Source organism: Plecotus auritus (assembly GCF_963455305.1).
Source record: "Plecotus auritus genome assembly, chromosome: 8".
Taxonomy (NCBI): Eukaryota; Metazoa; Chordata; class Mammalia; order Chiroptera; family Vespertilionidae; genus Plecotus; species Plecotus auritus.
In genome coordinates, this window is record NC_137782.1 from 113,743,579 (window position 1) to 113,804,526 (window position 60,948).

A 60,948-nucleotide genomic window follows, 5' to 3' on the forward strand; every position below is an offset into this window, starting at 1 on the left:
AGCAGATTATAAAAACAATGAACAGAGCCTCAGGAATGTGTGGGACACCAAAAAAGATCTAACATTTGTACCAAGTATGTCCCTGACAGAGTATATGAGTGCAACTGAAAAAAGAATCGAAGATGCCCTAGCTGGTTTGGCTCAGTGGATAGAGCATCAGCTTGCGAACTATAAAGGGTCCTGGGGTTCAATTCTGGTCAAGGCCACATGCCTGGGTTGCGGGCTCGATCCCCAGTAGGGAGTGTGCAGGAGGCAGCTGAATCAATGTTTCTCTCTCATCGATGTTCCTAACTCTCTATCCCTCTCCTTCTCCCTTCCTCTCTGTAAAAAATCAATTAAAATAAATAAAGAAAATGAACAAAGGACCTGATTACACATTTCTTCAAGGAACATAAGAATGGCCAATAAGCACATGAAAAAGATGCTCAACATCATTAGCCAAGAGGGATGCAAATCAAAATCTCAAGATCACTTCACACCCATTAGAACAGCTATCACCAAAAGACAAAAAATACGTTGATAAGGATGTGGAGAAAACCTCACACACGGCTGGTGGGAATGTAAAACGGTGCAGTTGTAAAATGGTGCAACCACTGGGGAAAACAGTCTGGCAGTTGACTTTGGTTCCTGACAGAGTTCCTAAATCATCTGTAATTTCCTGGGTGACAGGAGTGTCTTTTGTTGAGGCAACTCTGGGTGGGCTCCTGGATGAAGGCTGGTTACCAGAAAGACCAAGTCATGTTTAGAAGCTTTGAGCTCTGGCTGGGTAGCTCAGTTGGTTAGAGCATCATCCTAATATGCCAATGTTGTGGGTTTGATCCTGGTCAGGGCACATATAAGAACCAACCAATGAATGCAAAAATAAGTAAAACAACAAATAGTTTTTTCTCTCTTAAAAAAAAAAAAGCAGCTTTGAATTTTCTAGCACCCCAAGACCCCATCTTCCAGAGGGGAGAGGGGCTAGAAATAGGGTTAATGATTGATCAATTGTGCCTATGTGAGAAAGCCTCCAAATGTATGGGGTCTGGAGAGCTTCCTTCCGGGTTGGTGAACATGGGGAGGTGTGGGAAGAGTGATGCCTTGAGTGGGCATGGAAGCTCCACACCCTTCCCACATGCTTCTCCCTAAGCACATCTTCCCCCTCTGAATGCTCATCTGTATCTCATTGCATCCTTTTATAATAAAGTGGTAAAGTTAAGTAAACTGTTCCCCAAGTTCTGTGATCGTTCTAGCAAATCAATGGATCCAAATGAGGACGTTCATGGGATCTTTTGATTTACAGCCAGTCAGTTGGAAGCACAGGTGACAACCCACAACAGGTTTGGCATCTGAAATGGGCGGAGAGCAGTCTTGTGCGACTGAGCCCTTAACCTGTGGGATCTGACGCTGTCTCCAGGCAAAGAATGTCAGAATTAATTGTAGGACACCCTTCTGGTGTTGCAGAGAATTGCTTAGTGGGGGAGAAATCTGCCCCCATCTGGTGTCAAAAGTGTGTATATGGTAGAAGTGATGGTAAAGGAGAAACAGAGAACTGTTTTTTTCCTACTCAAAATGATTAAAGGACTCTTGGAATATCAGGAAAAAAGAAAGAGCAATTGAGAGAGTAAAACTATGGGTAAATGAGATAGGGCTGTTGTTTTTTTCCCCCTTGAGCTTTCTCTATTATGTTTGCTGCTGGAAGCAGAAAGAATAGCATTAATGTGGTTTTCAATATCCATAGAGGAAATTTTAAAACAGTTAGAAATGGGGAGGGTGAAGAGATTAAAGGGAGGTAAGTAAGGTCTATGAGTCACTTGGCTGGTAAAAAGGCAACATCAGTAGACTGGTGATAAGCGATGTATGCATAATGCAATACCTAGGGCAACCACTGAAATATCTATTCAAAGAGGCTTAATAAAAATAAAATTTCTAGAGTCAAAAAGAACAAGGCTTGCCCACTTTCCTCTACCTCCCAGTTGTGTGACTACAGTCAAGTAACTACCACTTGATTGCACATTATTTCTGATTGGGTCAGACCATTTGCCTAATTCATTTATGGTTATAGTTTACATGAATATTTAAAATAATCTTGAACAAGGATATTATGCAAAGTTCCTAACACAGTGACTAATATATATCACATGCTCAGTAAGTTAAAACTATAATTATTTATTATTTGTAAATAAAGAACTTGAGGTTGGTCTTTCTTCTTAAAACAAAACAAACAAAAAAAGCCATGATGTTCCAAGGTGTGAGAGCTGAGTCTCCTCCAGGTGCTGACCTGACTAAAGGGTGGATGAGGCCAAGGGGAACTCAGGTGGCAGCTCTCTTTAAACCTGACCACACAGAGCGCTTCATTCCCTGGGCTATCTTCACATCCTCCCAGTCCAGTTTGGTGTCCGGAACCTCAGCTTCCGGCTCTGGATCCTTTCTCACAGCTCCCTGGGGTGAGGCGACCACGATGGGCAGAGGGCCACATTCCTCCCGGAACTCCACAACGTGGAGACTCTTTTTATCAGCCAGCTGTTGGTGGGTTTCCTGGGCAAGACCGAATGGAGAAGAGTAGTTAGGTCTGTGAGGTACATCTATAATTCAAAGAGCAGGAACTGCCTTCATCCAGAGGGAAGTCAACAGTGACAACACTGTACCACTTAGGACTTAAATACCCTTTAGTTGATTCTGGGGTGACCTGTTGTAGGTGGAATAATCTCAGCCACACCTTCCTGCCCACAATGCGGACAGAGGGAAGGCATTGTCCTTCCAAGCCCTGCCAACCATGTGCCAGGCTGTGCCCAAAATCAATCTGAATCTCATCAAGCCTCAGTCTAGCTCCCAATTCACAGGACACAAAGGGAAAGAAAATGTGGAGGATCCACATGCAGACATGTAGTCAGCACCAGACTGGGAAACCATAGTACGAACAAGCCTGGTTTCTTCTACTAACCAAATGCAAGAAAAAAGAAGGGAACCTACACATTAAAAATTACTTAAAAGACACAGCAAAAACTTAGAATGTATTGACCCATCTGCAACCCGATTCAAACAAATTGCATAAAAAATTATTTTTAAATGGATATTTCTTTTTTTTTAAATATATTTTTATTGATTTCAGAAAGGGAGAGGGAGAGGGAGAGAGAGATGGAAACATCAATGATGAGAATCACTGATTGGCTGCCTCCTGCATGCCCCCTACTGCTGATTGAGTTCACAACCCAGGCATGTGCCCTTGACCAGAATCGAACCCGGGACCCTTCACTCTGCCGCTCTATCCACTGAGCCAAACTGGCAAGGGCTAAATGGTCATTTCTATGAGCTCCAATGAGATGTGTGATAATACTAAATTCCCGTTAATTCTTTAGGTAATAAAGTAAGTAGTATTGTGGGGTACTTTCAAATTCTTATCTTTCAGATACATATTTATGGATAAAATGAAATGATGTGGAGGTGGTACTGCTGGCACGGCTGAGAGTGCCAGGGGACTCATGACAGAAGGTAGCCATCAAAGTCTGGAAACAGGCAAATAAAATCCGTGGATAGTTTACAGATGGTTTCTTAAAATATCCGATATGTTCAATCTCATGTTTCCAGGTTCTGTCTACCTTGTAGTATTCTCTCTAATACTACATTATGTTTGAAATTAGAAAAGAGATGAGCTGTTTGATAAAAACAAACTAATTTAAATCAGTGTCTTATAATCAATAGCACATTACTTAAATTGGTGGCACTTTTTCTCTTGAGTAGCACATTAAATAATGCAACTTTTTTATAGCTGGTGGTATCTGGGATAGTTACATTAGAAGATTCAAAGTACTAACATAAAGCAAAAACATCATATAAGTGAACAAATGTACTTGATCATAAATATGAGCTATCTAAAACCAATCTTGCCCTAGCTGGTTTGGCTCAGTGGACAGAGCATCTGCCTGCAGACTAAAGGGTCCTAGGATCAATTCCAGTCAAGGGTACATGCCTGGGTTGTGGGCTCGATCCCCAGTAAGTAGGGGGTGTGCAGGAGGCAGCCAATCAATGATTCTCTCGCATTGATGTTTCTATCTCACTCTTCCTCTCCCTTCCTCTCTGAAATAAAAATTTTTAAAAAGTTAACAATCTTTGTCATATCAAATAATTAAACCTCTAACAAGTTTAAATTTAGAAGTACTTTTGAAGGATATTTTGGATAGTACACACACACACACAGCTGTTCAAAAAAGATCTTTTATTTTTTTAATTTAAATTCTTAATTGTTTAAAGTATTACGTGAGTCTCCTTTTTCCCCCAGCACATTCCCTCACCCCCCTTCTGTGTCCATTGGTTATGCTCATATGCATGCATACAAGTCCTTTGATCTCTTACCACCTCAGGGTTGGACAGTCTGCTTGATGCTTCTATGTCTCTGGTTCTATTTCTGTTCATCAGTTTATGTTGTTCGTTATATTCCACAAATGAGTAAGATCATGTGATATTTATCTTTCTCTGACTGGCTTATTTCGCTTAGCGTAATGCTCTTCAGTTCCATCCAGGTTGCTACAAATGGTAAGAATTCCTTCTTTTTTATAGCAGCATAATATTCCATTGTGTAGATGTACCACAGTGTTTTAACCCACTCATCTACTGATGGGCACTTAGGCTGTTTCCAAATATTAGCTATGGTGAATTGTGCTGCTGTGAACATAGGGGTGCATATATCCTTTCTGATTGGTGTTTCTGATTTCTTGGGATATATTCCTAGAAGTGGGATTACTGGGTCAAATGGAAGTTCCATTTTTAATTTTTTAAAGAAACTCCATACTGTTTTCCACAGTGGCTACACTAGTCTACATTCCCACCAGCAGTGCACAAGGGTTCCTTTTTCTCCACATCCTCGCCAGCATTGTCATTTGTTGATGATAGCCATTCTGACAGGTGAGAGATGGTACCTCATTGTTCTTTGGGTTTGCATCCCTTAGATGATTAATGACTTTGAGCATGTTTTCATATGTCTCTTGGCCTCCTATATGTCCTCTTTTGAAAAGTGTCTGTTTAGCTCCTTTGCCCATTTTTTGATTGGATTGTTTATCTTCCTTTTGTTAAGCTGTATGAGTTCCCTGTAAATTTTTTAGGTTAAACCCTTATTGGAGATAAGATTGGCAAATATGTCCTCCCATGCAGTGGGCTTTCTTGTTGTTTTATTGATGGCTTCTTTTGCTGTGCAGAACCTTTTTATTTTGATGTAGTCCCATTTGTTTATTTTTTCCTTAGTTTCCATTGCCGTAGGAACTGTATCAGTAAAGATATTGCTACGACATATGTCTATTTTGCTGCCTATGGATTCTTCTAAGATTTTTCTGGTTTCCCGTCTGTTTAAGTCCTTTATCCATTTTGAGTTTATTTTTATATATGGTGTAAGATGGTGGTCTAGTTTCATTTTTTTGCATGTATCTGTCCAATTTCCCCAACACCATTTATTAAAGAGACCGTCTTGACTCCATTGTATGCTCTTGCCTCCTTTTTCAAATATTAATTGAGCACAATGGCTTGGGTCAATTTCTAGGTTCTCTGTTCTGTTCCGTTGGTCTATATGTCTGTTCTTGTGCCAGTACCAGGCAGTTTTGAGAACAGTGGCTTTGTAATATAACTTGATATCTGGTACTGAGATCCCTCCTACTTTGTTCTTCTTTCTCAAGATTGCTGCAGCTATTCGGGGTCTTTTTTTATTCCAGATAAATTTTTGGAGAGTTTGTTCTAGGTCTTTGAAATATGCCGTTGGTATTTTAATGGGGAGTGCACTGAATCTATAGATTGCTTTGGGTAGTATGGACATTTTAATGATGTTGATTCTACCAATCCATGAACATGGTATATTCTTCCATTGGTTTATGTCTTCCTCTATCTCTTTTTTCAGTGTCCTGTAATTTTCTGAGTACAAGTTTTGTACCTCCTTGGTTAAGTTTATTCCTAGGTATATTCCTTTTAAACAAAGCCCTTTCATTTAATTAATTTTCCTATTTTGAACAGAGAGCTACAATGATTCTACAGATAACTTTGTTCAAAAACAGCCATCAAACTCTCTGTAAGGAAGCCTATCAAAATCCTCAACAAACGGAGGCCACAGAAAGGAGTCTCTTGAACCCAGCTGTCTTATTTGCTCATGCAGCTCTGCTAAGATCTACCCCTCCTTTCAAGGGGTAGTCAGGTCTTCCTGCCCACTGGGAGCAGTGACCGTGACTGTGACACCCCCCCCCCCCGGCTGAGGGGGCAGGTGGCAGTAGCCCAGGGGTCCCAACTGTGTGTGACAGCCTGGCGTATTAGGGCTCATGGCTCCTCAGAAGTCAGGCAGCTGCTGGAACGACCTGCGCCAGGACCGTGGACACTGCTTCCCCTAAAACAGCTCTCATGAGAGGAGCAGGGGCTGAGAAGCTCACACCAGTCCCAACAGAAAGGTCTAAATTAGGAAATGCACTTTCTCTTTTTATTTTAATTCTATATTGTTGGAGATTTAGAACAAGCATGTATTCTTTTCATAATAAAACAGAGTCTAATTAGTAACTTTTAAAAATAATTAATTTTGAAAGTTCAAAACACCCATGAAGTATTTTTTAAAGGTTAATCTTCATGAACTAACTCTTCAGTTGGATGAACTACCTGATTAGTCAGCATAAAACCCAAGTCTTCAGGTGGCCCCAGGACATGGTAGTCTCAATGCATACAACTGAAATGCAAACCAGAACTTCCATTTCAGACCCAAGGCACGGTTACCTGGCAAGAGAGCCCATGGAAGAGGCCCCGGGTGAGGTTGAGCATGTTCAAGGACCCCGAGACCTTGGCATACATGTCTTTGATGCCAATGAGACGGCAGATGGTGATGATGGCCCGGTGGCAGTGGAGACCGTAGCCTAGAAAACGGAAGAATCAGAGTCAGTCCCTCCTGCTTTCACACAGCTCAGGCTCTGGGTTTAGGAGACTCTGGTTCACAGTCTAGCTCAGGGGTCCTCAAACTTTTTAAACAGGGGGCCAGTTCACTGTCCCTCAGACCGTTGGAGGGCCGGACTATAGTTTAAAAAAAAACTATGAACAAATTCCTATGCGCACTGCGGGCGTGAGACGAGTCGGCTGCTAAGCAGGACAGGCAGCGGCACCCGGCGGGCCAGATAAATGTCCTCGGCGGACCGCATGTGGCCCACGGGCCGTAGTTTGAGGACACCTGGTCTAGCTCATCACTTCCCAGCTGGGTGACCCTTGACAAGTTACTTAATTTCCCCGGTGATCCTTATTTAAATGTTATTTGAACCAAAGAAATAGTATAAATGTCTGAGCATGTGGGCAAAAAAACAGGGTTGTTATGAAGATGAACTGAGCTGCCTGACAGTTCCTCACATCCTGCTAAGAACTAACCATCAAGGGACACATCTGTTGTCACTCCTTGACTGCTTGGCTGCACTGAGCAGAGATGTCTACTATCTTCTCCTGGAAAGACTCTTGGGTTTGTAACACTCTCCTCTGATGGTCTCCTGGCCCATCCTTCTCACTTCCTCATAGGCCTGACCTCCAGCCACGTGCCCTATTAATGTCTACTTACAATACCTGCTCCAGGAATAGCTTTAAAAACAAACCAAATATATCTCTTCCCCTTTAAAGCCCTTACTTCCCATTATTCTCTGAATTAAAGTAAAATAAAGAACTCCACCCCACCCCCAAAGCCCTCTATTATCTGACATCTCGCTGACCTCATGCAGACTCCACCCTCCTGGTGCTGGCGTTCCCACCTGGGGGACTTTGCACTTGGCATTTCCCTGCCTGTTCTCCATTCGGCTACTTCTCACCTTAAATGTCTCACCTAAATCCCTCATCCTCAGGGGTCAATCTTTAACCACAAGATTGAAGGTGTCACCCTTCCTTCCCAAGGCCAAGATCTCCCTAAACTGGCATCCTGACTGCTGCTTCAGGCCCTCAGCAGAACCTGTCTTTCCAGTATTCCCCTCAGGTAGAGTGTGGCAAAGTCCCCCAGGTGGGAACTCCAGCACCAGGAGGGTGGAGTCTGCATGAGGTTAGCAAGATGTCAGGTCATAGAGGGTTTTGGGGGTGGGGTGGAGTTCTTTATTTTATTTTAATTCTGAGAATAATGGGAAGTAAGGGCTTTAAAGGGGAAGAGATATATTTGGTTCCTCCCACAGAAATAGTGATGCACATGCTTTAGGAAAAGCTATCTATAATGTATCATACTGCTTTAGCAGAATATTTAACCCCAATGCACAGGTAATAGGTTAAACTATATAGAAACCTGAAAAATATAGAAGACAAAGAAAATAAAAAATGCTAACCTCTATAATTAAATTAAAATTTGAGAGGGAAAGAGAGAGAGAGAGAGAGAGAGAGAGATCAATGTGTGCACTCACCCTGACCAGTAATGGAACATGACACCCCCTGGTGTATGAGGTGACGCTCCAACCAACTGAGCCACACTGGCCAGGGTGGGAGGCAGTTTCAAAAACCAATTAGGTATAAAAATTATTCAGGCCCTAGTCACCTTGGCTCAGTGGATAGAGCATCAGCCTGCGGACTGAAGGATCCCAGGTTCAATTCTGGCCAAGGGCACATGCCTGGGTTGCGGGCTTGATCCCCACTAAGGGGCATGCAGGAGACAGCCGATCTATGATTCTCTCTCATCATTGATGTTTCTCTCTCTCTCTCCTTCTCCCTTCCTCTCTGAAATCAATAAAAAAATATATTTAAAAAAAATTATTCAGGTTTTTTAAAAATCTAACTTAGGCTTTCTGTTTGGTATTTTCAAAATGAGCTCAAGTAAAAGTGAGCAAAGTAAAGGACACGATAGAACTACTATAACTGCACTGCTTTATCTTCAAAAAATTATAAGAGTTTTGAGGATCCAAGATGGCGGCGTAGGTAAACACCTAAACTGCTGCCTTGCACAACAATTTCAAAACTACAACTAAAAGACAAAACGCCTATCACCCAGAACCACGGGAAAGCTGGCTGAGTGGAAGTTCTACAACTAGAAGGAAAGAGAAAACAGCATTGAGACGTGCACAAGCGCTGAAAAGCTGAGGTACAGAGGTGTACACATCGGGCTGGCGGCAGGCGACTGGGAGCGCTGCTTTTTTCAACCCGAAGGGAGATAAGATCCCGATTACTCCGAACTCCAGGATCTGGGGAGATGCGGGGAACCCAAACTCCTACGGGGAGAAGCTGGGCTGTCTGCCATCGGGTCGGAAAGTGAGAATGGCTTGCTTGCAGGGCTGCGCGCAGGAATAATTGTTTACTGTGCTGAGGCGTGAGACGCGGGGACGCGGTCAGAGAAGCAGAGCCGGCTTACTGGCAGCCATTGCTGTTTGCCACGCCCTACCCTAGTGACATCCTGAGACCCCACCCTGCACAACCTACAAACTCACCCAAGCTCCAAGCAGCGGCTTTAGCATATGAATGGCCTGCCTTATCGCAGCTTAACATAGCAAACTTGCAGCCGAGGTCAGACAGCTCCAAAACGTCCAAACCCCAAGCAAAGAGGAGAAAACTGTAGTTCTCACTGTAGCACCTGCTGGGTGGCCTCAGACAGTAGCTGACCTGCACCCCATTGGAGATCCAGAAGCCAGTGTACCTAGTGGTCAGTGTGAGACAACAGATTTCAACTCCTCACACCCATAAGTGACACATTCAAGAGGCAGACTCAGTGAGCACCAAAGCCCCACTGAAACAAGTCCTGCACCATAAGCGTGTCTCCATCGCAGCAGTTCTTCCATTATAGACACAGCGGGTCCTCACAGCCAATTGGCCTGGAGGTCAATTCCTCCCAGTGTACCAACAGCAATCAAGGCTTAACTACACCAAGACTTTGCACTCAGCCCACAAAGGGGTGTACCAAGAGCATCCACCTCAGGTGATTGGGGAGGCTGAGCTACTGGCCCCTATAGGTCACCTACCATACAAAGCCACTCCATCAACACAGGGAAGCAGCAAAATGTGGAGACAAAGAAACATGTCACAAATGAAAGAAATGGAGGAAAGCAAACTACTGGACAACATAGAGTTCAGAACCACATTTATAAGGTTACTCAATAATCTTCTAAAAACCACTGAGAAACTTGATGAGACCTCCGAGGAGCTTAGTGAGACCTTCAAGGACCTTAATGAGAATGCCAAAAAAATGGAAAAGGACCAGTCAGAAATAAAGCATACACTGTCTAAAATAAAGAATATACAGAAATTCAACTGCAGATCAAAGGACCCCAAGAATCAAACCAAAGATCTGAAATATGAGGAAACAAAAACACCCAACCAGAAAAACAAAAAGAAAAAGGAATCCAAAAATATGAAGATAGTGTAAGGAGCCTCTGGGACAACTTTAAGTGTACCAACATCCGAATTATTGGGGTGCCAGAAGAAGAGAGAGAGCAAAATATTGAAAACCTATTAGAAGAAATAATGACAGAAAACTTACCCTACCTGGTGAAAGAAATAGACTTACAAGTCCAGGAAGCGCACAGAACTCCATACAAGAGGAATCCAAAGAGGACCACACCAAGACACATCATAATTAAAATGCCAAGGGCAAAAGACAAAGAGAGAATCTTGAAAGCAGCAAGAGAAAAACGGTTAGTTACCTACAAGGGAGTACCCATACAACTGTCAGCTGATTTCTCGGCAGAAACTATGCAGGCCAGAAGGGAGTGGCAAGAAATATTCAAAGTGATGAACAGCAAGAACCTACAACCAAGATTACTCTACCCAGCAAAGCTATCATTCAGAATTGAAGGTCAGATAAAGAGCTTCACAGACAAGAATAAGCTAAAGGAGTTCATCACCACCAAACCAGGATTACATGAAATGCTGAAGGGTATTCTTTAAGAGGAAGAAGAAGAAAAAGGTAAAGATAAAAATTATGAACAACAAAATGACATCAAATACATACCTACCAACAAGTGAATCTAAAAATCAAGTGAATAAAAAATCTGAAGAACAGAATGGACTGGTGAATATAATAGAATCAGGGACATAGAAAGGGAGTGGACTGACAATTCTCAGGGGGAAGGGGGTGTGAGGGGTGCGGGAAGAGACTGGACAAAAATCTTACACCTATGGATGAAGACAGTGGCAGGGGGTAAGGGCATGGGGTGGGGTGGGGTCGGGGAATCATGTGGAGGGGAGCTATGGGGGGGAAAAAAGAGGAACACCTGTAATAATCTGAACAATAAAGATTTATTAAAAATAAAAAATAAAAATTATAAGAGTTTTTAAGTTACCTCTAGGTTGTTTCTTCATCTTGATATGTGTTCTTTTAAACCTTAAAGAGATATCATGGAATACTGGAGGGTGAAAACATAAAGATGAACAAGGTTAGGTATAAGCTTTAATGCCCTTGCAAATATTACACAGCAACTAATACAACCATAAGCAGCCAGCATACAGTGTCCAAGGATAAGTGACAAAGTTTGATTTACCCATCACCACCTTCTCAGGAGAGAAAGTTTGCTTCTACATTTTAAGTGTTTATTATAAGAACTAGAGGCCCAGTGCACGAAATTCATGCACGGGGCGGGGTGGGGGGGTGTCCCTCAGCCCAGCCTAGGACCCCACTGGGATTGGGCCTAAACGGACAGTCAGACATCCCTCTCACAATCCAGGACTGCTGGCTCCCAACTGCTCGCCTGCCTGCCTTCCTGATTGCCCATAACCGCTTCTGCCTGCCAGCCTGATCACCCCCTAACCACTCCCCTGCCAGCCTGATTGATGTCTAACTGCTCCCCTGCCAGCCTGTTTGCCACTAACTGCCCTCCCCTGCAGGCCTGGTCACCCCTAACTGCCCTCCCCTGCAGGCCTGGTCCCCCCCAACTGCTCTCCCCTGCAGGCCTGGGTCCCTCCAAATTGCCTTTCCTTGCAGGCCTGGTCGCCCCCAACTACCCTCCTCTGCCAGCTTGGTCACCCCTAACTGCCCTCCCCTGCAGGCTTGATCGCCCCCAACTGCCCTCCCTTGCAGGCCTGGTCCCTCCCAAATGCCCTCCCCTGCTGGCCTGATCACCCACAACTGCCCTCCCTTGCAGGCCTGGTCCCTCCCAACTGCCCTCCCTTGCTGGCCATCTTGTGGTGGCCATGTTATGTCCACATGGGGGCAGGATCTTTGACCACATGGGGGAAGCCATCTTGTGTGTTGAAGTGATGGTCAATCTGCATATTACTCTTTTATTAGATAGGATAGAGGACTGGTGCATGGGTGGGGGCCAGCTGGTTTGCCCTGAAGGGTGTCCTGGACCAGGGTGGGGGTTTCCTTGGGGTGTGGGGCGGCCTGGGCGAGGGGCCTGTGGTGGTTTGCAGGCCGGCCACGCCCCCCGGTGACCCACGCGGAGGCCCTGGTATCTGGCGTTTATTTATTTTCTATAATTGAAACTTTGTAGCCTGGAGCGGAGCCAAGCTTTCTGCTTGCTCCATGGCGGCAGCCATTTCTGTTGGGATATATGTATCTTCTATTATTGAAACTTTGCAGCCTTGAGTGGAGGCCTAGGCTGGCAAGGGCAGGCAGAAAGCTTGGCTTCCTCCATTGCCGGGGAAACCCAAGCCTCCCTCCTGCTCTCTGTGGCCGTAGCCACCTTGGTTGGGTTTATTTGCATATTCGCTCCTGATTGGCTTGTGGGTGTAGCTGAGTGATGGTTAATTTGCATATTACTTTTATTAGATAGGATGTAGCAACAAGCACAGAAAAACAAAGTTACCATCTTATATATATACTAGAGGCCCGGTGAACGAAATTCGTGCACAGGGAGGGGGTGGGGGGGGGGGTGTCCCTCAGCACAGCCTGCACCCTCTCCAATCTGGGACCCCTCGAGGGAAATGTGAATGCCCGTTTAGGCCTGATACCAGTAGAATTGGGCCTAAACGGGAAGTTGGACATCCCTCTCACAATCCAGGACTGCTGATTCCCAATTGCTCGCCTGCCTGCCTTCCTGATTGCCCCTAACCACTTCTGCCTGCCAGCCTGATCACACCCTAACCACTCCCCTGCCAGCCTGATTGCCCCTAACTGCCCTCCCCTGCAGGCCTGCTCCCCCCCAACTGCTCTCCCCTGCAGGCCTGGGTCCCCCCCCAACTGCCCTTCCCTGCTGGCCATCTTGTGGTGGCCATCTTTTGTCCACATAAGGGCAGCCATCTTTGACCACATGGGGCGGCCATCTTGTGTGTTGGAGTGACGGTCAATTTGCATATTACTCTTTGATTAGAGAGGATATATAAAGAGCCAGGATCTGTAATGACCGAAGGCTGGAAAACTCAACCAAACACCAGAAGTCAGTGCTGAGTTGCTGTGGCGACCCAGCACTGATTGCAGCCGGTGCCAGGGCAGCGACCCAGCACTGACTGCGGAGGGAGCTGTGGATTAGGCCCAGAGAGAGGACTACAGAGAGAGAGGCAGTGTCTGATCTGCAGCCTCAGTGGCAACTGTTGATCAGCTGTTACCTCTCTCTTTCTCTCCAGGCTTCACCAGCAGCCACGCCTGTTTCTCTCCAGGCCTCCACAGAGCTGCTGATCAGCCCCGCCTCTTTGATCAGGTCCAGAGATAGGCCCGGAGACTTTGACTGGCATAGAAACTGACCAATCAGAACCAAATCTGGGTGACGTGCCAGGAGCCAATGGCTGCCTAGGAGGCGGAGCTTTTGATGCTGACTGGCATAGAAACCAACCAATCAGAACCTAATCTTGGTGAACTACGAAGGCAGAACCTAAGGTGGGGGATAAGGAGGGATTTTAAGGGCAACAGTTGTTTGGTGTAAGGTTTAATGACCGGTTTGGCAGTATAGTGCATATGGCTGGCTATCAGTCCAGATATAGGGATTATGTGTTTTCTCTGCCAAGAGCATCTCCTCCTACTGAAAAAGGCTTCCCCCCCCCGCCAATTTAAGCAATCCTATCCTATATAAGCTATCTATACTAATAAAAAAGTAATATGCTAATTAGACTGGGAGACCTTCTGGACAAAACCATGGTGGTGGGGCCAAGGCAGAGGTGGTTAGGGGTGATCAGGCTGGTGGGGAAGGGGTGCAGTTGGGGTGAGCAGGCCAGCAGAAGGGATAGCTGGGGGCTATCAGGCCGGCAGGGGGGGCATTTGGGGGCGAGCTGGCTGTCACGGGGGGGGGGGGGGGCAGTTGGAGGCAAGCAGGCCAGCAGAGGGTGCAGGTGGGGCGATAAGGCCAGCAGCAAGGGGCAGTTGGGGGCCATGAGTCCAGCAGGGAAGGGCAGTTGGGGGCCATGAGGCAGGCTGAGGAGGGCAGTTGGGGGCCATCAGGCCAGCAGGGGGGGCAGGTGGTGGCGATTAGGTCGGCAGGGGGGGGCAGTTGGGAGCAACCATGTCAGCAGGGGGGTAGTTGGGGCGAGCAGGCCAGCGGGGGGGGCAGTTGGGGGCGAGCTGGCCAGCACAGGGGGGCAGTTGGGAGCGAGTAGGCTGGCAGAGGGGGGCAGTTGGGAGCAAGCTGGCTGGTGAGGGGGGGCAGCTGAGGGCAAACAGGCCAGCAGGGGTTGGGCAGGTGGTGGTGATCAGGCCGGCGGGGTGGGGCAGTTGGGGGTGAGCAGGCTGGCAGCAGGGGCAGTTGGGGGTGAGCTGGCTGGCTGGCAGGCAGAATGGTTAGGGGTGATCAGGCAGGCAGGCAGATGAGCAGTCAGGAGCCAGCAGTCCCAGATTGTGAGAGGGATGTCTGCCAGTTTAGGCCCGATCCCACAGGGATCGGGTCTAAACCTGCAGTTGGACATCCCCCGAGGGGTCCCAGATTAGAGAGGGTGCAGACGGGCTGAGGGACAACCCCCCGCCCCCCCTCCCCCCGCCATGCATGAATTTCATGCATCAAGTCACTAGTAGAGATATACTGCCACACAATGAGCAAGCACAGCCTTGCAAATTTTAAAAAAAAAATATTAACACTCACTTGTATGGTCTTCATATCGTTCTATATAATGCAAATAGTGAACTGCTCTGTTCTTTGCCTGAAAGATGAAAAATATTTTTCTTAAATCTACTGTTGGAATGTACCTTTTCTCAGAGATTTCAAAAAATATCTTTTGCCCTAGTTGGTGTTGCATAGTGGTTGGAGCATCAGCCCTCACACCAAAGGGTCTGGGGTTTGTTTCCCAGTCAAGGACATGTACCTGGGTTGCAGATTGGTCCAGGCCCCGGTAAGGGCGCCTGCAGGAGGCAACCAATCAATGTGTCTTTTTCACATAGATGCTTCTCTCTCCTCTCGCCCCCCTCCCATTCCTCCCTTCCACTCTGTCTAAAAATCAATGGAAAAAATATCCTCCGGTGAGGATGAACAAAAAACCTCTCATAAAATACTAGAGGCCCGGTGCACAAAATTCGTGCACGGGTAGGGTCCCTAGGCCTGGCCGGTGATCAGGGTCAATCTGCGTGACAACTGGTGGGCCCCCGTTGGCACCCGCCTTGGCAGGCCTGGCACCACCTGCTTGTCAGCCCCACTCCCCGCCACTGCTGCTGCCAGTCACCTCCCTCTGCGGGGTGACCAGCGGGGCGGTTGGGGGGGGCCTGCATGCACCCCACCCAGCTTTACTGGCCTAGGGTCTGCGGGCTGGGGACAGCTCCTGCATTGAGCGTCTGCCCCCTGGTGGTCAGTGCACATCATAGCGACTGGTCGTTCAGCTGGTCGTTTCACTGTTTGGCCGATTTACATATTAGGCTTTTATTATATAGGATTTTATTATGGAAAATGTCAAAGTTACACAACAATTTCAGTATATATTTCTAAAAGCTAAAAATTTAATAAAAAAAGAAACTTAACCACAATATCACTATCACAACCTCAAAAAATTAACAATAATTCCTTAGTGTCCGTGGACATTCTGTCAGTGTGAGACACTTTCCCAGCTGTCTCACAATTTTGGTAACAATCACAAGTCTGATGAAAATGATGTGAAAGAACATAGGTTTCAGAAACTGCTCTTTGTGAGATGTGGAAATTTGGACAGGAAGCCTCAGGAGAGGGTTATTGTTTATTTTTATGTGTGGTTTCCATCATGTCTAGCACTTAGCCTACTGATCTCTTACTGTCAACGAAAAAAAAACATACGTACTTTTCTGAACGCGTCCGCCCGGTCAGCGGCTTTCCCAATGGCAAAACCTTTAAAAGAAAAAGCCAAAATATGAAAAAGGCATATATTTGGCACATCTTTGACATTTCCAGTTTCAGCTCCTACAATATTTCATAGCACTCCATTTCTCCTCCGCCCACAGAAAACCTGCTATACTAAATGAATGACAAAGCAGGAGGCTACAGAGATTTGCTTCTCTGTTCTGGGACATTTGGGAAACAGTACACTTTTGGGATATAAAATCCATAACATTCCCTTTTATTAATCTCTACATAAAACTAAATTTACTTAATAAAAAATAAAACTAAACATGGTTTTGAATATTTTTGAAAACAGATTTATATAACCAGAAAGATTGGGAAAACATACATTGCTATAGAGTAAAACCATGATTTCACTGGAACTTTCAAATGCAATTCAGATTTCAAAGAACTAGGAGATAAAAATCAATGATTCTTGAGTTTGTGGGTACTTAACCCCATGAAGTGAGGTTTATCACAAGTTACCATAAATGCCTCCACTGTCTGCTGTCACCATAATTATTTAAAGTAACATAAAACTGCTCCATAAGAGACGCAAGACATCTGAAAACCTGGGACAAATGGATTCCAATTCCTAATTTAACCATACAAGTCCTACAGAAAAATATGAGTGAATGTATTTATAATCTTCAAATGAAGGTCTTCTAAGCACAAAACCAGAAGTAATAAAAGACTGATAAATTTGCTACATATAGGTCTAAAACTTCTGTGGATTAAAATTTACATGTGGAAAAAATAAAAAACTAAGTCAAAATATGTGATAGGCAAAGGGCCAATCTCCATAACTCACAAAGAACTATATCCTCAATGAGGAGAACAGACACACAAGAAAAAAATGGGCAAAGCAAATGAACTGACAGACCTCGAAGAAGAAATAATAATGGCCAATAAACATGCAAAATGATGTCCAAGCTCTCATAGAGAAAAAAATGGAAATGAAAACAAAGAGATAGGTTTCACTATGACACTGACGATCAGTAACATTTTATTATACTCAGGGCTGGCAAGGGTGTGAGGGTACAGATGAACATAAATTGATGTAACCTTTTGGGAGGGTTCTGGCAATACTTATCAACATTCAAAATGCATACAATTTTGAGGCAGCAACTTCAGTGCAAGAAATTTCCCATATTGACTTTTGTACCAAGGTATAACAAATTACATGTACAAGAAGCCGTTTTGTTTAAAAAAAAAAAATACTACAAAATTGGGCTCAACATAAATATTCAACAAAGGGAAAAGGTAACAAAAATTACATTTACCCACACAATGGAAAAGTATGCAATCAGTACTAAGAATGAGGGGGAATCTGTTTATGCTAATATAGGAAGATCTCTGGATAATGCTAACTGAGAAAAGTTAGGTACATAATTATGAACATATGATCCCTTTGTGTAAATTAAAAAAAAAGATATATGAATAAAGAATTTCTGGGAAAAATACAAAAATAACTGTTAAGACTGGTTTCCTTTGGCAACATACTATACATATGTATGGCTTATTTTTAAAGTGTCAATATAGTTAACTAGGCAGTTTTCTTTCCCTTACACATTCAATAAACATTCACTATGGAAACTTTATAGAAAAGAAGAAAATTTATTTTTTTTTTAATATATTTTATTGATATCTCACGGAGAGGAAGGGAGAGGGATAGAGAGCTAGAAACATCGATGAGAGAGAAACATTGATCAGCTGCCTCCTGCACACCTCCCACTGAGGATGTGGCTGCAACCAAGGTACATGCCCTTGACCGGAATCGAACCCGGGACCTTTCAGTCCGCAGGCCGACGCTCTATCCACTGAGCCAAACCGGTTTCGGCAAGAAAATTTAAATGAATGGCCAACTTATGAATTAGAGTAAATGTTATTAACCTTTTCAGTATATATCCTTCCATTCTTCCCTTTGCATATAAACATCCTATATAATAAAAGGGTAATATGCAAATTGACCCTAAGGGAGGAATGACCAGTCACTATGACGTGCACTGACCACCAAGGGGCAGATGCTCAACACAGGAGCTACCCCAGGGTGGGTCAGTGCTCTTCACAGGGGGGGTGCCGCTCAGCCAGAAGCCGGCTCATGGTTAGCTAAGTGCAGTGGCAGTGGCGGGAGCCTCTCCCGCCTTCGTGGCAGCACTAAGGATGTCTGACTGACGGCTTAGGCCTGCTCCCTCCGGGAGAGTGGGCCTAAGCCATCAGTCAGACATCCCATGAGGGGTCCCGGACTGCAAGAGGGCACAGGCCAGGCTGAGGGACACCAATCGCCCCCGCCTGAAGTGCACAAATTTTCGTGCACTGGGCCTCTTGTACTTTATAAAAAATTTATTGGATGACATTGGTTAACAGGATCATATAGGTTTCAAGTGTGCATTCCTATGATACTTAAAAAAAAAACCACAGAAGTTGGAATTATATTTGGTCTTATATGAAGTTGTGCTTGTTTTACTTAGCATTATTTTTATACGTTTCCAGAATTCTTTAGTGGCCTAAGAATATTATGATATATGACTATATTCTTTTTGTAACTATGTCCCTACTATTGAACATGTAATGTAGTGGTTTCTTTCCCCCTCATTTTTCACTACTTACGTAACACAATAGTGTTTCTAAAATACCCATGGTGCCCTGGCCCATGTGGCTCAGTTGGCTGGGCGTCATCCCATGCACCAAAGGTCACTGGTTTGATTTCTGGTCAGGGCACATGCCTGGGTTGTGGGCTCCATCCCCCAAAGGAGGCATACAGGAGGCAACTGATCTGTCCTTCTCTCTCTCAAACTCTCTTTCCCTCTCCCTTCCTCTGTCTCTAAAAATCAGTGAATCAATGAAAACATATTTTTTTTAAAAAACACCCATTGGTCCTCATAGGAAAAGGCAGATGTGGAAGATCTTTCTTTTCCCTCTAAGGAATTTCATGGGCTGACCATAAGATTTGTGAACCCAAACCCCAAAAGATTTCATTCATCAATAGAAAAAGTCCGGTCAGCAGCATGAACCCATGGACTCAGGCTGAGTAAAGGCCACACCTATCCCCACTGCTGCCACCAGCACCCCTAATGTCACTGCACCTCAATCACCTGCAGCTCCTCTGCCATTCCCCACGACAACCAGCACACGGACTGATTTCTTTCTTCCATCTTTTGCTGTCATATTGAAAACATTTCTTACCTAAAAGACAAAATGTTTCATAAATATTTTAACTTATGAAGTGGGAACTGGAGCAGCCACCTTACATGTGCAGCACACACACACACACGCAGGCATGCACGCACACACACCCGTGAACAGACATGTCATCCTCGAGTCCATGAGCACAAACAGCAAACTTCCTTCACAGGAAGCCTCTCCCTAGACTGTTTCTTCAGGAGTAAAGTGGAAATAAGACTCTCTTCTCCTATTTCTCATGGCTGTTAGCAGTTCCTTTTAATATATTTTTATTGATTTCAGAGAGAGAGAGATAGAAACATCAATAATGAGAGAGAATCACTGATCAGCTGCCTCCTGCACCTACTACTGGGGATCGGGCCCATAACCCAGGCATGTGCCCGTGGCCAGAATCGAACCTGGCACTCTCCAGTCTAAAAGCCGACACTCTGTCCACTGAGGCAAACCAGCTAGGGCTTGTTAGCAGTTCTGAGGTAACTTAAAGGGATTTGAAACTACACAACGCAATGTACCCCATTTTAACAAACGTATGCAAAGGAAAAAAGGTGCTGATTAAACTCTGTCATGGTTTATAACTGGTAGCCAAAAGACACATCCCAATACCAGAGATATTGAAATATGAAAGAAATGTGCATTTAGAAATAAAACGCCGTATATAGAAAAAAATAGCATAAAACCAGATCTCCATGCTGAGGATTAGGCTCACCTGAAAATAGAGAATTTGGAAATACTTGCTTATTATGAACTACAGGAAAACTTGCATTTTTGTGTGTGTGTGATGTATATTAAAGGCCAGGAACCATGAAACTGTTAACTAAACAGCTTACATAGCAGCTGCTTTCCCATAAAATGAGGTTAAAGGAAAAGGGAGCTGAGTCCACTGCTGTGGATCATCTAACAGGAAAACACCCACATATACAAGAATTCTTCAAAGGAATTAACTTCCAATAAGTATACACTGGGACACAAAGACATAAAATACTTGCAAACATATTTTACATTGTACAGACAACTGGTATTGAAGAAATAATATACAAAATCCAGTCACAAACTCAATAAATGATCATTCCACCCGGCAGTTAACACTCACAAGGCTGCAGCACCAGCTCTAAGGGCAGATGACTACCTTAGGGACTGCCCTGGAAAGTGACTGAAATTTACCTCAAGCAGGCTTGTTTCAAAGGCCTGCAGGGTGATTTCCCATCAAGAGCTGTACACCACAGCAGTCCCACGCTTCCCAGTCCTGCCCCATGGCTCCTGCAATCCCTGCTCCCTGAACTGAAGCCAGATTCAGCTGGTTCATAATTCGAGAACAGATCACTAATGCTACCTTAGCTTTAGGAAGGAGGAAATCTCAACATAATTCCCAAATTCTGTTATCAACACCACCAAAGCTGCCTTGTCATGAGACCTCAATTGATAGTGCTGCCGAAAGGGCAACAGTCAGGAGAACCCGTATCAAGTGATTGAAACTCAAGTTTCATTATTTTCTTACCCAAATCAGCTCTGTGTCTGAGAAAACATCACCCATCACGGCTTTTCCTCACAGTCCTTGTGTGCTATCCCTACTCCACCACCCTGAACTTTCCCAACTTCTCCAAAGACCTAACTGGGTACTGGGTTCAGCGAGCCTACCTCAAGTATCCTGGTATCAAAATCATCATATGTTTCTGTAGAAAGAAAAGAAACAGGCATACAGATACGTATCAATACAATTAGTGTACAAAAGCATTTTCAACACAGGCATGATTAGAAGTGAATCTTTTGGTGCCACTTCGCAGGCCATGCCCTGGTCCTCTACCACCACCAGCCCACTCCACCATTAAATTCATACCAGTAAACTCGGCCACCACCTCCCTGACTGCACCCTCCTACCCCTCCAGCTCTCTCACTTAATGTTTCCCCGGGCGATGGTTCTTGGTGCTCCCCAGCACCTCTAGACTCTTGACCACTGTTTTCTTTCCCTCTTACCCCTTCCGGTCTTCATAGCCTCTACCACACAGCCAGCACACCACAGCCCATCATTTCCTCCAGAGCGTGTGGATATCCTCGACTCCCTCACCTTTTTCTCTCCTCCATATTGTCTATGCCTGAATCAATGCAGCTGTCTGGCCACACCTGGCCTGCTGGGTGCCACAGAAAAGAAGTCAAAGCATAGTACATACTTGGACCCCTAAACATTCATGGTCTCTAATTCAATCAAGAGCTCCCTGTGACCTGTCAGCCTCTTATGTCCTTTAAGTTAGGCCCCTCTCCACTCACCTCATAGCCACTTCAAACACTCTATGTTCCTTTAACTTTTTACTATAGAAAATTTCAATCATATACAAAAACAGAATAGCCAAGTGACAGCTCATGTATTCATTAGCCAGCTTCAACAATCAACTCATGATTAGTCTTATTTTCTCTACACTGTTCAATTCCGACTCTGGATAATCTGGGAGAAAGTCCCAGATACCCTACTTTTCATCAAAATATTCTGGTGGCCAGCCCTCGCCGGTTTGGCTCAGTAGATAGAGCGTCGGCCTATGGACTGAAGGGTCCTGGGTTCAATTCTGGCCAAGGGCACATGCCCAGGGTTGCAGGCTCCATCCCCAGTAGGGGGCGTGCAGGAGGCAGCGATCAATGATTTTCTCTCATCATTGATGTTTCTCTCTCTCTCTCCCTTCCTCTCTGAAATCAATAAAAATATTTTTTTTTTTAAAAAAAAAGAAAAAATATTCTGGTAGCCATGCTCATCGTTGCCTCATCCTCTCTTTAGCAGATGGCCCCTCCTCCTCCCAGTCCAGCTGAAGCCACCAGACAGACATCTCTCACACACCCTGCCCCACTACCAATACAGGCTCACCTGAATCTGTCACGAGTTAGTGCACTTATCTCTACTCTGAATCTGGGTCCCAGTTAAGGACTTGCTGATCTTTTTTCTCCTCCCATCTTTCTCCTCCCAACTGAAGCCTTCTGTTCAGCTCTAAGCATGCTCACCAGTCTCTCCCTCTCAGCCTCCGCTCTTCTCTTTAAGCCAAACTTAAGAAAGTGCCACACTCTTGTCTATTCTTCATCTCCTCAAGAATGGATGTTCGAGATTTTTCTCTACATACATGGGTGTTGGGGGGTGCGGAGGACTTTAGTTTCTAATTTGGCCTAAAAAGTATTTTGAATTTTTCTTTCATTTTTCTGTTTATGAGGCTTAATGACAACGATCTGGTTTATCCTGTTATGGAAACTCCCACACCATGCTGCTCCACAGGCATCCCACGACGAGTTGTGTTAGGAAACTGCTGTGCAGATCTGTAATGCACACCACCACATGTAAGGCTCTGAGAAACCACACAATAGCAGTGTCTGAACCCAGTGCTCTGCATCCTGTGTGTGGAATACTTTTGGTTACGGGCCTCTAATGTTCCATAAAATACAGCTGGATAATAATGTAAAGTTATTTCAATGATGTTCAAATCCCTTTTTTTTTTTGGAAAAAAGCAATCTAAACAGGTAAGTAAATAAACTCATATTAAGGAACTCCAGAACTACAAGCAATCTGTCACAAAGGTAAGCAAAATCAGGGCTCTGCTACCTCCATTGGGACCCGGGTCGGGGGGGCCAAGACTGACACCTCCCCACGAGTTTCCACTCCAGCCTCGCTCCCGCTTAACCTTCATCTTCCTCTTCCGGTCCCAATCTTCTCTCTGCTGGAACATGTCAGCTTCCACCTTCTCCTGCTCTTCCTTGCTTCTCTGGGCAATGGTCTGCACAGCTCCATCCCTCATAAGAGGGACATTCAGACCAGGCCATAAGAAGCCACTATGCCCTGAAAATTTAAAAACATACATGATTAAGAATTTCTTTAAAGCATTCATTTGAGTGTTAAAATGCCAGGCAATGGGTGTACAGATGATACTGCTGGTAGGAGTTTAACATAATCACTTGGCAAGCCACTTGGCACATCCTTTAAAAGTTTCAGCTAATAATTCCACTTCATGGTATTAGGCTAGAGAAATACTCCCACACAGGTAGGAGGCATATGTGTGCCTGGACAAGGAGGTGCACTGAGAGCTATTTGCAAAGGCAAAAAATGGAAACAATGTGTTACATGTCCAGCACTACTGGAGGGTTGAGCGAACCATGGCACAGCCAACATATGAAATCTTCTGCACTAAACTGAAATAATGAGATAGTTCTGTGGGTTCTGATGTGGAACAATTTCCCAAGATCTAACTGAGTGAAAAAAAAAAAAAAAAAAAAAGGTAAATTATAAGACAGTATGTATAGCACATGATACAGTTTATTTTTTAAAAAAGAAAATATATATATTTTTTAGGGTTTTTATGTATATACTAGAGGCCTGATGCATGAAATTCATGCAAGAGTAGGCCTTCCTTCCCCCGGCTGCTGACACCGGCTTCCCTCCGGCACCTGGGCCCCAGGCTTCTCTCCAGCAGCCGGCAGGTACCTGGGACCCGGGCTTCCTTCGCAGCCCTGGCTTCGTCCAGAAGGACGTCCAGTGTAATTAGCATATTACGCTTTTATTATTATAGATGAGCATTAAAAAATGCCAGAAGGGCCCTAACTGGTTTGGCTCAGTGGATAGTGTGTCGGCCTGTGGACTGAAGGGTCCCAGGTTCAATTCCAGTCAAGGGCATGTACCTTGGTTGTGGGCACTTCCCCAGTAGGAGGTGTGCAGGAGGCAGCTGATCAATATTTCTCTCTCATCGATGTTTCTAACTCTCTATTCCTCTCCCTTCCTCTCTGTAAAAAATTAATAAAATATATATATTTTTAAAAATGCCAGAAGGAAACACACCAAAATGAGATCAGATGTTTCCAAGTACCCCATACTATTTTTATTCTTCAAGGCAACTGAGAAGGGGGGTATGGAAAGGGCACCAGGAGGACTTAGGTTTCTCCTATGGTCTGAAGTTTTTACTGAGAAATATACACACACACACACACACACACACACACACACACACACACATATATATATGATGGTTATAATTTTTTAAATGTTAACAAAAAATAAAATACAGTCCTAGCCATTTTGGCTCAGTGGATAGAGCGTCAGCCTGCAGATTGAAGGGTCCCGGGTTCGATTCCAGTCAAGGGCACATGCTCAGGTTTTGGGCTCCATCCCAGTAGAGGATGTGCAAGAGGCAGCTGATCAATGATTCTCTCTCATCATTGATGCTTGTAACTCTCTCTCTCCCTCTCCGTTCCTCTCTGCAATAAAAAATGTATTTTTTTAAAATGAATAAGTAAAATACAAGATATGGCAGAGAAAAATATCCAAGTAGATATGCAGTAACTAGAACAGTGAAGGTGTTTATGTCATGCCTGAAAGGCTATTACTATCCCATATAATAAAAAGGTAATATGCAAATTGACCCTAAGGGCAGAACGACCAGTCACTATGATGCACACTGACCACCAGGGGGCAGACACTCAATGCAAGAGCTGCCCCCTGATGGTCAGTGTGCTTCCACAGGGGGAGCGCCACTTAGCCAAAAGCTGGCTCATGGCTGGCCAGCGCAGGTCGGTGATGGGAGCCTCTCCCACCTCATGGCAGAACTAAAGATGTCCGACTAATGGCTTAGGCCCGCTCCCTGCGGGAGAATGGGCCTAAACCGTCAGTCAGACATCCCCCGAGGGGTCCCAGACTGCGAGAGGGCACAGGCCAGACTGAGGGGAACCCGTCCCCCCTGCCCCCCCGTGCATGAATTTTCATGCACCAGGCCTCTAGTCAACAATAATTTATCAGCAACCACAATGAAATGCCAATTCAAGTACACCATACTATTTTTATTCTTCAAAAAACACAAGAATAAACGTGTTCCCAGGGTTGGTAAACCTAAGGGCCACAGGCCAAATCCAGCCCACCACTTGTTTCTATAAATAAAGTTTTATTGGGAAAAGCTATGCTAATTTGATTATGTATTGTCAATGACTATTTTATGCCCCTGGTTGTAACAGAGACCATGTAGCTCACAAAGCTGAAACTATTTACTACCTAGCCCTTTGCAGATAGAGTTTGCCAACTCGCCATTTATTCCATCTTTTATCCTGAATCATAAGCTAAGGACAGGAACTGTCAAAGCATATGCTACATTGATACCGAAGGCTTGTGAAGGAATGAATGAATAATCCCTTTCTATGAAATTTTCCTCCCCCAGAATCCTGGGGTAAGCAGCAGATCCTCATGTCCTTGAAGAGAAATGTTTTAATGCTTCTAGATTGTAAAAATATCTATAAAATTTGGGGGAGAAACCTTAAAAAGCACATTAGCTATTTTTTTAAGCTTACCTTCACCGATGATCTGACCCCTGTTCAAATCCTTCCTTCTCTTTCTCTTAGTTCTCTTGCCTCTTCCTTTTCTTGCTCCAGCACCAGTCTCTGCTAAAGCACCTTTCCATAGCTCATCTGCTGTCACTGTAAAGAGAGAGGATTTTATTTATTTATTTTTAAGCAATAATCTATGGTCTCCCATTGAATAGAAAAGAACAGAAGATGCCAGCTTCACTGCACCATTGCAGACATGAAAGTAAAATTAAACCATTCTTTGCACATTTCTCATAATTACATTTGGAAAACCCAAAAGGAACCAATTCTACTACTTTCAAATATGGCCTTCCTCCACAAAAGACAGCCAACATTTAAATCCCTCTCTCCAACAAGTTTGTTTCCCAGACATTTTATGAACTATTTACAGATCTCTTTCCTGTCCTCTTGCCTCCATTAAAACCACTGAGATAATCAATAACTATCCTTCTTAAATACAGACTTTTTAGCCTAAACAAGAACCGACATGTCAATCTGAATCCATAAGTCTTAATAAGTTGGATGTTGTGCTTTATTCTTCTGTGAATGACCTAAACATCTCCTTCAAAATAAAATGCCCAAATTCACCTTAAACACTGATTAAAGGCTAATCAATACACAGGAAAGAACGAGTGAGTGAGTAGGGGTCTGAGAGTTAATATTTGCACGTGAGTGTGTGTCTTTCCTAAACCACGCTTGTCTTTTACTTTACGTATAGACCTGACACTGCTGATTTCCACTGGTGAATTTCAAGGATCCCAAAATCTTTTTCTACCATACATTTCAATCAGTATTTTCCACTTTGTGCTTGTGGAATGTGTAGATTATTTACTTCGGAATTTTACTGGAGTAGAATTTAATTGTGAATAAATACTAAAATAATTCTGAATTTTATTGGTGTAGAATCTAAATCATTAATTAGATTTAAATTCTCTCTTCCCAAGGACTTCCAACCTTTCACAGTTTCACCAATTGGTTTTACAAACACAGGTTCTGTTCCATTATCAATTTACTTAATAAAGAATCAGAGCCACACAAATATTGTACTAGTCAAAAATCTAAAGTACATATAGCTGCCTGCCTGATGTACTAAAAATATCTACAACACAAGTATTTTCATCCTCCCTTAGGATTTAAAAGTTCTACCTGCTTGCTTCCTGAAAAGCCTTATCTTGACCCTCAGGGTAGATAACACTAAAGGGAAAAATGTTTTGGATTTATAATACTTTTAAATGCTTTTACCTGCACAGTATACTGTTGTTGTTGTTTTTTTTAAAAAAAAAAAACAAAAAAACACATATTAGTACAGCTGATCTCCAATAACTGAAGGTCAAAAAAGTAAGTGAGACTCCACATCACATAGTGCTGTTTACCCCTGATCAGAGCAAAGGGTTTAGGTTGAGCTCAAACTTTAGGATACTGATTCACTTGAAAGCAGCACAGGTTCAAAATAAAATAACCAACCGCAGACTAAACTCTAAAACGGTTGATTTTCTTTCCTGACTGCTTAAAAATTATGGTGCCTACAAATGCCATCCAAAGCTGAAAGTTCACAATGAGAGCATTTCCAAAGGAGGCATATTAAGAGGTAAATCAATTACAGAGTTTTTAATCACTTAGAAGCAGAATGAGCAAATCACTCATTAAGACTAAAAGGGGTTCTATTTGCAAAAGAACTTGATATTGAGACAAGGAAATGAAAGACTAAAGCATTTAGTTCATCTTTTTTACATAAAAGGAAAATAAAATTTCTAACTACATTTGAAAAAGACAAGTCAAATGTCAACTTTTGAATGACATTATGCTTTTTTAAATGGTTTTAAACTTTTTTAAAGATTGTAACAGAAATGGTTATTTTTAAATTTTTTTATTATTTTTAAATATATTTTACTGATTTTTTACAGAGCGGAAGGGAGAGGGATAGAGAGTTAGAAACATCGATGAGAGAGAAACATCAATCAGCTGCCTCCTGCACACCCCCTACTGGGGATATGCCTGCAACCAAGGTACATGCCCTTGACCAGAATCGAGCCCGGGACCCTTCAGTCCACAGGTCGAGGCTCTACCCACTGAGCCAAACCAGTTAGGGCTGATTATTTTTTTAAATCTAGAAAATATAGACAGTATGAAGAATATAAAAAATATTCAGAATCCCATCACCACTGTTAGATCAGAATGTATATCCTATTTTTTTAATTCATACATGCATACTTAAGTGTATACATATTTTTGTTTTAGACAAAGTTGGAATTATAACATTTGTATTTTTTTTATTTATTACATTGTGAGCTTTATCTCATATTCTTAGTTAATACTAAGAAAATTTTTTAAAAGCTACAAGTTGAATTGAGTTGTTTTGACAGAGATTTTACTATTTTAACTGGTCTAAGATTCTAATTAACCTAAATTGCTATTTAGAATAGACTTACTATTATTTCAACGCTTTCTGTCAAAGAAACAGCAAAAACTAGCCCCATGCTAATTTCAACTGAGAACACGCCCTTGAAGCTAATCTCAATATGACTTGGGAACCAATAAACTCATAAGGGTACAGAGTCCCATAACTAAGAACACAGGCTAATGCAGAGTCTGAGGCTGGTGGGACAGCAGTGCAGGGACAGGGCCTAAGAGGGCAAAAGGCACCTCTAGAATAAGAGGAGTTAGAGAAAAGGCCTTTTAGGGCAAGGCAAAGACAATTTTAAAAAATTCCCAAGGCCTCTGAGTCTGATACAGTCTCTAAGTACAAAGTCAACTCTTAGAAACACTTGGGGATAGGGGCCCCAAGAGACTCCAACTCCATCCACCTCTCTTTTGGCACCCAACCTGCAGATACAACAAAGCCTATGCTACTTGTTACATCCCTACCACCAAGCCCTCTTTCCTGCATTGCTACACAATGACCTAGTTATAGGAGACCTCCACATTACAGTGAACTACAGCCACACAGTGAAATACTCAGCTGTCATAACACTTCACACGAAGAGTCTGTGAACTAACATGGAAATGTATAATATATCGCTGCATGAAAAGATGGCAAAACCAGGATTTCAGGCAGTAGGATTATAGGTGCTTTTCTTTTTTGATTCTGTATTTACCAAATAGTTTAAAATAAACTGGCTTTATAATTCTAGTTTTTAAAAATTTGCCTAATGTTGAGCTGTAATTTCAATCTCCATTTATATCAGTTCAGACTGAACTCTTTCAAATTCTATCACAAGTAGGAGTCGTGTTAACAAAATATCTACTTAAAATAAATAAACTTTTCCTGATTAGATATCCTACGTCAACTAAAGCACAACTAGAAACAGACTCTGAGTATATTCTTGGTGTGAATCTAAATCAGCCTCAGGGGCCCCAAAGAAGAGCATTAAAGTACATGAGTGGTTCCCAAAGTATAATACAAATATGACTGGTAGCATGTGAGGTAATTCTACAAGGTACATGAAGGAACATTTTTATTTTAATAGTATATCACATACTAATCACTGAAGTGACAACTCATTTAAGGAAGTAGAAAATAAAGAAAAATTAAGATACAAAAGCATCTTTCATTTTCCTGCTTCATGAAATGGGAAGTTTGCAGCCAGTCTACGTACATTTAGTGAAGAAACTATAGGATCTATACTGCTGGCCCATCAAGTTGCTGGGAGAAGAAATCCAGCATTGTGTCTGTAGCGCACAGGTCAAGCCGCTGAAATGACAATTGTCTCTGGTTCCCGGAGATGACAAAGGGCCTGTAGGTAGATGGGAAAAAACTTTGAATTAGATGCTCTATGGCTGTGAAGAAACATTGCCAGCACCAAATAATTAATTGTTCCTAATAAAATTAAGTCACAAAAATCCTGAACTTTTTTTTAAACTGATTTCAGAGAGGAAGGGAGAGGGAAAGAGAGATAGAGATAGAAACATCAACAATGAGAAGGAATCACTATCAGCCAACTCCTGCACGCCCACTACTGGGGATCGAGCCTGCAACCTCCTACGCATGTGCCCTTGTCCGGAATCGAACCTGGGACCCTTCAGTCTGCAGGCTGTCACTCTATCCACTGAGGCAAATCGGCTAGGGCCAAAAAAAATCCTGAATTTTTAAAAATCATATTTTGAGGACAGTGTTTCTTTTGGTTAGAAAAATAAGGTACAGAACAGTGCTAGAGCATCCTACCCGTTATTTAAAAAATAAAGGAAGGGCTGGGTGTGAATTTATTTTACAGACTAACTCCAGACAAAAACATGTACAAGAAATTGTTAACAGTGGTTGCCTCATATACATCTGAGGTTGGAGATGAGACTGGCTTTTTTTGTGGGTTTTCTTGGAATTCTTTTTAACCATATATATGTATCACTTTAAAAGGTGTTTTTAAATGGCCATGTCTTAGAGGCAGGCATTTTTATCAATGCCATGGATGGCGGTGTCCTGTGAGGAAGATGGCAGGGGTAAGAGGAACCAGTGGACTCAAGGAAATAGAAATATTGATTGGAAAAAGTATACATGCTTAAGCTTTTGCATTTCAGTGGAGAACCTAGTGACTATAAGAGAAGTGAGAAGGGAAGTGAGTTCTCGAGAGAAAAAGGTCATTTAAGGTTACTGGGCTAGACAAACAGGAAGCCAATGAGAAGTTATTAAGAAGTATATGGTAACAACTGCTTCGTCCTAGAGGACCAAACACCAGAAATGATCTTAGTGGCAACAAAAAAGAATCTGGTTGAGTATATGAGGAAAATTGATATTAAGTGACTGCAATAAGCTGCCAAAATATCTCCACTGTAAATAGATACTGAAAAAAATAATCTCTATCAATAATTAAAAATCATTTCATCCAACCCCTTCATTTCACAACATACTTAGGTCTACAAGGTTAGGGATTTGCCAAAAGTCATGGGACAAGTTAGTAGATGAGAGTTAAACATCATTTTTTTAAAATATATTTTTATTGATTTCAGAGAGGAAGGGATAGAGAGATAGAAACATCAATGATGAGAATCACTGATCAGCTGCCTCCTGCACGCCCCCTACTGGGGATCGAGCCCGCAACCCAGGCATATGCCCTAGGCCAGAATGGAACCTGCGACCCTTCAGTCCGCAGGCCCACGCTCTAGCCACAGAGCCAAACAGGCCAGGGCTAAACATAAATTTTAATCCCAGATGAATTACTCAATAGCATGAGGGTGGAAACTGACTTAGATGATTAGATGACTGGCTTAGATGAATTCACTTAGCGAATTACTCAATAATAAAAAATGTTGGCTTTTCATTTTAAATAAATCCAGGGCTTCAATGATCATTCCAAACCCCATTTCTTGGGACACATTTTAGCTTTTCTTGTAACCTCCTCCATCTACAACAAAATATCAACTGCACATAAATTTTATCTTGCACCATTTAGCATTGCAATCTCTGATATACTTGATATACTTTGAGTGTAAAAATCGCTACCATCAGATTTAGAATTCTTTCATCTTTTTTCAAAAGATCCAAATACTATTATAGCTAATAATGTATTTAGGCTAAAAAGGTCCAATTGTCAAAAGTAAAAGGAAGTCCATTTTAGAGCTTAGAAATAATCTCTTTAAAAGAGATTGGGTGGACCTCTTCAAAGAAAAAGAGTCTGTCCCTGAAAGTCTCACTTCATCATCTGATAGAATTTCTTCCTTCTAATTCTCTTCTATTAAATCAAACTGGTTAATTAGTGACTTTTGAGAGATTTTAGAAAAATTATGGCTATATTTCTGACCAATCTGTTGCAGCATTTAGAAAAATATTGCAATAGGTACAAAGAAAACAGAGCAACTTTTAAAAATTAAGGCAAAAATTAACTCTAGGGGAGAGAAAATGTTGAAGAAAATGTAATGACAGAATACTAACTAGCTTGGCTGTAATAATAATATACACTTAGCCTTAATGAAAACATCATCCATAGAGTCCAACAAAATTGTACATACAACTACACTGGGGGAAAACGGGGATGGAGGTGTAAGAGAGCTCTTCAATTAGCATAACAATGTTAACAGAGACAAAAACAATACACACGATCTGTTTAGAAATATAACCAGAAGGAAGCTGAAAGAATTGAACGTAACAAGATGGAAGATGGAAAGGGAACTGGTTTTGAGATATAAACCTTTTAGTATTCTGTAGGAATATAATATTTTAAGAACTAATACAACAATCTTCAAAGCAGGAACTACTAACCCTATTTTATAGATGCGGAAACTTGAGGGTCTAAGGCAGCCGTGGGCAAACTACGGCCCGCGGGCCGGATCCGGCCCGTTCGGCTGTTCTATCCGGCCCGCGGAGCCGAAGAACGGAGGGTTCTCTTGCTCTCCCCTCCGCTCCTTTACTTTGAATTTATATTAGTTCACACAAACACTCCATCCATGCTTTTGTTCCGGCCCTCCGGTCCAGTTTAAGAACCCATTGTGGCCCTCGAGTCAAAAAGTTTGCCCACCCCTGGGTGACATTTGCCCATGTTTGAAAAGGCAGAAAGTGGTGGAGCAGAAAATTGTGCCATCATCCTGCCAGTCACATTTCTTCCCCAGCCAGGGCCTTCCGCAGGGCTATCCTTCAACCAAGAGCACTCCTCTCTGGCCTACCTCTCATCAGCACAGGTCAGGGACACTGCCTGGCTGATAAAAGGCAGAGTAAGTAGCTTATGAATCAATGAATCACCGAACCAACAAGTGAATACATAAAGGGAAGAGCCCAGGCCCACCAGATTCCTCTGCTAGACCTCTCAAGCAAGGTATACAGGCATCTCAACAGGCGGGGTTAACAATGAAAGCAAATACACTGCAAGTAAAGCCCAGCACACAGAGTTCCAGAAGCTCAAGGACACAATGAGATTTCAATTCTGCCTAAGCAGAGTCCATGTGGAAAGGCACGATTTAACTGACCACAGGCACAACATGGGCTCAGCAGGGCTTCGCTTCCTCCCTTTCTGGAGAGTGACTGAAGAGGGAGCCCTGCACTATGTCAGGGTAGGAGCAGAGGCCTCCAAAAGACTATTAGGAGGAGACATCAGGGTATCCAGACAGCTCAGGACCCAGTCTGTGTGACCTTTACTGTCTGTGTGACCCTGTCCAAGTCACTCAGCCTCTCAGAGAATTACTTAATCATCTGTAAAAATGGAAATAACAACTTCCTTGGTGTGAGGATTAACCAAGATTACATGTTATAAGCCTGACACACAATAGGGTTGAGGGGGAGAAACTGAGCAAAAAAGAAAAAAAAAGACAGAACTCATGGACGTGGACAACAGTGTGGTGATTGGACTGGGGGTTGGAAGTGTAGAAGGCATAGAGGAGAAAAATGATGATGGAAAAAATAAATAAAGGAAGAAAGAAAGAATAAGAAACAATACTCTTTAGACCCTATGCATTTCCATTATAAAGAATGTGCTTTGTTCATTTACATTTCTAAAAACCACATAAAGTACTCTAGCATTAGATCTTATAAGAGAAGGTAGTTAAATAAACAAATCTCACCATTACTGTGAACAGTCTTCAATGCCAAAGTTGAAACTGTTGGAAAAGTGTGTAGGTAAAGCTGCCTGGACCATAAGTGACCTGTAAAGTACAAAAAAAAAAAAAATTTAAGATACATTTTTCCATGAAAAATCACTTTAAAAACAGTCAAGCCCAGGAGAAACCAAGATGGCAGCACAGGTAAGCACCTAAACTGCTGCCTCACACAACAATTTCAAAACTACAACTAAAAGACAGAACGGACACCATCCAGAACCACAGGAAAGCTGGCTGAGTGAAAATTCTACAACTAGAAGGAAAGAGAAAAGCTCACAGAGAATTGGAGGTACGGCAAAGGGTCTTTGTGCGTGCAGAGAGAAGGGCGGCTGAGAGCCTGGCTGACTTTCTCTGGCGGGAGGGGGAAGGAAGCCCCCGACCGCACTGAACCCCAGTCCTGGGCGAAACCCCGTGGACCCAGGCTCATACAGGGGGAGTCTGGACTGTCAGCTAGAGAGAAAGGCACCCGGAAACTCGGAGACCCGGGGAGACCGGGGGAGCCCCGGCAGGCAGGGTTCTGGAGGCACGAGCCAGTGCACACAAAGGCTGCGGAGGTTGCCACAGGCTTTCCCTAGCAGAAGGGAGTAGGAAGCTCCTGACTGCACTGAACCCCAATTCTGACTGCACTGAACCCCAGTTCCAGGCGAGCCCCTGGGGACACGCGCTCTTACGGGGGGAATCTGGACTCTCGGGGAGACTCGAGAGCCAGGGAGGGCAAAGGTCAGGAGGCGCACGCATGCCAGTGCGCACAAAGGCTGCTCAGGTTGCCACAGGCTTTCCCTAGTGGAAGGGAGTCAGAAGCTCCTGACTGCACTGAGCCCCAGTTCTGACTGCACTGAACCCCAGTTCCAGGCGAGCCCCTGGGGACCCACGCTCTTGTGGGGAGAATCTGGACTCTCGGGCGGAGACTCGGGAGCCGGGGAAGGCAGAGGTCTGAAGGTGCGCGCGCACAAGGGCAAGGCTGACTGGAAGCCAAGACTGTCTGCTCTGCCCTGAGACTCCACCCCATCCAAGCTGAGCACAGAGGCTATTGCAATTTGGCAAGTCTAATCCTATAAGGCTGTCTCCAGCACCGAACTTCTCCCAGCGTAGACACAGCTGATCCTCACATCCAACTGGCCTGGAGGTCAATTCCTCCCAGTGATACCAACAACAATCAAGACTTAACTACAACAAGGCTGTACACACAGTCCACAAAGGGGTGCACCAAGAGTGTCCACCTCAGGTTAACTGGGGAGGCCGACCCACTGGGCCATATAGGAAACCTAGCACACAAATCTACCCTACCAACTCAGGGAATCAGTGAAAATGCGGCGTCAAAGAAACAGATCACAAACGAAAGAAATGGAGGAAAACAAACGACTGGATATAGAATTCAAAACCACGGTTATAAGGCTTTTCAAGAATATCCTAGAAAAGGCCGATAAATATAACGAGACCCTTGAAGATATGAAAAAGGACCAACTAGAAATTAAACATACACTGACTGAAATAAAAAATATTATACAGAGACTCAGCAGCAGACTAGAGGAACACAAGAATCAAGTCAAAGAACTGAAATACAAAGAAGCAAAAAACACTCAACCGAAAAAGCAAAAAGAAAAAAAAATCCAAAAAGTTGAAGATAGTGTAAGAAGACTCTGGGACAACTTCAAGCATACCAATGTCAGAATTATGGGGGTGCCAGAAGAAGAGAGAGAGCAAGATACTGAAAACCTATTTGAAGAAATAATGACCAAAAACTTCCCCCACCTGGTGAAAGAAATAGACTTACAAGTCCAGGAAGCGCACAGAACCCCAAACAAAAGGAACCCAAAGAGGACCACACCAAGACACATCATAATTAAAATGCCAAGAGCAAAAGACAAAGAGAGAATATTAAAAGCAGCAAGAGAAAAACAGTTATTTACCTACAAGGGAGCACCCATACGATTGTCAGCTGATTTCTCAACAGAAACTATGCAGGCCAGACGGGAGTGGCAAGAAATTTTCAAAGTGATGAATAGCAAGAACCTACAACCAAGATTACTCTACCCAGCAAAGCTATTATTCAGAATTGAAGGGCAGATAAAGAGCTTCACAGATAAGAAAAAGCTAAAGGAGTTCATCACCACCAAACCAGGATTACATGAAATGCTGAAGGGTATTTTTTAAGAAGAGGAGGAAGAAGAAAAAAGTAAAGAGAAAAATTATGAACAACAAATACATATCTATCAACAAGTGAACCTAAAAATCAAGTGAATTAAAAACCTGAGGAACAGAATAATCTGGTGAATATAATAGAATCAGGGGCATAGAAAGGGATTGGACTGATAATTCTCAGGGGGAAAGGGGTATGGGGGGGGGGGGTTCAGGAAGAGACTGGACAAAAATCATACACCTATAGATGAGGACAGTGTGGGGGGGAGGTAAGGGCAGAAGGTGGGGTGGGAACCGGGTGGAGGGGGGGGGGAAGGAGAAACAATTGTAATAATCTGAATAAAGATTTATTTAAAAAAAAAACAGTCAAGCCCATATTAACATTAATATCAATATCTATAGAATAAAAGAACCAAGACAAGCCCTGACTGGTTCGGCTCAGTGAATGGAGCATTGGCCTGCGGACTGAGGGGTCCCTGGTTCAATTCCGCGGGCTCAGGATCCCCAGCAGGGGGCGTGCCGGAGGCAGCTGATCAATGATTCTCTCTCATCATTTGATGTTTCTATCCCTCTCCCCTCCTCTTTGAAATCAATGAAAATATATGTCAAAAAAGACAGCCCTATTTAAAAATAGGAAAAGATTTTAAAAGACTGTCTCCAAAAACACCATATACAAATAGCCAATAAGCAATAAGAAAATATGCTCATTAGCCATAAAAAATGCAAATCAAAATCACAGATACCACTTCACTCTCACTAAGATGACTATAATGAAAAGGGCTGACAACAAACGTTGTCAAGGATTTAGAGAAATAACCCTCATGTGCTGCTAGAACTAGATGATGGCAGCTAACAGCCAACGGGTAAACTGATCTTCGAAACACCCCTTTTAAATAAGGGTACTGACCAGCCCGGAATTTAACACGTCGGACTCCCACGAGACTCAAGCTGTAGGACAGCCTCTCTCCCTTAAGCTTTGCTGGCCGCCATCCACCTCGAACCCCGCGTCGACATCACCAAAAGAACCTGTGGGTCGCGCCGCCAGTACGGCGACACTTGCTTGCGAATCCCGGCCCCTCTCTGCCCAGCGCATAGGATAGGAACGATCCGGAGAACTGGAAGGGGCCTCGGACCCTCACGCTACAGACTGATCCTGGAACCCAGAGAGGGCGAGGGCGCGCGCAAGGTCACACAGTGGATCTGGGTGGGACCGAACACGGCGTGAGGGGCCCAGGATCCGCGCGCGGCTCCACGCTCCTCTTTGCCCGAACGAGCTCCCGGCCCCCTCCCCGCTCGTAGCCCCCGCTCCGCTCAAGGCCCCCACTCATTGGCCCTGCTCTCACCCGCGGGCACGCGGTACAGCGCAGGGAGGCAGCCCGCTGCGCGCACCGCCGCCGCCATGCTGGAGCCCCCGCAGCGCCTCGTCCAGACAGCCCTCCCCACCGCCCGCCAGACTGCAGCGTGTCGCAGAGCCGGCCTCTGCTTCCTGGGCCTCAATACCCGTTGCCAGATGGCAGCGCCGCAGCGCAGCCCGGGGTAGGAAACTATCCAGACTTGCACCGAAAGAAATGAGTCCGGCGCGGCTGCGGACAGCCTTGCAGGGTCCTCACGTGAGGACCCGAGGGCGGGGTTTGGGCTGGTCGCCGCGGATGGTGGGCGGGATTAGGGCTAACTCAGCGTTCTCTTGCGAGAGGTGGCGAGGCCTGGCGGATTTCCGAGGCGACGGGCACTGGTCTTTGACCTCCTTATCCCGCCCACACGCGTTGGGCCTGGGGACTTAGCATCTAGGTGGGCGACACACAGACGTCAGGGAATGGGTCTGAGCGGAGGTCCACGCGGTAAGGCAGACAAGGAGTATGGCGCAATTCGTTCATACCCCCTCCAGTAGCGCTCTGGAGTCCATTAGCTTCATTCTGATTCTAAGGTTTGGCCACACACTGTATACCAAGTGTGGGCTTCAGTTTTTATTCACCTGGGCATGTCTTGATCCGGGCCTGCTCTGATGACCCAAGTATGCAGAAGGGGAAATACAAGGACATCTTGTAGGAAGCTAGGAATCCAGCTCAGACAAACCTCCGATTTTCAAAGTTAATGTAAATTTTTCAAATACAGAAAAGCAAAACCAGTGACAAGCTAGAGCCCGAGATTATCAAGATTGATAGTTGCTTCATCTACTACTATTTTTTTCTTTGCTGAACTAAACAACTGGTTTCACTCCTGCCTCTTTTATAATACATCCCATTTAAATAGACTTTTGCCCTGACCTGTTTGGCTCAATGGATAGAGCATCGGCCTAGGGACTGAAGGGTCCCAGGTTTGATTCCTGTCAAGGGCATGTACCTTCCTTGTGGGCACATCCCCAGTAGGGGGCGTGCAGGAGGCAGCTGATCAATGTTTCTCATCTGTTTCTGACTCTATCCCTCTCCCTTCTCCGTAAAAAATAAAATATATTTTTTTAAAAATAGACTTTTAACATCAAATTGGACCATTTAAAGGAAAGAGGTTGATCACGCTCAGTACTGGCAGGGGTTTGGGAAACTGGCACAGTGATTGATTGGGGAGGGAGAATTGCTGATTAATTAAATAATTCGTGTATGGTAGGGTACCTGCAAAGATGGCCCCCCATTACGTCCTTCTCTTCATGTACTTGCATTCCTTTGCCTAGTTGTGGAGTTCATGTCACCGCCTTTGAATCCAGGCTGACCTACCACTGCTTTGATCAACTGATAGTGGTACAGGGCTTCCTTAGGAGATAGAAGAGGGTAACCTTGAAGGTAAATCAATATTGTCAAGGGATGGACGTGGGCAATTCAGTCCTAACAGGAATCCTCATTTTTGGGGTGTGGTGAAGAAGGGAATTTTATTTAGCAAAAAAAACAAAAACAGCTCAAATGTGATGCAGCATAGCTGTGAGCCAGCCCTGGGGCCAGGCCCCTCACCAGCTAGACAGCTTTGCTCTGCTCCTCATGGCCTGCTCTGCTCTAGTGAGACATCTCCATGTTTCAGCTCAGCCAGGGAGACACAAATCATCTTTCTTTGGTGGAAAGGACAAGGGCCTGCCTAGAGCCTGAGAGGAGCTGGTTTATAGAGACAGAAGGTCCCACCCCTGATCCCTCATTGGTCTGTTCCCATGTATATCCAAATCCTCTCAGTTTGATTGATCCAAAAGGCATTGACATGATTGATCAGAATAGATGTTGGTTGGAGCTATGCAGCTCCAATTGGATAGGGAAAGACTCAGTCCTACTGGTTGAAATAAGATTCCAGGAACTCCTTTATAAGAGATAGGAGAAACAGTGCAGGAGGCAATTCAGGAAGAGACAGGCTTCTTCCTGAAGTGCAGTTTGCATGCAGTTTGTGTAGAAGTGGCTGCTAAGCTCCACTGTAATAGTTACCCCTAAGTTTACTGGCTTTCAAGTTCATATCACGTTGCCTCTGCAATTTAGGTTGAGAACAGGAGCTATCATAGATCAGAGTCATCTTGACTAAAAAGTTAGCTTGTACTAGGACAATCCCTCAAACATTTAGTCCAAATGAGCCCTGGCCGGTTTAGCTCAGTGGATGGAGCGTCGGCCTGCGGACTGAGGGGTCCCAGGTTCGATTCCGGCCAAGGGCACATGCCTGGGTTGTGAGCTCGATCCCCAGTAGGGGGCGTGCAGGAGGCAGCCAATCAATGATTCTCTCTCATCATTGATGTTTCTATCTCTCTATCCCTCTCCCTTCCTCTCTGAAATCAATAAAGAAATATATTTAAAAAAATAAAGTCCAGATGAGGAGGCTGAGCCCAGAATTCAGGGAACCAGTTTAGAGTGGATCCATGCAGACGGGCAGGATCTAGGGGTCCAAGAGTTTGCGCAAGGCAGAGGGGAGCAGGCAGGTGGGGTGCACAGGAGCCACCTGGACAGCTGAGATCAGGATGCCAGTCTAGAAGGCTAAAAATGTGTGTTTCTTCCCAGATAGCCAAGGTTCATAGGAGCAGAAATAGCAAATATTTTACATTAGCTTAATGTGCTCTATCTCACCTTTTCCCCAATGCCCTTCTGTCACCCCCACCCAAGTCACTTTATATACCTGGATGCCTGCAACAACTTTGTTGCTAGTCTCAGCCTAAAATTGGTCCCTTCCTCTAGTAGTGACATCTGCTGCGTTAAACATTTTTGTGCACCTACTGGTGCCGCTGAAAGTCTTCATACTGCCTACAGGATAAAATTTCACCCCTCAATTGGCGTTTAATGCCCTCTTCAGTCTGCCCTAACCTCCTGCTGCTCCTGACAAGAACCCCTATTTCAAACAAAGGAGCTTGCTTACCATACCTCAGACGTGTCTCCATACTTCCCAGCCTTTAGAGTCTAAAGGTTACATAATGTATAATCCTGCTTATATGACACAGGAAAAAGCAAAACTAAAGGTACAGAACAAAACAGTGGTCACAAGGGGTTGTGCCAATGCCTTGCCTATGGTAGTTTGTTTGTTAATTTAAAAGTGGAGAGTTGTTCCTGAAATAGGATTTTATCATATTCTTTGTGTGATCATCAGTCTTCCCTGAAGCTCTAGCTCAGTGGCTCTTAGTTTTAGCTGCTCATTTAAATCACCTGGAGATCTTTTGAAACTCTCACTCCTCAGAGTGGGCCCCAAACAATATATATCTCTACAGCTCTTCAGGTGATTTTGTTACCAGGAAACCCCGGGTTGGGCTTGAGCTGCTTGTCACTGTGTCCATTAAAGGCAGGGTTGAATCATATTAGGTGTTTATTGAGAAGGCTAGCCAACCAAGAAGACAGAGTGCTTACAAGCATCAAATCCTGTCTTCCAGCAAGGTGCAGGATTATAAAGGGGAAGGGGCTAGGTGAGGCAGCCCTGGAGGTCCGCAGACGTCAGCTGTTGTCTTTAGTCATCAAGCGATGAAATGATGTTTTGACTCCTGGTTGGTCAGTCTGACCCTGCTTATCGGTTCTGCTGGCTAGATTCACACTTGAGTCACCTCCTCAATGGCTTCGCACAGACCTTGAGAAGGAAACTTAAGAAAAACCTAACCTCCTATTCACATATGTATATGTGTCCTAAGATTTAAAATAATATGATTACTTTTCATATTAATTCAGGTGCTCTATCAGAATATACGCCCCCCTATCAATCCCCGTGCAGCAAAGGTTGAGAATCCCTGCGACGTCTCCACCAGGGCCCTTTCCAGCGGTACCAAGGAAGACAGGCTGGTGTGCGCGCAAGCTATTGGCCAGTGGGGCAGCTCCCCGGTTAAATACACTCATGTCCTCGGCTTTTCTCTTCTTCCGCGCAAGAATGTGCACATACCCTGCCTCAGGCCCAGCCCCGTTCTCGGAACCAAATTCTATGTCTCTCTGGCTCACATCTCAGAACCAAATTCCTGACCGTGGACAAGCTGAAGCAGAAACAAGCCCCTTCCGAGCGCCAGAAGACTCGATGTCCCGGGCGGTGAAAACCAGATGTAGGGACAGCATCAAGGATCGGAAAGACACATTTCCCACCGGAGAACTGGAGGAATGTGACACCACGCGTGGTCAGCACTGCCAGGGTGACCACAAGCCTAGGCATCCACTCCCGTAGCTTCTCATTGCGGCTACAGCATAGTCACGCTTCAGGGTCGCCAATCCCTTTCAGAGGTGCAGGCCTACGCATGTTTTCATTCGTCATACTTAAGCGCGGCGGCCGCTGAGACTTCTGGGGAATGCAGTCCGTGCGAAGGCCGAGCTTTGATTGTGCGCGCAGGCGTTCGAGCCCTTTGCGCAGACTCATTGCTTTCCGGACCTGAAGAAGCGCCGTCTTCCTGGGTCCTGAGTGCTGAGTCCCAGAGGTGAGGGCTGTAGAGACGTGACTTTGATGCGAAGTGAGCGCCCCGGCCGTGAGAAGGACACACTGAGATCCTGGGGGAGGTGGTGTGGGAGTAGAATTGGGTGACACGGCGGAGCCTGCGTGTGTGTATGTGTGTGTTCGTGTTCTGTCAGATACATCCTGATACACTATACACTATATGTCTATCACCTGCCAACTTTCAGGTTGGAAGTTGGGAGTCATTTGTCAACGAAAACTTCAGGAAGAGACCTTTTTGAGAGACCGAAGACAGTTTTGTTCAATGGTTTGCAGACCAGGGAGACGGCCTCCAGGATGAACTGCAGGGGAGGTGGGGCAGAGTTTTTAAAGGCAAAAAACCACAAGAAGCTGACCGTTAAGGGGATTGGTTGCTACGGGGAGCAAAGCCATAAGTATACACTATACATTTTCTGATTGATTAGAGCAACCGGTCTTTCTAGTTTCTGTTAATCCATGGTCAGCAGGTAGAGGTAGGAGATACGGCCAACGCTTGTAGTCATGAGACATGGGCAGCAGGGGTGTCACAAGACTATGACCATGGCCTCAGTTTCCCTTGGAGCTCATAAAACAAACTTGTGAAACAGGTAATGATTAAACAGACAATACAGGGAGTGCAGTTTGTCAGGTAGACAGAGTCAGAGTTCAAACTGCAGAGCTACTTAGTCACTCAAGAAGGGCCAGAGACCAAATTTCGAAGAGTTACAGATACTTGACCACAAAGTCATAATATTAAAATACTCAACTCCTCTCACCCCTTCTTCCCATTATGGGTGCTTACTAAAGGTGGGTAGAACTGACACACCTGTAGGGTGCCGCCCATTTCAGTCCTTCTTTCCCAGAAACCACCTCAGATTGACGGTTTAGTCCCTACCTTGACCTCCACGAGTGGTAACGGTGAGGGGCAGCTTCATGGAGGAGGTCGCATAGAGGATCAGGACAAGACATATAGGCAAGGTGATTGTATGGGTCTGATCCAGGGACTAACAGGAATAAACTGTTTTGGGACAGTTGTTCTAGAGGTCACATCCAGAACTAGAGAGAGGAAGGGACTAGTGGCAGGGAGCCAGTTAGGAATGGTTAGTGGTAGTCATCCTGAAGCAAGCTGTTATGGACTCCAATTTTGATGGTGTCAGTGGTAGGAAGAATACAAATGACATTGCAAAAGAAGAGTCAGAAGAAACTGGTGACTAGTTAGACTTAGGAAGGAAGAGATGACTAATTAGATTTACGAAGAACAAGAGTGCGATAAGAACTTGAATGTGGAGCACCTGGAAGGATACTTGAACATCTGATTGAAATGTAAAATGGAAAAATCGCAGTGGTCGGCAAACTCATTAGTCAACAGAGCCAAATATCAACAGTACAACGATTGAAATTTCTTTTGAGAGCCAAATTTTTTAAACTTAAACTTCTTCTAACGCCACTTCTTCAAAATAGACTCGCCCAGGCCGTGGTATTTTGTGGAATAGCCACACTCAAGGGGTCAAAGAGCCGCATGTGGCTCGCCATCCAAGGTTTGCCGACCACTGATGTAGGGAGTTGCAGAGGGGAAGATTGTTTTGAGGTACTGGAAGAACACCTAAATCAAAATTGACAGTCATTTAGAAATGCAAGGTGAGTTTGGAAGAAGTGTTGGGACTACACTGGGAACCACCTCTTAGAGTAGAAAATGGAGTGCCAGGTGTGAATGGATTTTTTGAGGGTTTGCAAGAAGAACATTGTACAAAGGCTGAGCCTTGTACAGCATCCCTGTACCCAGGGCAAGATTGGGAAAAAGAGTTACAGAAAGATGCAGTGTTAGTGAGAGGAAGAAAGTCAGGGTAGTGCAGTATCAGAGCAGCTACAGCAACTTAGAGAAGTAGAAACTTTTCAAAACAATCAAAAGCTGCAGAGAAATAGATAAGGAGAGAAGGATTATTGGAATTAGAGCTCAGAAAGGCATTGTTAATTTTCAAGCATTCAGTTTCAGGTGTGTGAAGGGTGGTACGAGCAGAATAAGGATTCAAGAAGAATAGGTGCCCTGGCTGATGTGGCTAAGTAGTTACAGTGTCATCCCATGCACCCAAGGGCCTCGGGTTCAATTCCCAGTCAAGGGCACATACCTGGGTTGCAGGTTCAATCCCTGACCCCAGTCGGGCACGTGCAGGAGGCAATCAATAGATGTGTCTCTCCCTTTTCTCCCTCTACTTCTCTTTCCCCTTCTCTCCCTCCCTTCCACTCTAAGAAAAAATCTATGGGGAAAAAAAATCCTCTGGTGAGGATTAACCAAAAGAAAAGAAGAAGAAGAATAGATGGTGGTGATGTGTAGTAGATAGGGATATATTACTCATCCAAGAAGCTTGGTCATGAAAGGAAAACCTAAATGAGAATTGTTTTGCTAGAGGGAAGCCATGGGATTCAGTGACGATAGTTTCAGATAGAGGAGGACTGTATCTGCTTAAACATATGGGAAGAAGGTACTGGAGAGATGGGAGATGTTGGAGAAAGAAAAACTGGGTAATGCAGGGAGCTGATTCTGCGCAAGAACAATTGTGGAAAAGAACATAGGACACAGTTGTGAGATACTAAGGTAAAGTCCTAGAGACACAGACATTTCTGTTTTGTTGACCTCACTCCCCTTCTGCCTAGTGCATAATATTCATTGAATGGTAGGATGAGTGGGTTTGTATTGGGCAGTAGAAAGGAAAGGAACTTTCATTAATTGAACAAGCTGTAAGATAAATGCTTTACATTAATTATCTCACTATTTACAACTAATCCATGAAGTAAGCATTAAACAACTGAGTTCAGCTGTTAGCATAAGTAATCAGTAATAATTCCAGGTCTGTGGTTTCTTTCTACCTCATGGTTCTGCCTCCCTTGGCACTCACTCTTGTGAAGCTCAGTATAGTAAAAGACAGTGTTCTGGTAAAATTGAAGGTTTGGAGTAACTATGGAGCTAGGACAAGAACAGTAAAAGCTTTTTGGCAAGGGCTCATTTGAAGATATAGAATAAGAATTTGAAGAGTGTTTTCTCCAGAAACACTGAGATCCAGGAATGGCACTGTACTAAATACTCCTTATGATGATAGTTTAATTCCATCCTCATAACTCAATAAGGTAGGTACTCTGTTGCAGTTTAGGAAATTTAGGCTTTGTAAAAGGCTGAGGTAAAATTTGAACCCAGGTCTGTCTAGCAGTTTTTAACCTCTGTACTATAAAGACATATTTTCATTAAAAGATAGCACAGTAGCTGGTCAGTAGCAAATGCAAATGCTAAAAAAAATGCTAGTTATTAATATGGCTAGAGGCCTGGTGCACGAAATTCGTGCACGGGGAGGGGGGTCCCCCTCAGCGCAGCCTGCACCCTCTTCAATCTGGGACCCCTTGGGGGATGTCTGACTGCCGGTTTAGGCCCCATCCCTGGGCCTAAACATCTCTCTCACAATCCTGGATCGCTGGCTCCTAATCGCTCACCTGCCTGGTTGCCCCTAACTGCCTCTGCATGCCAGCCTGATCACCCCTAACTGCCCCCCCTGCCAGCCTGGTCACCCCCCTGCCAACCTGATAGCCCCTCACGGCCCCCTCCCCGCCCGCCTAGTTGCCCCACGCAGCCTGCTGTTCAGTCATTTGGTTGTCCCTCACTAACCCCCCTGCTGGCCTGGTCGTAGGCAGCCATCTTGTGAGGGTGTGAGGGTTAATTTGCATATCACCTCTTTATTATATAGGATATAGAATGTTTAATGGTGTCCTATTGTATAGATGAGCTGGATTATAAATTAATCAAATTTCCTATTTAGAAATTTAGGAAATTTCAAATTTTTTCTGTATTATTTTAAGGATTAAATGCTTAGAAGGTTTCCACACATAGCACTCAATAGAGGTTAGTATAAACTATGGTTAAGATAAAACTTTGCATATATTCTTACTTATTTCCTTAGGATAAACTGGGGAAGAATTGCTGGATCAAAGAATATGTATATTTCCAGGCCCTTGATACAAATTGCAATGATCTTTCTAAAATCTAATGATGGCGCTTCTATGCTTAAATCCTTCAGTGATCCCCATGCCATGTATAGAAAAGGGACCATACAAAGCTCTCCTGGGTCCAGCTGGCTGCTGCCTGCTTCTCCATCCTCATCCTTTCCCACATCTCTGCTTGCAGCTAGACATCTGCCATTTTAAAGTAGTTACAGTTGTCAATCCTTTCCATGTAAAGACCTTCCTCCTTGTTTTTGAAAACTAGGTGTTTTTCTTGCCTAGAATCTTCTCCCACAAATCACAGCTTATCTTAGATCCCATTTCTGCCCAGAAACCTGTCCTGTTCCTCCCTCCCTCCATCTGGGTTAGGCAAACCTCTGATGTGCTCTCATAGTTTGCTGTGTCTATCTGTTTACAGCACTTAGCCATTCTGCAGTGAAATATTATTTTGGTTACTTGTTTGTCCTGTGTGCTAGGCTATAAGCTTTTAGAGGACAAGGAAGGTGTCATATGGTTTTGGGGCTTGGTATCAATAGTTAGGGCTGAATACATGTTGTTTGGATGAATGGATGAATGAAAAATAAGGATCAGTTAACATACTTCCTTGACTGTAGAAGAGCAGTCAGCAAGCCATACCTCTTCCTCCTCCTTCACAGGACCACAGTCTCTCCCATCCCACACTTAAATCCCAGCAATGTTTGATTTCACTGTTTTAATTAGACTTTTGATTGTAAGAAATTGAAGCATACTTAGCTAAAGAGAGTAGTGGTAAGGGTTTACACAAAGCCTAAGAGGGTTGGGGTCTTAAGGACATCCAAGAATAAATAAAGCTGGACTCTGCAAATTGGAGCCCAGGGGTGGTACTTCGGGGCTAGGAATTCTTGGGTCTTTGCTTCAGTGCTTTATCACTAATGTGACTGAGCTGCTCTTCCTCCTGACTCTGTCTAATCCAGGGGTGGGCAAACTTTTTGACTCGAGGGCCACAATGGGTTCTTAAACTGGACCGGAGGGCCGGAACAAAAGCATGGATGGAGTGTTTGTGTGAACTAATATAAATTCAAAGTAAAGGAGCGGAGGGGAGAGCAAGAGTACCGGATAGAACAGCCGGATCCGACCCGCGGGCCGTAGTTTGCCCAAGGCTGGCTAGTCCTACCTCCAACACACTCATGGATTCTGCTTCTTGATAACTTAGGCTCCCCTAACCTCCCACATGTTCATGGGTTCTGCTTGCTGATAACTTTGGCTCCCCTAATCCTCATAGCTACTTCTGTCCATCACATCCTTTCAGTTCAGCACCCACTTGTCCTGACATTTCTTAGTTTACATTCATGAGGAAGGATGTCATCTCTTCAAGTCAGATCACATTTCAGTCTGCTGGTCAGCCTGTGTGTAGCCCACCTGTGGCCTGCTCAACGTGGCTGCCCACATCCTTGAGCACAGGGTTATAAATAGGGTATTTTTCCCTTGAAGAGGCTTTGGGTATTTATTTAACATATGTTATCCATGTAGTCATTTATAAAATTTCATATGCTTTTTATCCAGTAACCATTCAGGGTATATATATATTGATTGATTGATTTCAGAGAGGAAGGGAGAGGGCGAGAGAGATAGAAACATCAATGATAAGAGAATCATTGACTGGCTGCCTCATGGCATGCCCCCTACTTGGAATCACACCCACAACCCTGGCATGTGCCCGACCAGGAATCAAACCATGACATCCTGATTCATAGGCGGACACGCAACCAGGCACCAGCCAGGCACCATTCCGGGCAATATTGAATGTGAATTTTTAAGTACAGTATGAGCCTTAATCTGTTTTTGACACAGAGGAACAAAACTCTGCCTCTAGGATTATGGTCAAACAAGCACCATATTGTGTTCTAAATAGCTGTATCTATGCCTTTTGCTCTGGTTCTGGGGCATGGTGGGCTTGCCCCTGGCCTTGCTTTACTTTCCTTCCCTTTAAGTAGGGTATTAAGTTGAGGATGAATATATAATTTACTGGTATATGGAGATTTCTTTCTTCCTGGCTCAGAAATCCATAAACAAGGTGGTCTTTCTCATACTTTCTTTCTCACCCCACACCTTTACTTCGTTAGGACTCTGCCTTTTCCTAATGGAGAGCCCCCAGGAGGGAATGGCTGCTGTGGCTCCAACTGCCAGATGCCAGGTGATGTAGACTTTTCTGTTTTTGAAATACTTTATTTGTCTCCAGAATGTAACCCCTTTTCTTTCTCTGTCCTGGAGTTTTTTTTTATCAGACCCACCAGGTGGATGAAGGATTCCATAAGGAGTTCTTCCTTCCCATTTGACTTGTGGTGTCCTTCAGTGACCTTTTCTTGCCTTGAATGCCTGCTGTGCTCCCATTAGCCTGTCATCAGACACAGCCCCTGAGGCCTTCGCTTGAGTGATTTTGCCTAAAAAGTGAATGTATGGGTCTGATTGGAAGGTTTTGGGAACAATAGGCCAGTTTAGTCCTGACTTCTCTTTGTATGGACTAAAAGCAGGCCCCAAACAGCCCATGGAGTGCTGGGGTAGGCTGGGGAGTGAGAGCACCTCAGTGAGGTCTTGAGTCCTGAGGAGCGTGTGGTGGGCACAGTCATGTGCTTGCCCCCTTCTCACGCAAAGGCATAGGGTCTTGAATTACATGCTCTAGCTCAAAACTTTTGCAGACACACTGAAGACTCATCTGGGGTTTTAGGATGTGGGGTAAAGATGCAATCTAACAGAATCACAGAACATTAGAGTAAAATAAGAGGGATCCTAAAGATGATCTAATCAACATCACTGTTTTAAGGATTTGTAAAAAAAAAAAGACCATGGGTGAAGTTTGAACAAAGTTGTAGATTCGATAATAGTAAAATGTCAATGCTATTTTGTTGATTTTTATAATTATACTGTGATTATAAAAGCAAATACCCTTATTTTTACAAAATATATATACTAAGATATTAATGAGTAAAGGAACATCATGTTTGCAAGTTACTCTTAAGAAGTTCAGGAAGAATATAGGAATATATTCTCCAGAGAGATAGGAAGATAAAGCAAATATGAAAGATATTAACATTTGGGTAAGCTGGGTGAAGAGCCCATGGGAATTCTTTGTTTCTTTCTTGCAAGTTTTCTGTAAGTCTCACAAAGAGCCTTGATACTCAGAGCTCAGCTGTGACTATGGTGGTGTGGGATTATGACCAAGGGGAATGATGCTACTTTCCCAAGTGTGCCAAAGCCCTATTTTGTCAGAACCATTTCCTTCCCCACCCTTCATAACCTCCAGGGCTGTCTTTATGACACTTTTATCTGGTCCATGTAAAATGAAGGGTTATGAGTAAGAGAGAATGTGATTGTGTTTCCAGGGATCAGTGACATTCATGGATGTGGCCGTGATTTTCACAGATGAAGAGTGGAGGCATCTGATCCCTATTCAGAGGGACCTCTACAAAGAGGTGATGCTGGAGAACTATCAGAGCATCATCTCACTGGGTAAGGAGAGCTTCCTATAAGTAGCTGGTCTCTGTACTGTGCTAAAGTGGATTGAGAGGCTAATAAATTGATACCTCTTCTTCCACCTAAGTTCTGAACCACTGAGAGACAAGATAGAAGAGTAGAAGGATGTGGCTTAGGTGTACAGTGACAGTGGGCTTCCTAATCCTGAACCCCAGCTCCTTGAACCGTAAGCAGGGACCACCACAGGCTCCCTCGCTCAGCAGCCTGGCCCTGCAGCACAGAGAGCCCTGAGGAGCAGAGCAGACGTGTATCTGCTACAGGGAGCTGGCTCTCCAGAAGGGACAAACAAGAGGCTGAGTTATTTATGCCTAGCTCTTCCCCCAGCTCATCAGTCAGGTAACTTACTCAGCTCCATCCAGAGTAAGGGTGGGGCAAGGAACCAGCTTGTTGAAGGAAAAGTTCTCCTTAAAAAAGCAGAGGAAAGACATGTTTCACTTTAAAAGAGGGTGGGGAGGGGGTGGGGTGGGAATACAAGGTTGTGCCTCAGAGTAGGTCACTAGAAATGTGTTTGATTTTGAATATTTGTCTTAAGTGCATTTTAGATGCCCATAGATGGGACTCTGCAATTAGAGACTTTCATGACAAAGGGAAAGTTAAGAATTACTGCTGATGTCAGATATTCTTGAGAAGGAAAGTTGGACTTTTGCAGGTGATGAGAACATCTCAGGAGCTTCCAGAATAAGAGGCTGAGAGATGCACAGATTCAGAACCAGGCTTACAATTAACAGCAGGTGCTAATAAGAGGAGTCAGATTGCAGGTTTCATGCAAGGCAGCTCAAAAAAGCAAGTGTAACACCCCCTGGATTAGCTTAAACAGACTAAATATGGAAAACAGAATAGTGTTCATGGAGTATTAAGAGGGACTGCTAAGCCTTTATCAGAGGCTTTGGTGGGATGAAATTCTCGGGAATATAGAATTCATCAGATCAGAAGCCACACGGAGGTGATGGATGTGGCCTCTTTGTCAGCAGAGAATCAACATACAACTGGATACATGATCCTAGGGTCCAGTAAGAAAGTGCTTCTCTTTCCCAAGTTGGGGGTCCAATGCAAAGGAAGTTTAGACCTCAAGACTATTTCTAGGAGTGGAATCTATATAACCAAAAATGGATAAGTTCAGCCCTGCCTGGAGCTTCGGCCCACAGACCGAATTGTTATGGGTTCCATTCCCCATCAATGGCAGGTGCCTTGTTCAGAACAGAAAAAAAAAAAAAAGCAGTTACCTAGGTTGCAGGTTCCCCAGCTCCTGTAGGGGCAAGTGTGGGAGGCAACCAATTGATGTGTCTTTCTCACGGTGATTTTTCTTTCCCTCTCCTCCCTCCTGACCATCTCTCTCTTCCCCTCCTCCCTCCCTTCCACTCTCTCTAGAAATCAATGGAAAAATATCAGTGAGTGAGGATTAAACAAACAAAACAAAAAATGTGGATAGGTTCACTTCTAGAAATTTTTCCCAAGGAAATAATAGGATTAGCAGCCCATGCTGTACATACATGTTCATCATATTGTGTTTTTTTATGATGAACATATATGTACAGCATGGGCTGCTAATCCTATTATTAGATTAGAAAAATATTAAAAACAGTCTAAAATATCTGTCAGCAGGAGATTAAATAATTATATTATTCCATACAATATAGTATCAGGTAGCCATTAAAATGGTGAGGTAGCCCTGGCCGGTTTGGCTCAGTGGATGGAGCGTTGGCCTGCGGACTGAGGGGTCCCAGATTCGATTCCGATCAGGGGCATGTGCCTTGGTTGTGGGCACATCCCCGGTGGGAGGTGTGTAGGAGGCAGCTGATCGATGTTTCTCTCTCATTGATGTTTCTAACTATCCCTCTCTGTGAAAAAAAAAAAAAAAGGTGAGGTAGATCTGTGCTTAAATGAAATAAAATAAATTTTAAATTTATTGTTATGTGAAAATATCAAGTTTACAAATCAACATTATTTCATTATGCAGTTTTTAACAGCGTATATCTGTACTGAAATGAATAGAAATTTTAAAACAAGAATACAAAGTACATACCTCTAATTTTCCTACAGTGAACATGACTGATTTATTTAAATAAAAGCATGTCACTAAAGGATAAACAAATAAAATTCACTTTCATTACACGTTTTTACTCAAGATGATCTTTTTTCATTCTTATCTTCCCTGAGCCAAGGACTGTTCCCACCCATCCTACCAGTGCTAAAGCCCATTTACCTCTGAAGAAAGAATAAACACATTCATTCAAGGGGATTTTATCAACTTCTTGACCAAGTGCAACTTGATCCTTTTTAGAACCTTACTAGTAGTGTTGACCTCTATCCAGATGTCCCTCCATTCTCTGCATTACTTTGTATTCTGCATTCTTGCTACACATGGTCTGCCTTCTGTGTTTTCTCTCTGAAAGTCCTAGAGGCTGGGATGAAGTTTTGGAGTGGTTGTGTATATTTGTCACATACCTGGCTTCTTTCTTTCTCCATGAGCAGGACTTCCAGTTCCTCAACCTGATGCGATTTTCCAGTTGAAGAGAGAGGATAAACCTTGGATAATTGATCTTCATGGACCTGATGAAGGAAGATGGCCAGAGAACATTTCTCTAGGTAACTGCATATGAGCAGGGTAGGGCAGAGTTTGTTTTGTTTTGTGGTTATTTGGGGGTTTGTGGGAGGAAGCATTGGCTATCACCTTTTTCTCAAATTCAGATCTTCTGCTTTTGTGCTATTCTCTCTTTTTAAAAATATTTTTTTATTGATTTTCAGAGAGGAAGGGGGATAGAAACATCAATGATAAGAGAGTATCATTGATGAGCTGCCTCCTGCACGCTCCCATACTGAGGATTGAGTCCACAACCCAGGCATGTGCCCTGACTGGGAATCAAACTATGACCCCTGGTTCATAGGTTGGTGCTCAACCACTGGCCAGGCTAGTGCTATTCTCTATCGCCCACCAGGTTTCAATTTTTTGACATCTAAAGCTATTATTCATCTTTTTTTTTTAAATCCTCACCTGAGGATATTTACTGATTTTAGAGAGAGAGAAAGGAAGAGGGAGAGAGAGAGAGAGAAAGAAATACTGATGTGAGAGAATCATTGATCAGTTGTCTCCCATACATGCCCTGACCGGGGCTCGAACCTGCAACCTAGGTATGTGTCCTGACCAGAATTGAACCTGCAGCCTTTTTGGTGCACAAGATAACACTCCAACCAACTGAGCCACTTGGTTGGGGCTGGTATTATTCATCTTTTTTCACCAAATGCTACCCTCAGATCTGTCATGTTGCCTATTCACAATTTGATATTCCTATTTCTCACCATCCTTTCCACTTTGAATACTCTCATAATTACCCTGGGCATGCTCCCATGGAAATTCTTTTCTGAGATGTCCAGCATCAGTTCTATTGCCTGCCTTCTTCTTCTTTTTTTTTTAATTTAATAAATCTTTATTGTTCAGATTATTACAATTGTTTCTCCTTTTCCCCCCCATAGCTCCCCTCCACCCAGTTCCCACCCGACCCTTTGCCCTTACCTCCCCCAATGCTGTCCTCATCCATAGGTGTACGATTTTTGTCCAGTCTCTTCCTGCACCCCCCCATACCCCTTTCCCCCTGAGAATTATCAGTCCACTCCCTTTCTATGCCCCTGATTCTATTATATTCACCAGTTTATTCTGTTCCTCAGATTTTTAATTCACTTGATTTTTAGGTTCACTTGTTGATAGATATGTATTTGTTGTTCATAATTTTTCTCCTTCCTCTTCTTAAAGAATACCTTTCAGCATTTCATATAATACTGGTTTGGTGGTGATGAACTCCTTTAGCTTGTTCTTATCAGTGAAGCTCTTTATCTGACCTTCCATTCTGAATAATAGCTTTGCTGGGTGGCGTAGTCTTGGTTGTAGGTTCTTGCTATTCATCACTTTGAATATTTCTTGCCACTCCCGTCTGGCCTGCATAGTTTCTGTTGAGAAATCAGCTGACAATCATATGGGTGCTCCCTTGTAGGTAAATAACTGTTTTTCTCTTGCTGCTTTTAATATTCTCTCTTTGTCCTTTGCTCTTGGCATTTTAATTATGATGTGTCTTGATGTGGTCCTCTTTGGATTCCTTTTGTTTGGGGTTCTCTGCGCTTTCTGGACTTGTAAGTCTATTTCTTTCACCAGGTCGGGGAAGTTTTCTGTCATTATTTCTTCAAATAGGTTTTCAGTATCTTGCTCTCTCTCTTCTTCTGGCACCCCCATAATTCTGATGTTGGTACGCTTGAAGTTGTCCCAGAGGCTTCTTACACTATCTTCAACTTTTTGGATTCTTTTTACTTTTTTTTGCTTTTCCGGTTGAGTGTTTTTTGCTTCTTTGTATTTCAATTCTTTGACTTGATTCTTGCGTTCCTCTAGTCTGCTGTTGGGTCTCTGTATAATATTTTTTATTTCAGTCAGTGTATGTTTAATTTCTAGTTGGCCCTTTTTCATATCTTCGAGGGTCTCGTTATATTTATCGGCCTGTTCTAGGATATTCTTGAAAAGCCTTATAATCTTGTTTTTGAATTCTATATCCAGTCGTTTGTTTTCCTCCATTTCTTTCGTTTGTGATCTGTTTCTTTTCTTTTTTTTTTTTTTAATATATTTTATTGATATTTCACAGAGAGGAAGGGAGAAGGATACAGAGCTAGAAACATCGATGAGAGAGAAACATCGATCAGCTGCCTCCTGCACACCTCCCACTGGGGATGTGCCCGCAACCAAGGTACATGCCCTTGACCGGAATTGAACCAGGACCTTTCAGTCCACAGGCCGACGCTCTATCCACTGAGCCAAACCGGTTTTGGCTGTGATCTGTTTCTTCGTCTCCCCATTTTTCACTGCTTCCCTGAGTTGGTAGGGTAGCTTTGTGTGCTAGGTTTCCTATATGGCCCAGTGGGTCGGCCTCCCCAGTTAACCTGAGGTGGACACTCTTGGTGCACCCCTTTGTGGACTGTGTGTACAGCCTTGTTGTAGTTAAGTCTTGATTGTTGTTGGTATCACTGGGAGGAATTGACCTGCAGGCCAGTTGGCTGTGAGGATCAGCTGTGTCTAAACAGGGAGATTTTCAGTGCTGGAGACAGCCTTATATGATTAGCCTTGCCAGATTGCAAAAGCCTCTGTGCTCAGCTTGGAAGGGGTGGAGTCTCAGGGCGGAGGAGACAGTCTTGGCTTCCTGTCAGCCCTGCCCTTGCGCGCGCGCACCACCAGACCTCTGCCTCCGCGGTTCCCAAGTTTCCGCCTTACAGTCCAGATTTCCCCCGTAAGAGCGTGGGTCCCCAGGGGCTCGCCTGGAACTGCGGTTCAGTGCAGTCGGAACTGGGGTTCAGTGCAGTCAGGAGCTTCCGACTCCCTTCCGCTAGGGATAGCCTGTGGTAACCTCCGCAGTCAGTCTTTGTGTGCACTCGCGCCTCCAGACCCCTGCTGCCGCGGCTCCCCTGAGTCTCCGAGTCTCCGTGTGCCTTTCTCTCTACCTGACAGTCCAAACTCCCCCTGTATGAGCCTGGGTCCACAGGGTTTCGCCCAGAACTGAGGTTCAGTGCAGTCGGAACTGGGGTTCAGTGCAGTCGGGGGCTTCCTTCCCCCTCCCGCTGGAGAAAGCCAGCCAGGCACTCCACCGCCCTTCCTCTCTGCGCGCGTGTGTCTCAGCTCTTTGCCGCTCCTTCTCCGTGAGCTTTCCTCTTTCCTTCTAGTTGTAGAATTTCCACTCAGCCAGCTTTCCTGTGGTTCTGGATGGTGTTCGTTCTGTCTTTTAGTTGTAGTTTTGAAATTGTTGTGTGGGGCAGCAGTTTAGGTGCTTACCTATGCCACCATCTTGGTTTTTCTCCCTGCCTTCTTCATTACCAAATCTCCATCTTTATCTAAACTGTGTAGCTATTTGCAGAGCAAGCAATGTAGTGACCATATTACTTTTCAGATTTATCATAGTACCTCTTCTTTCTGCTGTAATATTTTCTATACCAGGAAAAAACTGCATCTCTGTTTTCTGTCCATTACAGACTGGGAGACTAAGCCTGAGATTCAAGATGAGATTCAAAGTGATTCAGAAGAAAAGTCAGAAGAAATTTCAGTGGAAAAGCTTGGAAGAAAAAGTCCTCTGTGTACTAAATTGGAAGTTCATGCATTAGAAGGTGGGTTGGAAACAGAGAAGGAAAATCCTACAGTGGAGACTTGTAAGAAATCACTTTCCCAGGAGGAAAGCTTGCAGCAAGGGTTAACCTGTCCCAAGAAAATTCTCACTAAAGACAGAGACCAGGAATGCAGTGATTGTGGGAAGACTTTTTTTGACCACTCATCCCTTATCCGCCATCAGAAGACTCACACAGGAGAGAAGCCCTATGACTGTCATGAGTGTGGGAAAGCTTTTTACAACCGTTCAGCTCTAACTGTACATCAGCGAGTTCACACTGGAGAGAAGCCCTTTAAATGCCGTGAGTGTGGGAAAGCTTTCAGTCGTAGGTGCAGTCTCAGCAGACATTTGATGTCTCACACTGGGGAGAGCCCCTACGAGTGCAGCACATGTGGAAAAGCCTTTTTTGACCGTTCATCCCTAACTGTACATCAGCGAATTCACACTGGAGAGAAACCATTTAAATGCAGCGAGTGTGGGAAAGCCTTCTTTGACCGTTCATCCCTCACTCGACACCAGAGAATTCATACTGGAGAAACTCCTTATGAATGTAGTCAGTGTGGGAAAGCCTTCAGCCAGAAAAGCATTCTTACTAGACACCAGCTCATCCATACTGGCCGGAAGCCTTATGAATGTACTGAGTGTGGGAAAGCCTTCTATGGTATCTCATCACTGAACAGACATCAAAAAGCTCATGCTGGAGACCCTCACTACCAGTGCAGTGAGTGTGGGAAAGCATTCTTTGACCGCTCATCCCTTACACAGCATCAGAAGATTCACACTGGAGACAAGCCCTATGAATGCAGTGAATGTGGGAAAGCCTTTAGCCAGAGAAGCCGGCTTACACGACATCAGAGGGTTCATACAGGAGAGAAACCCTTTGAATGCAGCGTATGTGGGAAAGTGTTTAGTTCTAAATCATCAGTTATTCAACATCAACGGCGCTATGCCAAACAGGGAATAGACTGAATTGAGTGAAAGTTTTAGTCAAAGGACCTCCATGAAAACTTAAAATAGGTCTTCCTCATCTTAAATCGATCAATTAATCATTCTACCTATTCTGGCTACTGCTCTCCTTACCTGCCTCTGCTACCACAGTGTTTGAATAAAAACTATATACTATGCTATAGAACAGATGTGGGATGCTGGAAATTAGGATGCAATTGTAAAGAGTCAACATTTTGCAAAAGTTTCTCAGACAACAGGATAAATGTTAGGAGGTGATCCTCAGACACACCTCTTATCTGAGGCCCCTGGTATCACTGCACTTTAAATAACTGGAGGCTATAACAGGAAGGGAAAGACAAAATTATATCAGAGCAGGACTGTTGTTACTCAAATAGTTCTTTTTATAACTGTTGGTCCCTCTCTCTTGGAGCTTTTTTGCACACTGATCTTTTCAGGTTGTCCCAACTTTTACATCTCTTTAATACTGATACTACTAATAGCTAGCACTTATTGAGCATTTATTATGGGGTAAACACTCAACTGCAAGTTTTGCAAGGAGATTATTTGGTCCTCTCAAATAATCCTATCTGGTGTGACTCAGTGGGTGAGCCTCGACCTATGAACCAGGAGGTCCTGGTTAGATTCCCTGTCAGGGTACATGCCTGGGTTGTGGGCTCAATCCCCAGTAGGGGGCGTGCAGGAAGCAGCCAAACAATGATTCTCATCCTTGATGTTTCCATCTCTCTGAAGTCAATAAAAACATTTATATATTTTCTAAAACCCTATTAAGTAGGTACTCTTACTACCTGAATATTGCAGGTGAGCAAACTGGAGTTTAGAGGGGTTAAATAAGTTGCCCAAGGTGACAGCTAGTGAGGCCAGTTCTTGAATACAGGTCTACCTTCAAAATCTATTTCTTTCACCATTATGCTGTAAAGTTGGTTTTATAATTTATGTACATGTATTATCTACTTAACTAAATTGTAAGCACTTTGTAGCTCTCACAGTGCCTTGCAAATAATAGATGCCCAATAAAATTTATCTGAATGAATGACTTTTCTTCTTACCCAGTTCCATTTAAAACACCTAATAGATTCACATCCTTTCTTTGAATTCTTTCAGTCTAGCCTACACCTTTATCATCAAAGGGTCCCATTACTGCAGTAGTCACTTTCTGATTCCAGTTCTTCCCTCTTCACCATTGAAGAGTTATGCTATGATGTCATCACAAGTAAACCCCCCAATAAATAAAGATTCATTTCTTACATAAAACCTGATTTGAGTCAGTCTGTCTACTCCAAAGTCATCATGGAAGAGAAAGCTGGAGGATTTTGTAGAATATTTTTAATGGCCATCACTTCTGTCCACATCTCATAAACCAGAACCCACCACCAAGAGGCTAGAAAAGTAAACAAGCACTTCAGTATTTGGTTAACATCAATAGCTGTTGGTTATATTTTGCATATTACTGTTAGGCCATTCTTTCCAAATGACTCTTCTGCCCATCTTTGTCTTATGCAGGATGCAAAATTGCTCCTCAATTTAAGTGTCCTTGAATATAAAGGTTTGGCTTGATGTGATCCCACATTGCTGAACTTTTAAGTTCTGACTCCAAAATCTTCTATTCCCTAGGTCCAGCCCAATATTTTTATTTTATCAAGTAAAATAACTTTGACTCTAGGCCTTTGTTTAAGGTGAACCTCAACTTACTAATTTCCCTGTTGATCTTGGCCCACCTTCGAGCAGATGAGTGGCAGGGAAGACTTTTCATGTGTGGACTTTTGAAGCAACATGAAGAAAAACACTACAGAATCTATTGAAGTAGATAATATCTGATAATATTTAATGTTACATAGAAAATAAAAGTGATTATTGATAACCTTTTGGCTGGTGACTGTCTCTGAGAGTTCTCAATCTTTCATTTACTGCTTTGTTAAATGTAAATTGAGGATCAAATATTTCCCTAAGATATTCTGGCAATGTCAGCAAGATGAGACTAGAATTCAGAATTTTAACAGATTTTTGAGTACAGAGGTAAACTAAGGAGGCATCAATATGATAGTTCTTTGTTTCCTTTTTAAATTTGGTATTCAGAGGATTTGTTGTTCTATAATTTTGCCTCTTACATCTTTTTTTAAAAATTGATATTTAGAGAGAGGAAGATAGAGAAACATCACCTGCAATGGGACACATGCCCTGACCAGGAATCAAACGGGCAGGTGCACATGATGACACCCAATTAACTGAGCCTCACCAGCAAAGGGATTTTTTTTTAATGTGAAATACTGTTCCAATTCCTGCTTAAAGTTCTGAAGAAAGGGCCATTTTACCTTTTAATTGGTATCTCACAATAGGGCATGTAGTAGTGGAGGTCTTAAATTTTGAGGTTTTAATTTCACCTAATGGCCATTAGTAGGATCCAATCTTGGAATCAGAAATTGGCCAAATTAGAAGTATGCCATCATTCTTAAGACAAAAGGTGGAATACTTTGTACTGTTTGTAGTGATTTAGCCTAAGACTTTGAAATTAGTTTCAAGGAAATGAAATAATCTCTCTGGTGCTTAAATAAGCCCTATCTAAATTGTAAAAGAATTGAATACTTACCACACATATTAACAGTACTCCACAAATCAACTCTTTAAAGGAAAGGTTCTGCAATGCTAGGAACTTTGAAATGAAGAGAGTATGGTAGAGAAAATCTGAGCACTGAATTAACAAATACCTATCTAGTCATGAGAACTTCAGTCCCAAACCAAATGCACTTTCTATAATTAGGAAAATAAACATCAAGCTAATAATGATTTAAGACTGCAAATACTTTACACTGTTGTGCTAATAGCTCTTAGTTCACTCTACATGGAGCTCTGATTTGGGTTATATATTATTGTTCTTCACTTCAGCTCCAAAAGACTCTTAGGCTCCCTGACCTTTGACTCTTCTCCCTCTAACCTGACTTCTAGTGGACCAACCTCTCACCCAACTGTTCTTGTTTCTAGGGTGCTGGTTGTTTTATCTTTGCTTTAACCGTGTTGATGACTAAGATTCCTTGGTCTGGCCCTGATATTCCACTGATACCATGGACACGCTGCCTTCCTTTCTCATCACATAGTCACTCATAGCTGCTGAAGAAAAAATATTCATACCAAAACGTTTAAAGTCCATTTGCAACAGTCAGCTTCAGCCTGTGCAGCTAGGGGAGGATGGGTCCCAGGCTTAAGAAGTCAGCTACAATGAACCAGGAGATGGGGCTATGTCTAATCTCAAATACCACCAAGTTAAAATCAACTCTAGACATAGCTCATCTGAGTAATCAGTACAAAAGCAGAATAGGTGAGAATATAATTGAAATCTAGGTCACCAAGTCCTATTAGACATGATGTCCACAACATCAACATCTGTGAAACCAAATGCAGACTCCTAATGAGAATGAGGATTTCAAATGAGAATTCCTGCTTAGTAATAAAGCAGTGAGAGAGAGAGAGAGAGAGAGAGAGCTGAGAGAGCATGAGCACCAAGATAAAGACAGGATCCTCATGTCTAGGTATGTTTTTTAAGAAGCACAATTACTTTAATTTTTTGGTGCCATGTCAGCACTCCAGTGGATGAAGGATGGAGAATTAGCATGGCATTCTCTTCTTTAATCTTGTTAATAAGCAGGGATCTGGGATTTTAGGAGGACAAATGGACTGATGGTGAAGCCCAGTTGCAGAGGCCACAAAAATCAGTCCCTATGATGATCAAATATCTGGCCCAGCTTGTTGAACATGCCAGAGGTACTGTGTAAGGATGTAGATTTATTTCCATCATTCATGTGTATTAAACCTGTGCAAAGTCTGCAGAAGAGGCAAATGACTAATTATCCTAGGATCAGCTGTTCAATGTATTGAGCTGTTTTATAGAACCTCATGATAAAGTAACTTTCAATAGCTGAAGTGCTGATAATGGGCATTGAGTAATGCTTACTATGGCAGAGGCTGTTAGTTGCCTAACTTGTAGTCGTTATTTTTCTCTTCTTTAATAATAGGAACCGAGTCTGTTCTGAGCGGCAGAGTGCCCAACAATATTTCTTAGCCTCTCTTGCAGGACAATGAATTGCTGCTATATCAAATATCAATCCAATGGTATATGAATATGTTAAATACCAAGCCAATGATATCTATCTATCATCTACCTATCTATCTATCTATCTATCTATCTATCTATCTATAAAAGACTAATATGCTAAGTGTCCATCCAGGTAATGACATCATGTAGCAGCGCCCAGCTTCCTCTCCCTAGCGACTAGCCTCCTTGGAGTTTCTTCAGCCCAGGAACACGACTTGCTTTATAATCAGGTGGAAACATTTCACACTTTAACCAAATGTCTGTGAAGTGTTTTCCTGTGCCTCATCTCATTTGATCCTCACAGAAGTCCTAGAGTAGGTAGGTAGGAGACTCAGTGGAATCCTATTTTCTCTTCATTAGCCAGAAAACAGAGATTTAGAAAGCTTAAAACTTGACCCGACTGAAAAGAAGAAATGGTGGACCTTGAAAATGACTTTAGGTTTTCTCACTGTGCAGAATATAGTCAAACACTGCTGCAGTTAAATATTTTACCCTTTGTTCTCCCTGCGTGATCTACAATAATAATTTGCTTCGTGTTGATATTTACTGCTATGTTGCTGACAATTACCTGAAAGAGAAGTTGGGGTGCTTCACTGGGCTGGAAAAAGTTTAGCTAAATCAGAAAGCAGGTCTAATTAAGCAAGTTTATTCTATATCTATAAAAGGCTAGCTTGACTTGCACATGCGCAATACATATACCATAAAGCTCTCACTGGCGCCAATCACATGTGTGTTTCATTCTGTCATTGTTGATCGTGAATTTAGTTGACAGTTCTATTATAGAATTTCCTTCCAATGTGCATGAATTCATGCACCGGGCCACTAGTATTGATATATTTGGAATTTGTTGGACATGACTTCCAGCAAGGCACCCGTCAGGTGCAAGCTCCTCAGTAGGGACTTAACCCTCCTGGGTGACAAGAATCGGAACACACATGTGCAAGCAGGCAAATGGGACATGCTTTATTCCACACAAAAGCAGCCACAGCAGGCTGGTCATTGCAGCTTATATACATGCTCAAACAAAAGCGGCGCTTTGCCAAATGGTAACATCAGTATTTTGGCTACAGAAAGGCACGACTTTGCAGTTTAATTAGGATTCCCAGGCTCAGAGTCCTGAACAGTCTGATTATGAGTCCCAGGCTCAGAACAGCCTTGACCATCCAGTACACTCTAAACAGGGACCCCACAGCACCTTAAAAGACTGAGGGACAGCTAAAAACTCCCT

General features: G+C 43.6%; 2 protein-coding genes across 3 annotated transcripts; one reads left to right on the forward strand and one right to left on the reverse strand.

Annotated features, from left to right (window-relative positions):
• Positions 1 to 2,003: 2,003 nt before the first annotated feature.
• Positions 2,004 to 36,786, reverse strand: MRPS5 (mitochondrial ribosomal protein S5). Of its 2 annotated transcripts, none has more exons than XM_080685293.1 (12): positions 36,566 to 36,786; positions 33,048 to 33,128; positions 29,162 to 29,299; positions 25,551 to 25,676; positions 22,828 to 23,061; positions 20,892 to 20,926; positions 19,169 to 19,259; positions 16,036 to 16,082; positions 14,877 to 14,934; positions 11,214 to 11,276; positions 6,715 to 6,851; positions 2,004 to 2,517 (listed from the first exon to the last, which is right to left on the reverse strand). In XM_080685293.1, the coding sequence occupies exons 1-12, from the start codon at positions 36,621 to 36,623 to the stop codon at positions 2,293 to 2,295; spliced, it is 1,293 nt and encodes a 430-aa protein (XP_080541419.1). In that variant the 5' UTR covers positions 36,624 to 36,786; the 3' UTR covers positions 2,004 to 2,292. The 2 variants fall into 2 exon arrangements, with proteins under 2 accessions (XP_080541419.1, XP_080541418.1); XM_080685292.1 differs by having other exon boundaries at positions 2,022 to 2,517; positions 36,130 to 36,717.
• Positions 36,641 to 57,486, forward strand: ZNF2 (zinc finger protein 2). The gene is made up of 5 exons (XM_080685291.1): positions 36,641 to 36,758; positions 47,132 to 47,202; positions 48,389 to 48,515; positions 51,012 to 51,125; positions 54,537 to 57,486. Exons 2-5 carry the CDS (start codon positions 47,149 to 47,151, stop codon positions 55,634 to 55,636), a joined length of 1,395 nt encoding a protein of 464 aa, XP_080541417.1. The 5' UTR covers positions 36,641 to 36,758; positions 47,132 to 47,148; the 3' UTR covers positions 55,637 to 57,486.
• Positions 57,487 to 60,948: the final 3,462 nt, after the last annotated feature.

What these genes read in the sequence shown, in the direction of transcription:
- MRPS5 (XM_080685293.1), bottom strand. Translation starts at nt 36,623, where the DNA reads ATGGCGGCGGCGGTGCGCGCAGCGGGCTGCCTCCCTGCGCTGTACCGC. An exon ending in TTGATACCAGGATACTTGAG is followed by an intron (nt 19,260 to 20,891) that starts GTAGGCTCGCTG and finishes TTTGTCTTTTAG; the next exon opens with GTAAGAAATGTTTTCAATAT. An exon ending in ACGATATGAAGACCATACAA is followed by an intron (nt 11,277 to 14,876) that starts GTGAGTGTTAAT and finishes TTCACCCTCCAG; the next exon opens with TATTCCATGATATCTCTTTA.
- ZNF2 (XM_080685291.1), top strand. Translation starts at nt 47,149, where the DNA reads ATGGAGAGCCCCCAGGAGGGAATGGCTGCTGTGGCTCCAACTGCCAGA. An exon ending in CTCCAACTGCCAGATGCCAG is followed by an intron (nt 47,203 to 48,388) that starts GTGATGTAGACT and finishes TTGTGTTTCCAG; the next exon opens with GGATCAGTGACATTCATGGA. An exon ending in GCCAGAGAACATTTCTCTAG is followed by an intron (nt 51,126 to 54,536) that starts GTAACTGCATAT and finishes TGTCCATTACAG; the next exon opens with ACTGGGAGACTAAGCCTGAG.